This window comes from Triplophysa rosa, linkage group LG5 (genome assembly GCF_024868665.1).
Source record: "Triplophysa rosa linkage group LG5, Trosa_1v2, whole genome shotgun sequence".
Classification (NCBI taxonomy): Eukaryota; Metazoa; Chordata; class Actinopteri; order Cypriniformes; family Nemacheilidae; genus Triplophysa; species Triplophysa rosa.
In genome coordinates this window covers 5,404,430-5,465,858 of record NC_079894.1, presented here as the reverse complement: position 1 = coordinate 5,465,858, position 61,429 = coordinate 5,404,430, and the positions used below count along the sequence as shown (strand labels likewise).

Sequence of the window (61,429 nt, the reverse complement as noted above, 5' to 3'; positions counted from 1 at the left end):
ATTACGCATGTTTATTTTCCTTTTTTAAAATAGAAAACTGGTGCATAGACGGATATCTTTCTGAAGTTTAGACTCTATCAACAGGGGTTTAGTAAAATATAAACAGATGATTCAATATATTGGTAGCAAACAGATTCTCTGAGAGTTTATGTCACATCCATAACACAAAATGTCACATCCATAACGCTGTGCGAGTGCATTGAACATGTAGTCTTCATCCGTTTGCCAGTATTATTATTTTCTTCTGAATTAAACCCATAAACCGTTTCTCGTGTCATGAGCTGCCAGTTGAACCACAGAGGAACACAGAGCAATTTTTGGTCTTTTTACTGTAAATGGTCTCTGGAAGCTAATGATAACACAATGACTGTTAATTGTGCAATCATTGTTGCAATCAGTGATGGACGTGATAGATCTAAGATAACCAGGGCCAGAAATGGGGGGGAACACAGGGGGATGTAGTCCAGGAAGTGAATTACAAAAGAGTGCGTAGAGAATTTCCATTTTTTAACCATGAAATGGCATCCAAATGCTATGCACATTTTAAATACAGTGACTTTCTGCAGCTACGGTTGAAAAATATAAAAAAAATTAGAGTCGCCGCAGTGAATCTCTGCCATTTCCACCACTGAAGATAACACATACATGCCTACAGTAGATCCCACGCACCAACACTGACTGGCAGTGCTTGCTAAAATGCTACCTTGTATGCCAAGCTAAGCAACGATTATTGATTTGTTGATCGACTCTTGCACAGTTTTATTAAAAATAAAAGAGGGAAGGTGCTGTACTCTGCTTGACGTGTCATAAAGAGGAAACATCTCTTTCAACGGAGGATATGGTGTAATGTGTAATGATGCACATCTAAAGAAATGAAATAAGTGTCTGGTGCGACAATATTAAAGATAAACAGGATGTCTGAAACACAAGGTTCACAGTTGAGCAAGTAACCAACACAAGCAACAACGATGTGTGGACAACATCACTTTGAGACTTTAAAATTGTTCACTTATGTGTTGTTTTTGGTGTCAGTGGAAACTTAGTGATAGTTCACCCCAAAATGAAAATGCTGTCATCATTTACTCTCCCGCTTGTAATTTCAAACCTGTATGACTTTCTTTCTTTCCCATAAAACATAAAAGAAGATATTTTGAAGAATGTTGTTAACCGGCACCCATTGACTTGCATTGGCTGTGCTGTTCGGTTACCAACATTCTTCAAAATATCTTCTTTTGTGTTCTGCAGAAGTAAGTCATAGGTTTAAAATGGCAAGAGGGTGAGTAAATGATGACAGAATTTTCACTTTGGGTGAACAGTCCCTTTAAAGTTATCACTGTCAAACTGAGCAAAGGTGACACATAACAAGAGTGAGATTATTTTCTGTCACACAGAAATGTCAGCATATAATGTTCTCTGTTAAGATACGATCAGATTTTGGATCCTGTCGTGTTACTTACAATGTGACTATAGCGACAATGACAAACATTAGAAAACAGAAAAAGGGAAGATAGTGGCAGAGTTACAGGTGCTTGTTTTCTTCCTAGGTGTTTCTTGACTAAGTTAAAAACAAAAGTAATAGCTTGAAAAAAATCAGTGCCTAGTTCTAAACAAATGAAACAATGCATGACGAATGCTTCTGACATTCAATATAGGACATATAAAGAGCCTCCTAACCAGTCTAAACTTGGTTGAAGATTACTTCAGTGAATATAAACAAAGATGTTCACTTTTTGAAACAATATTGTAAGTGACTTGTACTGTACTTGTACATTGTACATGAATATATAAGATATATTTGGGTTGAATGGACAGCCACTACATGTTTTGTAAGATAATAAATGCATACAATGGACTCTGACAGTCAAAATGTGGAGCTGAAGCATAAATATTCCTGAAATGTCTTTTCTTATGATGACTACAAGGGTAATAAGATTACAAGGGTAATGGGTAATAGAAGAAATGAGGACTGTTAATTTTTGGATATCTATGGTGGCCCAGCCAGGGAAAGTGTAGATACTGTATGGTACACCTCAACATCAGAACAAACCCGGCATCTTGACCTTTACCTTGCATACACAATTTCTCACACAAGAAAACATTTTGTCTGGTGCATGAAGTTGTGTAGCATGGTCAGGTGAAAGTTGCTTGAAAGTTAATTTATATCAGGCGCTACTTCTGAACATGTATTAAATGGGCTCATGAATATTTCTAACCTATCTGCTGTGTTTGGAAGCGACGCTATCAAAAAAGAAGAAGAAAAAAAAGTGTGAGAGTTCATGTTGTTCGTGCGTCACTGTGGTTTACCCACAGACCTTAAAAGCTTCTGCAAAACAGACGTTTTTCAGATGCCGCCAAAAACAACGTGAAAGTGAACTTGGTGATCCAGAGGATACTGTGACAGACTGCTTCTGTTTGACCGTCCAGTTCTTTCTTCAAGAAACTAGAGTAAGTAACTCAAAAATATTTGAGAGGACATATAAATAAAAAGCTTGCAAACTGGTAACTTCAGAAGCTTAACAAACTTAAGCTGATCATTTTTTATTATTTTTTAAAATGTTATAAAACATGAACCGTTGTTAATATGAATTATTTTTTGGTTTAGGATAAGGGAAGATCAACAATGAATGTGACTCCGTTTGTGACCGCATTCACTGGATTAACTACAAAATTTGTAAGTGATATCCAAATCCATAATTTGCATTTACACCAAGTATTTGCTGTATGCCTGTGAAATATTGAAAATGTTGGTAATGAGTGTCTGTGTTCATGTCTAGGTGCATAAAGTTTTGTACTTTGTAAAGATTAATAAACTAATGCTTGGTTTTATTCCACAGGGTTTAGATGATTATGGAGAGGATTCTTCCACCCCTACAGGTGATTATGAAGATGCATCGATATGTGACAGGGCAGAAGTGAGGCGCTTTCGAAGGTACTATGAGCCTGCTCTCTATTGGATCATCGTGATTCTGGGAGCCATTGGCAACTCCATGGTGGTCTGGATATACACACACTTCAAGAACCGTCTGAAGACTATGACGGATGTCTATCTGCTGAACCTGGCCCTGGCTGATCTCTTCTTTCTCTGCACTCTGCCGCTCTGGGCAGCCGATTCCATCAATGGCTGGACCTTTGGCTCCGCCCTCTGCAAAATCATGTCCGCCATTTACAAAATCAACTTCTTCAGCAGCGTTTTTCTTCTCACCTGCATCAGTGTTGACCGCTACATCGTAATCGTCCAGACTACTAAGGCGCAAAACTCCAAGAAGAGTCGACTGCTGTACAGCAAGCTCATCTGTGTTTTAGTCTGGATCCTGGCGGTGATAATGGCAATCCCGGAGTTCCTTTTCGCCCGCTCCAAAGAAGATATGGAGGGCAATCATTTTTGTACCATGGTCTACTTGAACAATGAAAACAACCATATCAAAATTCTAGTGCTGGCTCTTCAGATCTGTATGGGCTTCTGCATTCCCCTCATAGTCATGATGTTCTGCTACACCGTTATCATCCGCACCCTGCTCAAAACCAGGAACTTCCAGAAGCACAAAGCCCTGCGCGTGATTTTGGCAGTTGTGGCCGTGTTTATCTTCTCTCAGCTCCCTTACAACAGCATGTTAGTCTTAGAAGCCACTCAGGCAGCCAATACCACCATCACAAAATGCGAAGAACTCCAGCGATTTGATATCACCACCCAAATCATGAAGAGTCTCGCCTACATGCACAGTTGCTTAAACCCGTTCCTTTACGCTTTCGTCGGGGTGCGTTTCCGAAAGGACATCTTCCGTTTACTCCAGATCTATGGTTGCATCCCGTCCCACAAGTCCAAACTGCTGCAGGGAGGACCACAGCGTTCCTCTGTCATGTCAGACACGGAGACCACCAATGCTCTTTCGTTGTGAGCCATATCAGGACACTGTCAGTGAGGTTTGCTTAGCATGAACTTTTGTTTCTCTGCAGGTGCGCGGCATCTGAAACAGATGTTCTTGGTCGGCCATGGTTGCGAGAGAACATTTTGCACGCTTGAAACGTGTTGTTTGGCATTGTGATGCCACGACTGCAGTCCTAAATGTTAAACTGTGTTCTCTTTGTTTGAGTGGGCTGTCAAATCCAGATCAAGTAATTGTGGACCGTGTGAATGGTGTCGCCACAGGGAGAGTGCACGGTTACTTATCCATTTAACTGTAATGGTAGTTTCCATCTCTTGTTCAGCATTAATGTTTTTCAGTGTATCTATATGTTGTATACCAAGATTTATCATGTATAAGCACTGAATTTGACAAATATTTTTTTATGAATGCTATTTTGTGATGACTTATTTTGCCTTTTTATGGCTGCAAAAGTAAAACTGTGAATGTTTTTTGTCTTATTCGAGCCAGTTTTGTAAATAAACTGTTTTCTTTGTGTTTTTGGCGTAAAAAAAAACTGTGTTCATAGATGTTTGCTGCTCATTCTGTATAACTTGTATAACAAATAATAATTAAACACAAAATATTAATAAAACCTGATCAACAGACTGCACTTATTTTTTATCACAATTGAATAACAATAATTTCACAATAATCTCAATTCTAGTCACATTCCACTATTTCAATACAGACACAAATGGATTAAAACACAGGCAAAGAGGAATAATTGTGTTTTCTTTGTCATTTACAGAGATATTTTGACATGGCAAGCAACTAAGCACATGCCTGTTTATCCATACAGGGTGACAGGAAGCCTTTTATTTTGTAATATTTGTTATTGAAATCTGGCAAACTGCCAGTACTTAGAATACATGCATTGTGGCGAGAGCCGTTGTGACTATGACGTACGTTATCTGTCTGGTTTACGCACTGTGGGTCTTGTGGGGAGACACAAGTACACTCAAAACAAAACAAACACGTGCACGTACACATTCACATATTCATGTTGGGTTTTCATGTTTTATAGGGATTTTCCATTGACGTAATCACAATTTTACTGTACAAACTGTATAAACCTATCCCCAACCCTAAACCCCAACCCTAAACCTATACCCCTAAACATATATTTTTTACATAAAAAACATCATTTAGTCCTTTTGTGACTTTACGGAGACCAAAATGTCCTCACAAAGTAAAAGATAAGTGGCATTACTATATCTTGGTGGGGTCATTTGGGTAGGGTAACACAAATCAACACTAAAACAGTACCGTGCATTCAAAACACCTACATGATGGCACACAATGATTAAACATTTAAATAATTTAATAATCTCTTATTGACTTAAAACAATGAGAGAATAAAATGTTCAGTTTCTCATTTTTCGAAGAAGTTCTGAGGTGCAGACATGGTCAAATAACCACATAGTAAACAACACCTTAAATCTGTCTGCTAGCTCTTCTCACTACAGGAAGTGGCAGACAAGCCAACATGTTCTTTATAACGTGTGCTGTTTGAAACTACGTGTGACTGGGGCCAGCTTTTACAATCACCAATAAAATATTCATAATGTATTATTTATTCAGTAATTCGGTAAAAACCATATGGAAATTGTAAATATTTTGTTTTTGTCTCTCTTGCGCCTCCTAGTGTTTAATGCAGTATTTCATAACTTACGCCAGACTTTAAAGTTGAGAACATTTACTTTGTAACCTAAGATGCAAGGACTGTTCCACACACAACAAAACTTCAGGAATAAATACATTCTGCCTGATAACAAGCTCACGATAGTACAGCATCTGGAAACTGTACATTGTAAGAAACAATAGGTTAAACCTGTAAATAACACATCTGTACACTCTTTAAAAAAAATTATATGTTGTTTTTTGTCTATATTTTTTCACTTTTTGTATATAGTGCATTATTTAATTTATCATTTTTTCTATCTTAATGTATATTTGCACCATGTTTGCACCATGTGTACACTTCTTCTGCACTAAACTCCTGTCGCCAAGTCAAATTCCTTGTGTGTGTAAACATACTTGGCAATGAAGCTCCTTCTGATTCTGATAGTAGATTGGTGGGTTCTCTTTAATCATCTTGTGTTTGAGATCCACCTATGGGAAAGGCATCCGTACCTGACCTCTGCAGAAGCATCCAATTACACCAAGTCTGGCTAGACAGACAGAAGCGTGCAGCCAATGCCAGGTAAGGCCCCACCCCCTTACCTGAGAGCATATAAGGTCTGCCTGCGCAGCTGCTCTCTAGTTGTCATTCGCTTCTCGTGATCTCTGCATGGACACAGTTCGGTTGGATATTCACTGCACACCGCGTGTCTTCAGAAGGACATATCGTCAGATCAGCCTCCGCCAGATGTGACAGTCGTCTTTTCAGCCAGGTTAGCTGTGTTTTTACATCCGGAGCCGCCCACGCTCGTGCATTTTTCTCACTCGCTCCCATTTCCATGGCTGCCCGCCACAGATTTGTCAGAGTTTCTCTCTAATATGTCGCTCTCTAAATCTGCCGCTACTCCCGGGAACAGCTCATCACGGGCCTGTCCGGCCTCGTGTGGGGCTTTTATTGCCGCTAAGGACTCTCACGAGTTCTGTGTGGTCTGCTTGGGCCTCAACCATGCGGAAGAGGCTTTAGAGAACCCAAAGCATTGCAGCCGTTGCCTTGTGCTGCCTAAAAAGCTCTTGCGACGTCGGCTTAAAGTTGCCGCGACCCAGTGTGTCGAACTCAGCCTTTCTGACTCGGATGGGGGACACGGTGACGGCTACTTTGGCTTAACCTCTCTGGACTTCCTGACAGTGAGAAGCGCGCTTCGTGGGTGCTCCGGTTGAGCCTGGTCAGGCTCTCTTCAGTCCCGCCGTGGCTTTGATGCAGCAACGGTGCGATGACAAAAAGAAGGAAGACGAGGCCTTCAAGTTGTGCCTTCCCAGAAAAGCAGCTCCGCGCCAGTTACCCACTGCACGTTTGCCGAACCCCCGGTCATTCGGCGAAGCGCGCATCATGGCAAGGAGAGGCCCCGCTACAAACCCCCTCCACGGCAGAGTAACCCACCTTATGCTAAACCCTGTGCTAGAACGTCTTCCGCCGCGGCCAGGAAACCCCCCACCGACTCGAAACGCAAGCGGCCAGCCTTATGTTCGACCGTTAGGGGCAAAGAGTACTCGTTCTTGAGCCACAAGCTCTTCGGACTCCCTTTCGGCCCCAGAGCCCCTGTCCAAAAGACGGAGGTTTTCTCACTCCCCTCCACAGGCAGTGGACATTGTTTGTTCTCCCCCCAAGTTCAGGGGTTCGGTTGTGAGAAAATGTGCGAAAGCAGTGTCACCACACAGCACATACATTGTTCCCCTCACCCAACCAATAAAGACTTCGGCCCCTGTGTTCCCCAACACAAGAAACACACAAAACACAATAAAACAAATGGAACGTATGAATTCGTTTCGGAGAGAGTTAATCTCTCTGCACAGAGAAAATCCCCGCTCTGAACCCACGCATGTTGCCCCTAGTCTGTCCGCTAAATGGCGCCATTGCATCACGAATGGGTCAACCGGGCGCACTCGAGCGTTTCAGCGCTTCCCAGGCTGTGGTGGGGACACTCGCAAGTTACGAGTCAGTCTGGCAGACTGTTGCGGCTCCCGAGTGGGTAATGCGAACAATTATGCAGGGTTACAGACTGCAGTTTGTAATAAAACTCCCGCTTTTGATCGGTGTTCACTCTTCTCACAGAGAGGAGAGTTCTGTGTACATTCTGAAAGAGGAAATCTCTTCTCTCTTAATGAAGGGAGCAATTCAGGTGGTGCCCCCCGACCTGATAAATCAAGGGTTTTTATTCTCGTTATTTCCTGGTCCCAAAGAAGGACGGTATTCTCCGTCCCATCCTGGACCTCCGAGTGTTGAACAAACATTTGAGGAAATACAATTTTCAGAATGTTAACTCATGGCACTCTGGCCTGCGCCATAAAACAGAATGACTGGTTCACATTGGTCGATCTAAAACATGCTTTTTTCCACATAAGCAGTTATCCACCACACAGGAAGTTTCTTCGTTTGCCTATCTAGGCATATGTTACGAATTCAGGATCCTTCCTTTCGGGCACTCATTCAGTCCTCAGACTTTTTATCTGTGTGCGGAGGCGGGCTTGCCCCCCCGTAGAATGTTAAGTCTGCTGATTTTGACATACATAGACGTTTGGCTCATCGTAGCCGAGTGCTGCAGGACACCTGCCTTGTGCTTACACACATCACATCCCTCGGGTTCAGGGTGAATGTGAACAAGAGCAATTTCACACCAGGACAGAGTGTGATTTTCCAGGGCTCAGAGCTGAACTCGGTCTCCATGCGAGCGCGTCTCTCCCAGGGGCGTGTTCTCTTTCTAATGAGCTGTGTGTCGCAGTTCAGAGAGGGGACGAGAGTGCAGTATCGCACATGCTTCAGATTGCAGGGTCTCATGGCTTCAGCTATCCAGGTTTTGCCTCTGGGACTCCTGAGAATGAGAGCATTCATGAAATAGGTTCTCTCACTACATTTCAGCCCGTTATGCGATCTCTGCCGCTCTATAACAGTGACGCGCGCCTGCACGGCAGTTCTTCGCCACTGGAGGGACGCGGACTTTTACGCACATGGAACCCGTTTGAGAACGGTGATGATGCGGAAAGTCTTGATGACAGATGCATCCTTAACAGGCTGGGGTGCAACCCAGGAGGGCAGAGTGGTGAACGGTTTGTGACCAAGCAGACTACAAACTAAAAAAAAATTATTTAGAGCTCCTGACCATATGGAAAGCTCTGAATTATTTCTGCCTCGCCTACATGGACATCTTGTGCTTGTACGCTGCGACAATACTACTGTGGTGGCATATATCAATCGCCAAGGCGGTTTGCGTTCATCGAAACTTCACGCTCTAGCTCACAATCTTTTGGTGTGGAGCGGGCGGTTTTTCCTGTCGTTACGCGCGACTCATGTTCCAGGCATTCTGAACAGAGGCGCAGACCTTCTATTGAGAGGGAACCCACTCTACGGAGATTGGCGCCTACACCCTTAGATAGTGGGCATGATATGGAGGAGATTCGGACAGGCTGCTGTAGATCTATTTGCCTCGCACGAAAACACCCATTGTCCTACGTTCTTCTCGCTTGGACTTGGACGCGCCCCTTGGGGTGGATGCACTGGCCCACCCATGGCCCAAGGTGCTGCTGTACGCTTTTCCTCCTCTGTGCCTGATAAATCCCACGCTGGCCAGAGTGAGAGAGAAGGGCCTGTATCTCCTTCTAAAAGCTCCCAGATGGCCTAAAGCACCGTGGCTTGCAGAGATAATCCCTCTGTTATATGCCTAGCCGTGGCGCCTCCCCCTCCGTACAGACTTATTGTCCCAGGCGAACGGGGAAATTGATCACCCACACCCATACAGGTTGGCTCCCTAGGCCTGGCCCGTGAGAGAACAAAATTAAACGCACTTGGGCTTCACCCGCGTGTGGTTGCTACTATACAAAATGCCAGCGCTGTTTCTACGTGGTCCTTATATGGTTATAAGTGGCAAGTGTTTGAAGGGTGGTATGATGGGCGTGGTCTCACATCATATCAGTGCACAGTTCATGATATTTTGTGTTTCTTACCAGGACCTTATGGATAAAGGCACTGTCCTTCAAGACGGTTTTGCACCCCCTCACAAGGGGAGTCCCATATCTAAGCAGCGCCTCTCACATTGGCTTGCGGACACAATAGCATTGGCATATGAATCAAAGGGATTGCAGCCCCCACGAAACATCAGAGCTCATTCCATGAGGGGCTTAGCTGCCTCTTNATGTTATTATCCCCCATTTTCTGTAAAATAGTCTTTATTTTATATATGCACAATTTAGAATCTTTTAGACTGTAAATCGTATTATATTGTATTGTCATTGTGTTGAATGTCTGTACTAGAAGCTTCCAACACCAAAGACAATTCCTTGTGTGTGCAAGCACACTTGGCAATAAAGCTCTTCTGATTCTGATTCTGATTCTGATTCTCTTGGGCTTTGTTCAGGGGAGAATCACTGCAGAATATCTGCTCTGCTACCAGCTGGGCTTCTCCCCATATGTTTGTGCGTTACTACCGATTGGATGTCACCAAAACCTCGGTAGCACATTCTGTTTTAGGAGTGGGGTCTTCATAGCCCCTCCTTGTTACATTCCCTTACGTTCTGTTTATGAATTGTAATAAGGAACAAGGGTTAGATGGGCCGGCCGGCCATTCACATTCATGTTACCAAGCATGCATTCACATTCCTGCCTGGGTGTTATATATGTGTTGCTTGGTTAATTACATGTGTGTGCCTCATACATGTTTCCTGTCCTGCATGCGCATTGCAGCTATGTGTGTGCATCAGGGTTGCCAGGTGCATGATTATGGGACGTGTCAAACACCACTCCCTGGGGATGACCGTCCTTTTTCTGGCTTACAGAACCTCACTGTGAGTGTATTGGGCAATCAGGGAGCTGTCCATGTCTCTCCCATAGGTGGATCTCGAACACGAGATGATGAAAGAGAACAATAGGTTACTTTCGTAACCCCGGTTCTCTGAAACATCGAGTGGAGAGATCCACCAGCTTAGCCCCGCTTGCTGCACGAGAAGCGAATATACTTACTGGGGAGTAGGGGTGGGCGGATCGATCCTGAAGTATCGATACTATCGATACAGAGGCTGTATCGAAAAGGATCGATCCTAACATAAAATTATCAATACTAATGTGTTTTTACTACTTATTTTATTTATTTACTAATGTAGCTAATAATTGTAAAATATAGAAAACCTTTTTCCCATACACCTAGTTTTGCACACGTTGCTCCTCTCTGCGCTGCTGTGTTTTTCTGTCCGCCATCACGTGACTCAGCAGCGCCAAGCGCAAGCAGAGCAAAGTCCATTTACGGAAATCGTGCCACTCGGCGGCCATGATTGCAACGCCTCTGGGCAGCTATTTAGGTCACGCACGTAAGTCCACAGGCCTATATACTTGAATGGGGGAGGTAGATATTTCTAAAATTGCTGGCAAAAAGTACAACTAAACAGCATATGTCCGATCAATAGTTAAACATGTACCATAACTTTGGTTTGCTAAGCTTAAATTGCGCTAAAAATCTTTTTCGAGATTGCCTCATCTACTGCACCTGCGCAGAGGCTGTCATTCCTCCCCATTCATCGTAACGGCAGTGGTGCATCTTGTTAATATTAATATCTTTGAGCAGAGGAGAAAGAAGAGGAGCATCGTGTGGAGTTATTTCACTGCCGTGAATAAAAACACTGCGATGTATGGCAGTAGGTCTTTGGGAGTAAAAAGCCAAAGATTGAGAGATAAAAGTACTTTATTATTTAAGCACTTTATTTACTTAGTTTTTCAAACAATTGTGTGCACTTTGTTCATAAATTCACTTATGAATTTACAAGTGTAATGAAAGGGAAACATGTTAATTTGTTCTATTAGTGTGTCTAAATATAACACTGAACAAAAACGGAAAAGAAGTTTTAAAATCTTTGTTCTTCAGTAATCATTTTGTGCACTTTGATTTTTTTAAAGCTAGAGAAGTAGTACTGGGATAGGGAGAAATTGTTTTGTTATATATTGTTTTTCTGTCCTGTCAATCTGTTATTATTACTATTTCCAATAATAATTTGGTGCAAAGTTCATGTTTGCAAATTCTATTACAGTAATAAATAAATATATTTATTTAGTTTGAAATATGTCCTGTGTTTTAACATGCACATGATTAATTAGCCTACAGGCACATTAAGAGCACAAATCACAAAATATTTTAGTGGTCATGAAAATGTATTCAGATTTAGCATATTAATGATGCATTCATCTGATAAATCATGACACTTCATCTACAGGAAAGTAAATGTAAGTTCAAGTGAATGCTTCTAAAAGTAAAAAGTATTGGTATCGGTATCGATATCGGCAATACTGGCCCTGCATTTACTTACAGTATCGCCCACCACTACTGGAGAGCAGCAGCACAGGCAGACGTTATATGCTCTCAGGTAAGGGGGTGGGGCCTTACCTGGCATTGGCTGCGCGCTTCTGTCTGTCTAGCCAGACTTGGTGCAATTGGATGCTTCTGCAGAGGTCAGGTATGGATGCCCTTCCCATAGGTGGATCTCTCCACTCGATGTTTCAGAGAACCGGGGTTACGAAAGTAACCTATTGTTACCATGGTTACAAAAGATGTTATTCGTGTGGTGGAAGTGGAAGTCGCCCAGTCACTGACCGAAACTACAAAAAAATCAAACTTAAGCCACCTCTCTTGCTGCGGTGTAAACCATGCCATACAAGCGAGTATCAGCAAAAATGTTAACGTTACTTCGATCAGCAGAAGATATTAGGTAGTCAGCCAAATGACGTGTGCTGTGGTTTCTAGTAGTTAAATCTTTAATGTTAGTGGCAACACCATTGCATTCCCATATGTTCTGACTGCAATGATGTATAAATATTTAATGGAGAACTCGAGGGATAAAGAGAGCTGGCGTTTGAACCAGACTACTGCGGCTATACTGTCGGTGATAGTTGTAAACTGTATCCAGTACCTCAGAGATGATGTACTGTTGTAGGCTAACCCGGAAGTAAGCGCCACGCTGGTTCCCTCAACCGAAAGCCTATGCATATTTTCCCCATAGACTTTTGGAAGATCGCAAAAAATAAGCTCTGTGATTAACAAAGGTTTATGATGTTTACACGTTTTATCTATCAAGATAATCTTTACAAATTAACACAACATTTGTTACTTTTGAAGCCGAAATACAATCTGCAGAAGTAAAAAGCTAACACAATGCTATAAACAGACTACACTTAAGGTCGCTCGATATCAACATCACCACCACCAAGCCTCCGACAACTCTTTCAAACTTTATTGAAAATGTGTTCCCTGGTAAGTAATTACTCTGTGAATGAATCTGCATCTACGTTTTAAGAGATTTGTGCCCATGTTGCATTATTTGTGAGCTTTATATGCGGAATGACGTCTAACGTCCACACCAAAGGAAGTAGTCCCTTTTAGCAACTTGTTAGCAACCGCCGTTTTTAAGACACAATAAAGGCTTTAAATTTTAGAAGGCTTTAAAAAATCACAAGCGGGTTACAATTGGTGTGTTTTATGTCATAGAATAAAACGTGAAAATATTTAGAGGTTTTGTTTACCACAGACATTATTTCAGGCGATTTACCAAAAACCCATTCAAAAAACCCATAGACTTTGGACCGATGGAACCGGAAGTCCTAAAATGCTAACTCGCTTCCGGGTTTTGCATACAAAAATACGTTATCTCTGAGCCGCCCTATACAGTACATTGGCTAGATGTAAAATGCAAATAGATACCACCAATCACAATCCAATATTCAAATAAGACACCCTTGCTGCGTCCCAATTCGTATACTATCTGTCCTAAATAGTATTCGAAAATAGAATTAGTATGTCCCAAATCGTAGTATGTTGAAAAGAGTATTCCAAAGATTCCCGGATGGTCTACTACTTCCCGTAGAAATTCGAAATGCAGAATGATGCACACTCTAACGGCTAATATTACCCACAACTCACCGCGAGTAGGCGGAGTTAAGTGACGCTCCATTGCATTAATACAATTAAATAACTGATGCGTCACTAAATTAATAAATATAAGCACAGAGTTAACATTACATATGAAACAATGAATTAATAAATACTTAAATGGAAAGAAGAGCTGTATTTTGATGTGTGTGACAGTTAATGGCCACATTGTTGTCTAGGCAACAACCGCCACTTCCGTTTCCTGTTAGTATGTCCCAGTGTGTGCATATTGTTTTGCTACACACTAAAATGTATATACTTTTCCATAACAAAACAGTACATACTTTTAGTGCATAGTATAAGTAGGCGAATTGGGAAGCAGCAATTTATTTTTTAAATACTGGTTGAAGTCATAGACTGTACAAAATATGGACGTTGTGTCCGTGACGTCACCCGTAGGTTTGTGAAGAGTAAAAATGAGGCCTAAAGTAGGCGGAGCCGGTCGTCGCCATCTTGGCATCGCGTCATCGCGCGTCACTCCCGGATAATCGTAAATGGGCAAAGAGGCGGGACGTGGTTGGAGCTGAGGCGCTCGGTTTGCTGAAACCTTCTTGTCACTCAAGTGGCCACGCAACTATTTTGCATAATTTTAAGGCTTATGTAAGTTAAACGGGTGAGTTATAAAAAAATCACCCTCCTCACAGTTGTCATGAAGGGTAAAATTACCTATATAGAGCAAAATAATTTTTGTACAGGCTGTAAACATGTTTTTTTGTGCTGTAAAGTTGGCCATTTAACATGGGGCTCAATGAGATTCTGCTTTGTTTTGGAGCCAGCCTCTAGCGGCCAGTCGATGAATTGCAGTTTTAGTCACTTCCGTGTTGGTTTCACGAGAGAGACCGGAAGATTGGCCCTTGGTTGAAGTCCATATGAGAAAGACTTTCATTATTCCGTTACATATTAGTGCACAAATTTGGTCGATTATTAAATTTAACTGTTGTGTTTGCCTGCCTGTCTAGCAACGTTTGTTTATACATAACATAAAATAGCGTTAGTCTTGTCAAATGTTATATCGCGTTTCAAGTTCATTGAGTTATTGGCTATTTTCGGTTAAACGGGTTGTTGCTAGAAGGGATACAGCTACAGCCGGAAGTGGCGCAAAATCTCGCCATATAATTATAATAAATTACATTAGTTAACGCCTACACCTACCCCAACCCTAAACTTAACCTTACAATAATAAAATATATTAATCAACTGTTTTTAGCGTGACAAAAATTATGCGGTATTGAAGTGCGCATGCCCAGTGGATGTAGCTGTATCCCTTCTAGTCAAAACCGGTTAAACGGTTCCAAAATTTGTCACGTGATTTCCGGTAATGGAACATAGGAAGCATCGATGCTCCCTGGTTTTTGCAGTGCAATGTGGTAATTTTAGGGATCGAACGTTTCAGTGCACTGGAAGGATTTTGCGAATGAGACAGCCCTTAAAATGGCTGACTCCCTGGTCAGTGCCATTACTACTGAACAAGGGAGCTGATTGAGACACAGCCACAATCTAAATAATTTCTTGATATTAAATGATTAACAATGGAGTACTCGTGTAGATTAATTAAAGGGCATTAATACTGCAGTGCATCACTTACCGCAAGACTTTGTTTTCGCGTGAATTGGTGATGTAAGGTTGGGAAGCTGTCACTTCGAGAGAATGACGAGTCCAACAGATCTTACACCACCACCTGCAGGTGAGTGCACGTCTACACCAGGCTTTATGGTTTTCTGGAACGCATGATGTTTTACTTTGATGGCTTTTTTCCAACACAGGTGCCTGTTCATCGGCGGAATGTGACAAGGTATGGTTTCATTTCCCTCAGTATGATCTGTTATGGTAGTCAAAAGAAAAGAATTGTGTGTGGACACAAAAATGTGTAAATGAGACATTAAAACCATTTTTGTCTATTGATACTTTTGAATTGTGTATTCACAGGACAGCTACATTACTCAGTTAATACGCCGACTTGAAACTCTACACATGTCTACAGTAGTGAACACACCACAGGTATCACATTTACTATGTCTGTAAATGAATTGACGTTATATATTTAAGTATTTATAAAGTATGTAGTGTGTGTATTATGCATGGTCGGTGTCTATAAAAATATATTAGATAAACAACAAGTTAAACTGTATTAATGTTATTATATTACAACAAAATACCAAACCAAGCAACCTTTTTTCAGGCAAGACCTTTCACAGAAAGATTAAACAATAAACACACAGTCTTTAATATTAAGACTAAAGCGTTGTCTACTTTCTGATTGTCAACTTTAGTAGAACATGTTATAGTTTATATGTGGTTACTCTGTCAGGGAATCTGTTCTGATAGCACACATACATCGCAGAGACGTCTCTTTGATGTTTGCTTTTACGTCTGCTAGATGTATTTTGTTTGCTCATCTGTAATACGTCTCTGAGACGTTTCCTGTCAGATATTGTTTAGACGTTTAGATTTAGAATGTAAAAATGCTTTTTCTAAGATGTTTAACAGATGTTTTTACGCAGCAGATGTTTCCAGATCTTTAGCAGACATTTAACAGACGTACCTGTGAAACTGTATGTGGGTATTAACTTGCTGAAAATCGACTTCATACATCCAGTAAAAATGAAATGACCTCAAAACCAGCTGGATAAAAGTAATTAAAAAAGTTAATTCTTTCGTTTTTGAGAAAAGGTAGTGGTTTGTACATATATTGCAATGAAATGTATTTTTAAGTCACTGTTTATTTTGGAATATTTTGGTTGCAATTTATTCTATTGTGCAGGCATCTCTTCTAGCCAGCATTTCTAATGCACAGGAACAGGAACCACCCATCTGTTGCAGCCAAACGAAATCATCCAAAGTGTAAGTAGATACTGACTGCTTTGACTCATCAGATGCTGACAGCCGGATGACAGCCATCACCATGGCAGGGTCATCTAAGTCTATGGAATATGAATCCAATTTAATTTGGCAGTGACATGCAGTCTTACACACATGCAGGTGGTACCATATTTCATTTAAAATGAAACGGATACATTAGGAATACAGATCATCTCCAGACCGTTCTTTGCATTGGGGACTTGCTGTGTTTGCCAGTAATCTTAACCTTTTGTTGAACTGAATATAGCTTTGTATAGTCGTGCAACACTAGACAGCTCACACTTTGCCAACCTGGAACTGATACTCCCTATCCATGTCACAATACTTGAGGTTAAATGGCATCTGGAAAAAGATTTATCTTACCGTTGCTTTGTTTTTATCAATTATTTTATTTAGCTTGAAGCAACATAATACGACCCAGATGAGGATGCTTTCGCACAGATGGCACAGGCTTGGTCTACAGCCTCCGATCCTCTGGAGCACGCAAGAACACATGTCTGATCATTATAAATCTACAGATGACACCAGACCAGCACTGGAACACAGTCCCTTACAGGTCACTCTCACTGTGTCTTCAAGGAATAAAAGAACAGACGAGATGAAGACAATTAGCAATTCACATTGTAGCAGTTTGGACACCTGCAATCGTGGACTTCTTGAAGGTAACGTAACCGAACAGTGCTCTTTAAATAACTCCAGCCGGACGTCAGTTGAATGCGAAGAAGACAGTGACCTCTCCGACCTATAGAAAGACAATATTCCCGTCTTAATGTGGGCAGCTGCTGTAGAACTGGACCTGAGGCCAGACTCAGTTGACAGAGATCTGGAATTAACAGAGGCGGCAGAAGAAGAGCAAGTTTACCCGGAGGTTCTCCCCGTTCCACTTAAAGACTTCAGCGAGTCTTCAGATGCTGGATTGGAGAGGAAGGATCCTTGTCTCACAGCTATGGTGACACGCTTGCTAGAGCTGGAAAAACTTCAAGCCGCAACTATACAAAAGGAACAAGGAAAAGCAGTCCGATCTCGCCCGGCAACTGCTTTGGTACGGAGTGCCAATCGCCTGAGACGGTTGGAAAGTCCTTGCAGTCAGATGGAACACTTGAGGACTAGAGGCAGTAATTCAGCATTAGCCGATTTCACAAAACTCACCCTTTCTTCGTCCTCTCGTTCACGGTCTAGGCAACATACTCGCCCCTTATCGCATTCTGATAGGGTACCAAATGGAGTACAGCCAGCACATAATGTGTGTAAAAAAACAAACTCCAGTACAGTCAAATTAAGAAAGACAGAAGGTCTTGCTAACAGTATTTCAAATGTGTCACTAAAATGCAACAGCGCAAATGCTTCCAAGATACGCAAACCCACAACGAAAGCTATGCCAAAGTCAAAAAAGACCTTGAAAAAGACTTGTGTCCCTCTTAAAATATGTAAGTGTTCTGTTAAATTATAAAGTTTTCCTTGATGCTGTTTGTTGTTTTTATATTGCAACAGTCTGAATAGCCTATTTAACAATATCCGTTTACAACCCCGTACGGGGCAAGAAAATATTGGAGAGTTCAAAGTGGGACAAACTATTTGATATATATTATATTCACTATTTATTTCAGCCTAGATTGAAACAATGAGTTGTTACCGAAGCATGCATGTCTGTAGCATATTATCCGACACAGTATAACGGACTGCTTCCCCAGATGTTTTCTTGTGTTCTTGTCACATGATTTAAAACAGCTTGTTTATACACTTATAACATAATAATAGACAGCATAAAAAAATACAATGTGTCATTGTAAAAGTCGCTCTTTATTGTCAGATGCGATTTTGCAGAATTGAATACACACAATAAACACATAGTATGCTGTGCATGGCTGCAGTGGGTAATTTCCTCCGTTAGTGGATGAGATGAGCACTTGAAAGGCACTTCAATAATACAGTAGGACAGCCGCAGACAGACAGGTTATCTTTCACACTTAGTGTCACGTGATCTTGGCAGTCAGGAGGAATTTTAAGACTTACCCTGCAATAGAATTAAGAAATGATTAGTTTGATTTAAACGCCAGGTATCAAATGTAGAAGACATTGGTAAACAAATGAAAAGTATTACCTTTTGATTGAAAATTGGGCATATATTAGGCCAAATTATAAACTACAACAATTTAAGTATCTTGAAACTACTCCACATTAGTATAGTAGTATAGAACTTGAGTTACATCGGGTTAAGCATAAGGTGATGCACCATAACTTCTATTTGTGTTTGCTTAACTAAGGATACAAATAATTCAACTCAGTAACTCAAATTGTACAAAGACTATATGAGAAACAACATTAAAGGGCGAGTTCACCCAAAAAGGAAAATTCTGTCATCCTTTACTCGCCCTCAAGTTGTTTCAAAACTGTAAAATTCTTTGTTCTGTTGAACGCAAAAGAAGATATTTGAAAGAATGCGGGAAACTTAAACAGTTCTGGGTCACCATTGCCTAACATAGTAGTTTTTTCTCTTTAGTGTACGAGTCAATAGTGCCCCAGAACTGTTTGGTTACTAACATTATTACAAATATCTTTCTTTGTGTTTAGCAGAACAACGAAATTTACACACAGGTTTGGGAAAAACTTGAGGGTGAGTAAATGTTATTTTTGGGTGAACTATCCCTTTAAAACAAAAACTTAATTGTCATTAACAGCTCTCTCTAAAACAGAAACCTTTTCTCCGGATGAGACTTCCCTTTAAGAATCTTCTCTAATGGACGGCACCTAAAATACAGAGAATAAATATACCAGTATCTTGGTACAGCACAGACAGCACACGCTCTTGCAACATCCTGGGGAAATGGACAATAATCAGCTGACATAGTGACTAAATCAATCTATTTCTGTTTGGAATATACAGCTGCCCCATAATGAACTTTCGTGGATAAAACCAACGCTGGAACTTCATGAAGATTATATTATACGGACCAGACAAAGTGGACTACAACTGGCAAAAACAAATCCTTAAACTATTCATAAGCTACAATCATATTGTAGTTATTGCAATCATAACGACAATCAATGATACTTTTGAACAGAGCATCAGCTTTGTGTTACATCTAAACATGCCTTATGGAGTGACCTGGATAAAGGGCCTTGAAGATGTCTTGTTCCTTTGAAAGCAGAGGCAGACAGGGGGCCGTGTCTCCATTGGCCAGAGATTATACTCGAACACAAAGAGCAGTGGGAGAAACAGCACAAACAGCAGTTAGTGTTGATGAAACGAACAAGAACGTTTCCTGTCTTACGACACCACAAACGTCTTTATTTTATATCATTTAAAGATAACAATAATGTGAATTTACAGTAAACTCAAATGATGACATTTTCATGCAGGACTTCTTTGCAAAAGATAACAAGCATAGAATTCTTCCAGCATGACCTTCGTCTCTTTTTAATTCCAAACATAAAGGTATGAAGTAAAGAAGCAAATTACCGCTCGTAACAAGCAGATTCATAGATCAGAGCAGGAAAACCCCTGTATCAAAAGACAACATGATCACAAACATGAGAACAGTCACAAACAACACATCTACATTTCCTATTCACAGCGAAACACCGCGGGGTTTGTACAGTAGTGCATCTGAAGGTTGTACAAAAACTATGACGTGAAAACATCGCTGAAATAAAGTGTAGTATGTCTAGCAGTACACTGAAGGTGCTTGATCCATAACAAATATTCAGATTCCCCTTCACCCTTACCCTCAATGTCAATCAAAACCCGGTTTGCCCAGGGGATTCCTTCCGTTTTTGCAAAAGCTTGACAGATTTGTCTCTGTGAGAAACATCAGCACACAGGGTGACAAAGAGTGCATGTCAATTTCGCCGATAAACATCTCCAGTGAACATGCAGGAGAAGCCGTAAGGGTGCGACGATGCCGATTGGTTTGGTAGGGTAAGCTTACCTTCAGTGTACTCATAGAGGTGCACAACCTGCCTTTACAGAGGAGCTTTTCCCTGCAGACCAGGTCAGGCAGGACCCAAGACCTCAGGTTCAGCAGAAACACACCTGCGGCAATGGTTTGCCGCGGGCCTGCGCGCCAGGTTTCGCTCTCACTCTCACACCTGAGGGAGGGTGGATATAGACAGCATTTATGCTGGCCTGACACTCGCAACTCTACAAGTCCTTGGTGACCGAGTTTTATTTGTTCGAGAATGTAAAACGTTCTAGCACAGATGGACATTTTACATTCTGATCCTTGAGCGTAATATCAAATACAGTTGACATTCATATTATTTTAGCCGCTGTTCTCTACAAGAAGCTGTGCATATGAAGCATGCATTCTGAACAATATAGAATATATTTACGGTGTCTTGTAGTGAATTTAAAAAAATAAAGAAATACCTTGTGGCCACAAATCTGAACCGATAAAATAGCATTGATTTTAAAACGGCAATACAACCAATAAAATATTCAAATGTCTTTTGTTGTCATACAGTATCTGCAGATACAAAACCATCACGTGCAGGAGTCTCTGACGTATGGTTAGATGCTCATATCCTCTCTTGCATGAACGAATGCTGCAATGCCTGGTTGATAGTGATCCGCTTGGCGGGGTCCAGCATTAGGATCTGGTCCATGAGCTCTTTCAGCTGAACCACCTTTTTTCGCTGGTCCTCCGGTAGTGCCTGCCGACCCACCATGTCCATCAGGAGGTCCTTAGTGGGGTTAATGGTGCTCATGACTGTGACCTTTTCCTGTGGACATAGAGCCAGAGATGTGGAAAGAAAGAACAGTGGGATAAATGAACAAACAATCGGCTTAAAAAGAGTTTTTTCAGTTGTATTATTAAAAAATGAACAGGTATGGATGGAATACATCATGCTTACCCTTTCAGTGACCTTATCAACCTCTGTGTACAAAAAGTTCAAGTTCTGGTCAAAATGCTGGTCCTTGCACAGACCTTTTCTGATCATCTGTGAAAACAATAAATATTTAGAAGACGTTTTTTCTTTTTCATTCTAAAAATCTAATGCATGGAAAATAAATTCTTACTTTATTAGGCATTTTTCCTTTCAGGTCCATGGCAAGTTTTAGCATGTGATTATTGGTCTTTCCAGGGAAGAGGATTTTTCCTGTGTATAGCTCGTAGAGAGTGCAGCCCACAGACCACATATCGATCCCATAGTCATATGACTTTCCAATGACTATATAAGAAGAAAGAAACTCTAAATAAAGCCAAAAATGAACGTATGCAGGCGAACTTCATTGCATCAGATACATTTTCCGTTTTCAATAAGCTTTCTCAATGCAGTTTACAGACTTACTGATCTCAGGTGCCCTGTAGAAGCGACTGACTAGATAGGGTGTTATGTCATTATCAGCGACGTGTGATGCGGAGCCAAAGTCACACAGCTTCAAAATGGTCTTGGACTCATTCACCTTTAAGGAAATTGAAAAGAAATATTTTGCCTTCTGTGCAAAAATGTGGAAAAGCACTTTGGTAACTATCAGAAGGTCAGAAGCGACTCACCAGGATGTTGTCGGGTTTGATGTCAGCATGAAGTATGTTGCATCGCTTCAGCAGTTTTAGGGCCAAGAAAAGCTGTTGGCTGTATGAGCGCACAGCCTTGATGTGCAGCCCCACGTCCTTGCCGTACTTCCTCAGCACCTCCCGCAGGTTCATGCTAAAGCCAGCAAACAATATATTCACAGTGCATAAACACAAACACATAAGAGAACACATAATCTGCATCAGAAACAGGGGCGGTTCTAGGGTAAGTGGATATCCGGGGCTTAGCACAGAGACATGTGTTCGAAAACACACTTAGCGTGGAAAACGCGAGCTGCGCCACTTTTTGTGTGGTTGCTTAGAAATCATGAGCTGCGCTCGTCGTGAAGACGAGAAGGTCCCGGCAAAGAACAAATAGATTTTTTGCACTGACGTGCCTGGTAAAAAGAGTGTGTTGCATTACATGGGGGCGCGACCGCGTTGCTCCCTATTCAAGCATGCTTGCTGCGCAGCTACATATAAAATAACGAACTTGTGCGCGCTCAAGATGCAAAATGTGAACGGCCTCTGAGTGGTTCGTACAGGACATGGTAATAAAAACATTCGGCCTTTACTGAAAACATTCAGGGCTTCAGCCCCCTTAGCCCACCCCTAGCTCTGCCCCTGATCAGAAAGTGTTGACTGGAATGTACCTGAGTGGTTCAAACACCAAACACAGATGCTGCTTGTGGTAAAAGTGTCTGAAGAGCCTCAAACAATGAAACTTATCATCTGCATCAGCGTCGTTCAGTTTCCTGAGAAACTCCAGCTCTTTGAGCCCCGTTTTTTGCCTGCGAGTCCAAAAAAATCCATAATCATACCATATCTATACCATAACACCCTAAAGAAACATTCTCTGCATGCCATAAAGTATTTATGAAGAGAAACCAAAGCCATGTCCATTGTAAACAACCAAAACCAAACATTTTGGTTTTGATGAGAACTTTAGACAAGAAGCTAACTGGCTAAGCAGCGTTTACGATCGTGAAGTGGCTTACATCATCTCATTGTTCCGTATTATTTTCACTGCCACCTCCTGATTGGCTCGGCCCAAGTCTCTGGCTCGGATCACGTTACTGAAGACACCGTGTCCCGTGTAGCCATACACCGTGTACCGCTTGTCCAACACCTCGCCAATGTTCACACCTGAACACATGATGAGAAGTTTCATCACCTTTTCAAAATTACACCAGTTTTACATCTTGTTCATAATTTTTGAAGTTAATGGCCTATGGATTCAAGTGCAGTATTTTCTATTAGATTAGCTGATAATGACTTACGGTAATAGCCCTCTGCATCTGTCCAGTTGTCTTTAAGACTCGGATTCTCCTTAAAGTCCTTTCCAACGCCTGCTGCCCGTAATCTGGCACTCTGTGGGCAGATTTCAAAACATGCAAATGTTTGCCATTGTTATCGCGATTGAATTCAGACGGTTGATTAAAATGAGCACTGATAAAAGAGCTCAGTGACTGACACCGTACAAGACTTTAAGCTCTGAGAGCCCTCAAGATCCAGTGAGCGTCACAGAGTCGGATTACCCGCATGGTAAAAAACTCCAAGCAAAGTTTCCAAGAGAGAAACAACAGCTTGCACAGGACTATGCAACTCTACCTGTAGAGATCCCCTTACATGGTCAAATTCAATCAAATTCTGGGCCTTGTAAAGCCACTGACCTATGCAATGGAAAGCAGTGTCTTGGCTACTCACGTCAAAGTAAGCGGCGAACATGTCATCGGACTCCGCGAACATATCAGGGGCTGGTGGCTTTTTCAGATTAGCACCTGAAGAAAAATAACGATAATTAAATAAAAGGAACAAAGACTTATTGATAACGTATCTGGCTGCTTTGCATTACCTCACAGAAAATGTTTCAGTTGTGCCTGATGGGCTGATTTGCTTTATTAACGGTCCCTTCAATTTAAAGGGATAGTTCACCGAAAAAAAACATTCTGTCACCATTTACTCAACTTCGAGGTGTTTCAAATCTGAATACATTTCTTTGTTCTGATGAACACAGAGAAAGATATGGGGACGAATGCTTGTAACCAAACAGTTCTTGGACCCTGCTGACTACCATAGGAAAAAATGTGTTGTTCTGTTGAACACAAAAGAAGATATTTTGAAGAATGTAGGACAGCAAACAGTTCTGGGGCACTTTTGACTACTATTGTAATGTTTCCTATGCTAGTCAATGGGGTCCAAGAACTGTTTGGTTTCAAGCAATCGTCCAAATATCGTTCTCTGTGTTCAACCAAACAAAGAAATGTACACAGATTTGGAACAACTAGAGAGTGAGTAATTCATGACAGAATAGATTGCATTTCAGATAACGTACCATCCTTTTCCTGAGAGACAAGGTTAAGCTTGGCCTTCACGTTGTCCTCAAACGTGTCCAGGTTCTCTTGCTCGTAGGCTTTAACATCAGCGGCCACACGCTCGAGGATATCATCAGGTGATGGAGATCGACTGTGCCTGCTGCTCTGAGGACTGCCATGCTCTGAGAGTCCTGACATGTTACTGTCTTCGTTCACGGACTTATATTTCTATACAGGACAAAAACAGAGACAACTTTTATATGTCAAAAGGCAAAGCAGATGTTGTAACATTGATAACAAAAATATATTCTGACCTGAATAATCGCCAAGCGCTGAAGTCTCCTCTGCTCTATTAAAGCCTCCTCTTCCTCTTCATTAATTTCATAGTCCTCCAGCCTTAAAAACAGATTGACCCATTCACATAATTATTCATTTCCAATATGCTAAGAAAATTAAAACACAATTGGTAGGGCATTACGCTAGCAACGCAAAGGTTGTGGGTTCGATCAGGGACACATACAGTTAAAAGACATGTATTGACTGAATGCACTCGAGTCGCTTTGGATAAAAGCGTCTGCCAAATGTGTAAATGTAAAACCAAACTCACACTTCTTCATCAGAGTCTTCCTTCTCGGCCTTCATGCCTTCAGACAGACTCCCCTTAAACATGTCTTCTCTTTCCCTGCTTCGTCTCCTCCGCCTTTCCTGGGATGCAGAAAGTAACTGCTGTCTGCGATCTGTCCTGTCCCGCTCCCTGGATCGGCATAATAATAAATGTAATTTTAATTAATTAATTAATTAATTAATTAAATTTAACTATGAATGCATAACAATATTTTGAACCAAATGTAAAAATAAAAGAATGTATTCATAAAATATTTCTAAATTTTCTTTTATTTTGTTAAAGAAGTGACAATATTCAAGGTTTAACTGAACCTTCTGTAAATTGATAAAAACTTAATAGTTTTTTTTTTTTTTAAATCTAATCATCATTCCTGGCACAAAACTAAAATCAAAACTGAATTCATAAAATTAAAAATAATAATAATAATTAAACCCCAAAACAATAAAGCTAAACCCTAACATAGAACTTGGCAGTAAAAGCACACACAAAAAACAATAAAACATTATAGCCCTTTTTCACAGACACAGCTTAGTTTAATCCAGGACTACGCCTTAGTTAAATTAAGATATTTATGTCGCTTTTATAAAAATGACTTAGAAGAATACATTACTGGTGTGCATTTCGAGACAAAACAATGGCATCGATATATTTTAAGATATGTCTGGCCAAGTTATATTCAGTTAAGACACATTCATTTTAGTCTGGGACTAGCCTTAAGCCTTGTCTGTGAAACCGGGCCTATATACAGTACATTGCCCAGGACTCATGTTGGCAACTCAACCAATCTTTTTTTTTTGCATCGTGATATGCAATATATCAATATATTGCAACACCCCATTCAGAACTAAGGGGTCAGGATGATCCCCAAATAAATGTATAATTCAGTGCATTTATTGCGTGTATACATTATAAAATAGGAATCTGGTTGACATTTTGATGCCTTTTAGAAAACTTTTATCCACGAAGCAAACCACAATCACCTGTGTCTGACAGGAGACCTGCTGGTGCGTCTCCGGGGAGAACGAGACCTCCGTCTAAAAGCTGAATGGTTTAATCTTCGCCTGGAGCTTAGAGATGGGCTTTCCTCTCTACGACCCCCTGCCTCATCACGAGATCGCATCCTGTTAGTGAGTATAAAAGACGTGTGACTTCAAGAATCGCGAAAGAAGAAAACCTTAATCCAAAAAATCATTTATTGCTATAAGAAGTATCTTGACTGAACCATAGCCAAGTTGAAAACGAAAGACATGATACAACTAAATCTATCAAAGATCTCAATTACAAGAGCTAGAACCTGTCATTGGAAAGTCTCGGGCGGTCGGCTTCTCTCCGTTTCCTTTCCGCAGACCGAGATCGGCCTCTCCTGGTAGGTGATCTGTTGTGGCAAGAAGATCTGTCTTGTCTGGATGCCCTGTCTGTGCTGTGTTCAGGGGTCCGGTGACCCCGTGTATGCACACTGGGGCTGTGATGTTCTGAAACTGGTTTTCCGCTAGGAGAACGATTTTCTTTTCCAGATGAGGTTTCTTTTGAAGTTGTCTTGACTGGTTTCTTTTCTCCGTCTCGGTCACATTCTGGCAAGTTTGTATTTCTTTCTTTAGATGTAGATTTGCTCCTCCTTTCCGGGGATTTGGAATTTCTACGTTCAACGTTTTGCTCATCACGCTGTGCGGGCGATGTTGAAGGATGTCTTTTACCATCGTCTGTTTTTCGCTCCATCTCCGTGTCATGCCTTTTACCACTAGATGACCGCCCTCTGGCCGTCACAGGAGATTTCGACCTTTGACCTTCATCTTTGGATCTCTCTGTGCTCCAGGACTGTCTCCTCTCCCTTGCTTTGCTTGGGTCACATATATCTAGTTCAGTTTCTTTTTCTGACTTCCGATACCGGATTGCCATCTCACCAGACGTGCTTCTGTCTTCTCGCCAGGAAACTTTTCCCTCGTCGACGTGATCTTGTCGAGATCCTACAGGATCCTTTGTTACCTGATGGTCCCCGTGTTCCTTGGCAATGACGTGCTCTTTGAGATCCTGTCTCCAACGCTCACAATTTTGCACAGCTTCCTCGATCTCACCGTCATCATCCGAGTCCGAGTTATAACCCTGCAAGATCAGTCCCATACCTGACTGCACAGCTCCTTCCATTAACTCATTATCAAGTTCTGCTTGAATCATGGCTCTCTGTTTCTCTAGATCCTCAAGTGCAGCCAGATCATCCAGCCTGGATCTCTTTGGAGAGATGATTCCACTGTCATAGTCTGTGGAAAACTCTCTGTCATTCCTGAATGAGTCTCTGTGTTTTCGCTTATGTCTGTGCTTGTGTTTGTGGTCCTTGTCATCTGGTGAGGGATGTTTATGTTTTCTGTGTTTACTTCGATGTTTGTGTTTTCTACTCTTGTGTCGTTCCACTCTGGCAAAGTCTGAGTCCTCTGCTTTTCTAGCTCCATCTCCACCCGCCGTATATTCATTCTCATCTGCACTGTCAGAGCCTTCCACATCAAACCTGGCACAGAGTAAACAGTACGAGTTTGTTATTAATATAATTTCCAACTGTTTCAAATCAGCTCAACAAAGTTAACGTAGTTAGGATGTCTAAAGATAAACATCAACGACACAGGGTATCAAACCTATATTTCTGTGTTGTTACTGAAAAACATACTTTCTTTTTTTAATATAGTAAACTAGTATTAATGGTGACGTTGCTACAATAATCTGTATTAACTATAGTTAATTGATAACTGCAGTAAATATTGTAATATACTTTATCATTTACTATTGTAAGGTTAAAAACACTATAACATCTTATAAAAGTCTAACATAATAAATTCTAAAGTATACTTCAGTATTTTAATGTGGGTTCATTTAAAGTAACATCAAACAGATGTCTTATATATTGAGTGTCCACAGACATCGGAATAAAACCGCATTATTCAATCACAAGTTGTGGAATCGTTTAAATTACACAAAATATACAAAGCTTCTATGTATACATACAAATAATTTTCGATTTAAAATGCGTAAACGTATGACTTACGTATAATCCTTTGCGATTGTTTTGGTCAACGCGTTCATGTTCGCCATCTTGATTATTCCTGCCAAGTCGGTTCGGGGTCGAAAAGAGCCGATTCAATTGAATCATTCTGTTCAATCAGTTCTGGCTCCAAAATAAGGAATAAAAAGTCCAATAATAACTGTAACCAAATAAAGAATGTCAATCTTTAGATTCGTTTTATACATCATTACCATGAACGTGTAACGCTTTATAATTATCACAATTTAATAAATTGAATTTATTTAAATATGGAATCGATTCACTGTAAATCGATTCAATTCATTGGGTTGAACAAATCTTTTGAAACCTTACAAAACCACGCATGCGCAGTGTATCATCAGCAGTGACTGAGCAAGACAAGGAACCGTCTGGATCAATGCTTCCACGACAGTTGTCACAAATTGCGACTATTAGGTATTTTCCTCGCGCATTTCGGGTTAAAACACCCTAAATAATGTTTGCAAACCCCGACCCGTGCTTATCTTTGTCTGAGTGAGGGAAATGTGTCATCTTACGCTTATTATGTGACTTGTAACTATGCCGTGGTCCCTAAACCGCACGTTGGCGTCATCCATATATTTAAAGACGCCACAAACGTTGTGTTGCTCAGGTAAGGGCATCATTTAACACTTTGGAGTTTTGTATGGCTGCATTAGAATAAAGTCCTTTGTTAATTTACAACTGCCTCTTGCTTCCTGAGCCAAAGTTAACTTAGAGTCCAGTGACTAGACTTTAAAAGCCTCTGCTAAATGGTTCGTGTGATATTAATTGATGTAGCACAGTATGTACTCTGTCTAGAGCTCTTCGTTGTTGTTACACAGTGATGTTGGCCTTTGTGCTTACTAGAACGGCATAATTACATATTACTGTGTAAGTGTAGGCACAATATTATTTATTTCTAACACTGACTGAAGTTTTGTGATATTTAGTATGACTGTGTTAGAGGTTACCTATTGTTAGTGTGGTTCAAAGCGATGACGAAATTCACATTTATAAGATATAAGCATTCAAACTCAGTCTCTCACATGCACTAAAATAAATCTAGAATTGTGATGACATCATTCTGCACTTCAGCACCTCATCAAATTTCCTGTCCAATCAAATCCACTTTACAATCTGAAGCGTCCTACATTATGAAAGATGCTAAAGCGGCGCCTGAAAACAGCCACTTGTTTACTATTTCCTATTTGCTAATTTACACATGACACATGCTGTCCATTGGGGCGAATAAATGTGGCTTTGCCAGGCTGTTACATAAACGAAATGCTATTGGTTATTTAAAAAAAAATGGAGGAGCTTTTCAACCACATGTCCACAGAGATGTCCTGTTTCAGTAAAAATTACATAAACGCATAAAATAATGCTGTGCGTTCTTAAGCACTTCAGTAGGACTTTTAGGGTATTTTTTTGAATAATTGAATGTATAATGCTGTAAGCTTCGAAAGATTGTCTAATGATCTGTTTATCCTTCTCTGTTACAAGTTTCAAGAATGGGCGGGTTTAAAGAAACATTTCAAGATGTCCAACCCGTGACTCTTCGGCTCTCCGAAGAGAACGTCACCTCCAGTCTTTACTGCAGCTCTGCAGAGGGAATTGAAGCTTATGTGGCCACTTTGGTGGAAGCTTTCTTAGTTGAAGTGTACCGATGTAAAGTCTGTCAGTTTACCAGCAGCCAAAAAGCCAGGATAAGCCATCATGTTATGGAAAGACATGATCCAGCTTCACCATGCCCCCATCTGCCATGTCTGGAGAAAGAGGATGAAGAGAGTTTGGATGTGGGAATGAGGGTGGATGATGAAGGGGATGTTGAGCAAAATACCTCTCCATACGACTTGGAGAGCGACCTCCATTCTGGCTCGAAAAGCAACGAGGATCAAATGGACATGGAACGCATGTCTTTTCTTCTTCCGATGTATGGCATGTTTCAGAACATCAGCCCACGGTCATGTGACATCGGCCTTTGCTCCAACTCGGATGGCAACTTGCATGTGGCACAGACTTGTGAGGTGAGTTTAAATCTGCCAGGAATGTCAAACCGGAATGTGAGTAGACTTACATGTAAGCTTTTGTTTTGTTAAGGTGAGCACGCTCTTTGAAGAGGAGCACCATGGTGAGGACAGTGAGGAGGAACCTGTGTTTCATCTGGAGGATGCTAGCACCGGTCTGGATGTCCCTTTGAACAGTGGAATCGACACTGACGTCCAGGATGAGGAAATGGCCCAGTCAGCTCATTTGATGACTCTTGGCCTGTGCAGAATTTCCAGCACTAAATGTCATGCGAGTTCAATGAAAGGAGTGTCCCGTCCCGCAGGTGATCAGAACTTGGATGAAAAACAGCCTTTAACCTCGGTTGATAAAATGCTGAAGCAATCTGAGGATGACGGTGGATTGGCCTGCATCCTCTGTCAGACGGTTGAATCAAGTCGTAGCATGCTAGAAGTTCACCTGAAATGTCATAATGGAGACCAAGGCTTCAGGTGCCCACGCTGTGGCTGGGAATCAGAGGAATGGGCTGATATGGAGCGGCACTGGAGGGGGCATGGAAAGAGAAAAAGTTCCAAGCCACATAAATGTAGTATTTGCCCCAGGACTTTCAGGAGAGCCGATTCACTTGATGCTCATGAGAAAAGGCATCATAAACGCCATCACCAGGCAGCACCTCTCGCACAGTGTTCTCTGTGTCTGGAATGGTGTCAGTCAAGGAATGAGTGGGAGCTACACCAACAATGTCATTTTCAAGAAGGATTTAAATGTTTACACTGTGATTTCACAGGTACAAGTTGCTTTTACTTACTAAACTGAGCTCTGAGGTCATATTTAAGATAGTGTAGTCTTAAACATGGACAAATGCAGATTTAAAGAGAGAGTTTGCCATTCTGTCATCATTTACTCACCCTATTGCCATTTCAAACCTGTATGACTTTCTTACTTCTGCAGAACACAGAAGAAGATATTTTGAAGAATGTTGGTTAGCAACATTGTCCCCCATTGACTTCCATTATATGGACACAAACCACTGAGACATTTCTCAAAATATCTTCTTTTGTGTTTCACAAATAAGTTTTGTATGACATGAGGTGAATAAATAATGACAGAATTTTTATTTTGGGGTAAACTAGACCTTTAACTTTGGTCTTCTGTGAAAGCGAAACCAAAATTATTAATTTTGTCCAACCATCTGCTCTCTCGAATGAGAATATTCCTCTGCCAGCTGCTATTTCTTTTGAGTTTTGTATTATTCCTGGTCTTGTAGTTTCTTTATCTGTCTTTTAGAGAACTCGTGGAAGAAGACCCTGAAGCATATTCACACTAAACACAAACAGGGTGATGTAAATAAAGAGAAGCAGAATGTCCACAGCATGTAACTATGGCATATGTTCATTAAAAAGGACTTGCATTGCAACTTGAATTTGTCATTTAAAATGACTCAAAATGGCCATGCTTCCTTGTCTATATGCAGAGAACACCCGCAACTTAGCATGCAAACATCCACGAAGTACCCAGAATGCCTCAGAAGAATGAAGCCGGAGTCATGGTGTCAGGTTAAAAAGAAGAAGAAAGTAAAAACCAGGGTTGTGAGAGCAGAAAAGAACAATGAAGGTGAAAAGGACAGAGTCACAAACTTGAAGGATGAGACTCCAGTGGGACTCGCTGCTTTCAGACGGAGAGAGTTTTGCTGCAACCTCTGTGACAAGTAAATCCATTGTTGAGCTATGTATTCACCCTCTGAAGCTGCTATTTACTGGTAGATAGTTCAACCAAAATGTAAATTCCTTCATCATTTATTCAGCCTCATGGCATTCCAAACCTTTTTGAATTTCTTCGGCAGAATACAAAAGAAGATATTTTGAAGAATGCTGGTAACCAAACAACATTGACCCCTATTGATTTCCCTTGTATTGACACAAAACCACATTTCTCAAAATTTCTTCTTTTGTGTTCCACATGTTTTGAACTACTTGAGGGTAAATAAATGATGACATAATTTTTGGGGGTTAACTGTCTTATTGCCATATAGTTTAATAAGTATACATGTACATGTAAGTATAATAAGATACTATATATATATAACATTAAACATTGCGTAAATATCTAGCGTATTGTACTGCTGAAATGTCTACTTCTATTTTTTTTCTCAATAAATGCTAACTGTTCATTTTCTGTGATCATCTCAATACAGGAAGTTTTCAACCAAGCTGACTATGCGTCGTCATATGGGCATTCATCAGGGTGAAAAGCCATTTAAGTGTCCACACTGCCACTATTGCACTCGTCTGAAAGCTTCACTAATCCAGCACCTCCGCGTCCATACAGGTGCATTTTCTACTTTAAAATCTATAAATGTTGAGCAGTAACATTCTGAAACAATGTTGTCATAGTTTACCACATTTTTTGGACCACTAAACATAAATGATGATTCAATCTGGGCCACTGAGTGACTTTCCATGGTTCTTAAATGAGAAGAGTAGCAAATATGTGGAACAACACAGATCCCCCTGCAGTGAAGAGAGATGTAGATTTACATTTCGGTGTTATGGTGACATTCGGAGGCTTTGTGGAAGCCCTTTCAAAGGAATTGTTCTCATGAAACCGTTGCCATGGCGCTGGGCTGCTTGAGCGTAAGAATTTCAGAGATGTTTTTTTCTGCTTGCTTTAGGTGAGAAGCCGTACAAGTGTTCCCAGTGCTCCTACGCTTCCATTGACAGAAGCTCCCTGCGACGACACTCAAGGACGCACACACAAGAAAGGCCTTACTGCTGCCAGTACTGTCCTTACAGCAGGTACACTCACACACCTGTCACCACGTTGATGGGCTAAACTTGTTTCCTGCTGCCTTCGTAACTAAGGGTAATGCTCTCTATCTTACTTTAGCATCCAGAAGAAGAGCTTAGACCTCCACTCACGTCGCCATCACACAGGAGAATCCTTTCCCTGTCACCTGTGCCAATATTCCACAGCAGACCGCCAGCTGCTGGTACGACATATAAAGAAACATCACAGTACAGAACAGCCTGGCGCACTGGGACAGAGGAACAGCACTGGTCCTGCATCACAAACAGCACCTTCTCAAAGAGCACGGATGTCCAAATAATCATGAATTTTAATAAAAAAGTTCATTTTTACTATTTTCTTGAGTCCTTGTCCTGGTGAGTTTTCTTCAGGTCACCTCAGTTGTTTTAGAATGGAAAAAAATACAGGGTCATGTTCCTTAATATTTTTAATGTTTGGGTCTAACAAAAAATGTTGGCCCTTGAAATGTTAAGGGGGGTCGTACATTTTATGGATTACATTTCATCTTTATACACAGCCGTGGAAAAAATTAAGAGACCATTCCAAATTTTCATTGAAGCAGCAGTTCTAGATGTATTGTGGCCATTCCAGTCCAGTGTCTGTTGAATTCCAACAAAATCAAAAAGGTTTGGTTTTAGATGAGAATACATCCAGAAATGACCTGAAGTTTCAAATGATTTGAAGTAGAATTAAGTTCAAGTTAATGTAATTCACTATTTTGGTGGCTGTTATTCTCATATATTTAAAACACAAGTGCATGTAGGGAATATATCAGATGGGTTAGTTACAGCTTCCAAATACTGTAGTAGGCTAACCTGTAAAAGGATTGACACCATGATGCAGCAAGTGCTTAAACTGACAAGCAAATCCCACCACCAATCCAATAGAAACAGGATTTTCCCACCCAACCAATGAGAAGCTGAACGACCATTTAACAAGGGAAAAAAATAAAAAGTTAAATATTTTCTAGAAGATTTTAACTCGATTGTTAGGAGCTGTTCTGTGTTCATACTGTGTCTTGGCAATAGACGGAGGGTAACAGCAGGTTGCTCATTGTAGCTACACATTGGAGAAAGATACTGGAAAGAGTTCAGACAGAGAACGCGCGTTAATGCCGCTATTAGAGCTCATTATCTGCGGAGGAAAGGAAAGACAGACCAGTTTGTACTACTGAGGTGGGATAATAAGATTTGCGAATTTGTATCAGATAATAACCCTATGGCTTGTAAATTCGATATAGATACGTTTCCACTTCTTTTAATTTTTGCGTCTCATAGGACTAGCCCATCTGTCTTCACTTTACCGACATTTTCACCTTCGTTATTTGAATAATCAATTCCTGACAAAAGTTTTTTTTTAAAGGTTATAGTTTTGGCAGGAGTTTATATGACAAGCTTTTCTGGTCTGACTGTACACGACTGTTCTTTGACCGGACTCGAGCGCTTCGCTGTTGGACCTGTTGGAGAAGAAGAAGAGTTTTTCGAGATCAGGACTGAATGGTTTGATAAATCCATAACGTACTTGCGAAGGCGATACCACGATCTCGTGAAACTTGCGAATAGTTTGGTGAAGTTATTTCCAGAGGACGACGTGAGTTTGCCTCAATCGTTCATTCTTAAGGGTATGACTTCATATTTACGTATGTAACGTTAGATGGCATTTATTTGAGTCAAGCGCCGAGTGCTCATTTTTATGTATTTTATCAGCACTGCAGAAGATAAGGGAAGCAGAGGAAAGTAATGACATTGAAACCAAGCTGGATGAGGTGGAAAAACTGTTAAGAAATATCATCAAAACGCCACCAAAGGTGCTTATGAATTCACAGTAAACTTACTCATTGTCCTATGAGAAATATGTATGGATACCCTAATTTACATTCATTTCCAGTATTCTCAGAGTGAAGCAGTTCTCACATTTTTCAAGACTTACCCTCTGGACTGCACTTTGAAAACGATGTTTGATCCGATCCAGCCCTTCTACCGGAGTCATGTCACTGTAGCTGGTTTGTCTTCATTCATTTCTATAGCTAAAATATGTTTAAACATCATATTTTCTAAAGTAACGGCCCTTTTTCACAGATGTCAGGAGGGCCAATGGGTTTTGTTTGGCCAATACAGAAACTGTTCTTTTTGATGCATATTTATTAGAGAAAAAAGCAGAACCATCTCATGAACACTCTTCACAATGCAGGTAAGTATCTGAATACTCTTATATATATTGATATGTTTGATATACTGGTCACCATGTCTTGAAGTTTAGCAAATGCGGAATCAGCAATGTGTGTATTATCTCATTCCAGCTCTGAGATTGAGGACCAGATATGGAGAGGGACAAGATTTCCAAATGGGATCAGATATGACGAATTTGTGCATACAAATCTCTCCACAAGCCCAGTTCTGCCTGCTGGTGCCCTTGAAAATAAAGAATCAGACTATCACCCTAAAAAATCACAGGTTACCCCCGCCAAACTCACCTACTTTCACTTACATGCCTCTGAAACGGACATCCTTGAGTAACTTGAATTGAAATGTAAGGATGCTAGGCTATATGAATTCTTCATATTATGAAGGCTTGCAAAAAAGTTAATATAAAAAGTCTAGAATGAACTTTTCTGCTCTTGATTAGATTGTGATTTATTAAAAATGATTAAGATTTATAAAATACATGATTTATAAAATATTTTTTAAGTCAACATTTTTATATTAAATATACTAATCAAATGTTTAAGGAAATGTTTTATGTTGTTTATTTTTCATAGCTTTATTATATATTTTAGCTATTTAGCTTTTTACCAAGGTTTGCCTTTAATTTTCTTATATTAAAGGGGTCATATGGTGCGAATACGTGTTTTTATGTGTCTTTGGTGTGTTATAAGTTGCCCATGCATGTATTAGACACGTAACATTGCAGAAATTAAAGTGTCGAAACAAAAGATGCATTCTATCTAAAAGCGAATGCTCACCCAGACCTGCCTGAAACTACGGTGGCCGTAAAGTGCCAAACAAAACAACAAATCGCAAAACAAACAACAAATCTAAAAGCAAAAACACAAATCCTGAATCACAATTACAAATCTAAAAACGCAACACCAAATCTGAAAACACATTAACAAACCATAAAGCACAACAACAATTCCGGAAACAAAATGACAAGTCAGAAATCACAACGACAACTCAGAAAACAAAATTACAAGTCAGAAAACACAACGACAACTCAGAAAACAAAATTACAAGTCAGAAAACACAACGACAAATTGGTCAAAACGGAAAAGGTAGGTATTTTGTGTGACCGGGGTAGTTACTGCTGATTGGACGGAACCCCTGTCAATCAAGACAAACAGGAAGTAAGACGTGTGTGTTTTTATAGAAAATAATGGAGTTTGTTCAACACTACTTTCAAGAAGGACATTCATATGGCGTTATTCTAGATATGCTTTTAACATACCATGATATTAAGATCAGCTTGCGCTCTCTTAAAAGACACCTGAAGAATGCAGGTTTGTTCAGACGAAAAAGCTATTCCCTATTAAGCGATGTCAGGAATGCTATCAGAGCAGAGCTGCGTGGGCCAGGACAGCTGTTCGGCTACCGAATGATGTGGTTAGCGCTTCAGCAGAAACACAAATTGCGTGTGAAACGAGATGACGTTATGCGGTTGCTGAAAGAACTGATTCCACGAGGGACTGACCAGAGGACTCGTCGTAGATTTTTTCGACGTACCTATCACTCCATGGGTCCGAACTATCTGTGGCACGTTGATGGTTACGATAAACTAAAACAGTTTGGTTTCGGTTTATCAGGATGTATTGATGGTTTTTCGAGGCGTGTGTTGTGGCTTATTTGTGGGCATACAAACAATGACCCTGCAGTTATTGCACGTTACTTCATCACCTGCGTCCAACGCCTCGGTGTTGTCCCCATGAGACTACGAACGGACTGTGGAACAGAAAACGGTACCTTAGCAGCAATACAGTGCACTCTTCGCCATCACCATACAGACTACCATGCTGGCTCAAGGAGTCACATGTATGGTACATCATTGAGCAATCAGCGCATCGAATCTTGGTGGTCTATCTTCAGAAAAGCGAGGTTTGTTTTCATTTCTTATCCTTGAGCATCCTGTTGACAAAATTCAATGCAATAATTTAGTTGATGCCATGCTACTATAGCAAAAAGTCACAACATGCAAATTTACTTTTGATTAATTTATTTGTACTTTTGTGTTCAAGGGCTCAATTTTGGATGGATCTTTTCGGAGATCTCAGAAATGAAGGACACTTTAATGGCAGTAATGAACACCAGTGCCTGCTTCAGTTCTGCTTCCAAAATATTCTGCAGGCAGACTTGGATGAATGTGTGGAGCTCTGGAATAAGCACAGGATTAGGCCCTCTAGACTTGCAATGTGCCCCGGTGGAGTCCCAAATGAGCTGTATTACCTACCTCACAGGTTCACAAGTCATAAATTTAGAGAAATGAATTTCACAGCACTGATTAAATAACTTTAAATAAGACAAAAGTCACAAATGTGTCTGCTATATATATTCACACCGACATTTTACTTCTAACAGGTCTGGATCAAGGGATTGTGGCTTTCCAGTTGAAGATGTCGAGTTAAGTGCTTTTCCTGAGTCAAGGCTAACAGCTCAGTTATGTGGAGACAAAAATATTCAGGAATATCTTGAATTTGCAATGGAACACAATCAATTACAGTGTCCGCAGACATGGGAGGAAGCATTAAAACTTTACTTCACATTGAAGGAAACAGCAGGTCTCTGAGCATGAGTAGGTATTCTTAACAATCAGACACTACAGAGTAGAATGTACTTAGAAAACAAATTAACAAAATTAAAACAAAATAATGCAATACACAGAGTGGAATCTGTGACATTTGAAGAACTGAAGAACAGTTTTACATATTAATGTACGGTTATTTACACATAATTTTCACTTTCAGCAGGTCTGGATGAAGGGATTGTGGCTTTCCAGTTTACAAATTCACATTGATGGGAACATCAGGTTTCTGAGCATGAGTAAGTATTAACAATGTCAGTAGAAACTACTGAGTACAACTTGAGTAGAACTAACTGGCAATACATAGTGTAAACAATCAATGCAATACACAGTGGAACCTGTGCCATTTAAAGAACTGTGAACAGTTCTACATATTGTCAGGTTATTAGATACATCCAAAACCTGGAGAATTCTGAATTCCTAAGTCCATGCGAGTCTTAAAAATATCGTATGTGTCTAAGAGAGGTAATTTTAGGGTGTTCGCACATGTATTTGCCATTGGGAATGGTGAATTGGGAAGAAAAGTGATGGATGGTTGTGGTGTTATTCCTGCAGGCGGAAGTGATGTCAGGCCAGTAGCAAACATCAGCAGATTCTCCAACGACACTTCTCTCTGGTGTTCTAGAAGAAAAAAAACATGCTACAGACTTTTGAATTTCACCAGAAACAGAACCTTTGATGGTTAATTTCTACTTCTACTCTAATTATTCTTTTCTACTCTATCTATAAAAAAATGCATGCTTGCTTAGACTTAGATAAACTAAACATAGCTCTGTACACTGTAGTAGGCTTTGTGAGACATGTTTTTATTGCACTTATGCTTTTTGCTGTCCTGATGTTGACCCAATTGCTTCCATTGTTTACCCAACTTGTAAGTCGCTTTGGTTAAAAGCGTCTGCTAAATGACTAATTGTAATTACAAATGACACACCTTCACAGTCGAGGAGATAGTCTGACCAAAAGGACAGCGTTTTGGATTCTTCCTGCCTCTGGTTACTACCTGCTGGGCTGAGTTCTGCTTTGAAGAGGTTTTCCAAATCAGTTGCTGTAAGCTTCTTTTCAGCGTGGCACAAGAAAGAAGCCAAAACACTCGGATGCTGCTGAAGTGCTGTCAGAAACTGCAGGGTGGCAAGTCCATCTTTAAATCTATTAAAACAGTGACAGTGAATAACAGTGACTGTTATTTATAGTCTTGTAGAATGTCACATTCATGCAATAAGTTTGAGACTGAAAACTTTAATGAAAATTGATTGACTATATATTTGTATATCTTAAAATAAAATTTTGCCTAGGATGTAACGTGTATGTTTTTTTTNTACACAGCCGTGGAAAAAATTAAGAGACCATTCCAAATTTTCATTGAAGCAGCAGTTCTAGATGTATTGTGGCCATTCCAGTCCAGTGTCTGTTGAATTCCAACAAAATCAAAAAGGTTTGGTTTTAGATGAGAATACATCCAGAAATGACCTGAAGTTTCAAATGATTTGAAGTAGAATTAAGTTCAAGTTAATGTAATTCACTATTTTGGTGGCTGTTATTCTCATATATTTAAAACACAAGTGCATGTAGGGAATATATCAGATGGGTTAGTTACAGCTTCCAAATACTGTAGTAGGCTAACCTGTAAAAGGATTGACACCATGATGCAGCAAGTGCTTAAACTGACAAGCAAATCCCACCACCAATCCAATAGAAACAGGATTTTCCCACCCAACCAATGAGAAGCTGAACGACCATTTAACAAGGGAAAAAAATAAAAAGTTAAATATTTTCTAGAAGATTTTAACTCGATTGTTAGGAGCTGTTCTGTGTTCATACTGTGTCTTGGCAATAGACGGAGGGTAACAGCAGGTTGCTCATTGTAGCTACACATTGGAGAAAGATACTGGAAAGAGTTCAGACAGAGAACGCGCGTTAATGCCGCTATTAGAGCTCATTATCTGCGGAGGAAAGGAAAGACAGACCAGTTTGTACTACTGAGGTGGGATAATAAGATTTGCGAATTTGTATCAGATAATAACCCTATGGCTTGTAAATTCGATATAGATACGTTTCCACTTCTTTTAATTTTTGCGTCTCATAGGACTAGCCCATCTGTCTTCACTTTACCGACATTTTCACCTTCGTTATTTGAATAATCAATTCCTGACAAAAGTTTTTTTTTAAAGGTTATAGTTTTGGCAGGAGTTTATATGACAAGCTTTTCTGGTCTGACTGTACACGACTGTTCTTTGACCGGACTCGAGCGCTTCGCTGTTGGACCTGTTGGAGAAGAAGAAGAGTTTTTCGAGATCAGGACTGAATGGTGTGATAAATCCATAACGTACTTGCGAAGGCGATACCACGATCTCGTGAAACTTGCGAATAGTTTGGTGAAGTTATTTCCAGAGGACGACGTGAGTTTGCCTCAATCGTTCATTCTTAAGGGTATGACTTCATATTTACGTATGTAACGTTAGATGGCATTTATTTGAGTCAAGCGCCGAGTGCTCATTTTTATGTATTTTATCAGCACTGCAGAAGATAAGGGAAGCAGAGGAAAGTAATGACATTGAAACCAAGCTGGATGAGGTGGAAAAACTGTTAAGAAATATCATCAAAACGCCACCAAAGGTGCTTATGAATTCACAGTAAACTTACTCATTGTCCTATGAGAAATATGTATGGATACCCTAATTTACATTCATTTTCCAGTATTCTCAGAGTGAAGCAGTTCTCACATTTTTCAAGACTTACCCTCTGGACTGCACTTTGAAAACGATGTTTGATCCGATCCAGCCCTTCTACCGGAGTCATGTCACTGTAGCTGGTTTGTCTTCATTCATTTCTATAGCTAAAATATGTTTAAACATCATATTTTCTAAAGTAACGGCCCTTTTTCACAGATGTCAGGAGGGCCAATGGGTTTTGTTTGGCCAATACAGAAACTGTTCTTTTTGATGCATATTTATTAGAGAAAAAAGCAGAACCATCTCATGAACACTCTTCACAATGCAGGTAAGTATCTGAATACTCTTATATATATTGATATGTTTGATATACTGGTCACCATGTCTTGAAGTTTAGCAAATGCGGAATCAGCAATGTGTGTATTATCTCATTCCAGCTCTGAGATTGAGGACCAGATATGGAGAGGGACAAGATTTCCAAATGGGATCAGATATGACGAATTTGTGCATACAAATCTCTCCACAAGCCCAGTTCTGCCTGCTGGTGCCCTTGAAAATAAAGAATCAGACTATCACCCTAAAAAATCACAGGTTACCCCCGCCAAACTCACCTACTTTCACTTACATGCCTCTGAAACGGACATCCTTGAGTAACTTGAATTGAAATGTAAGGATGCTAGGCTATATGAATTCTTCATATTATGAAGGCTTGCAAAAAAGTTAATATAAAAAGTCTAGAATGAACTTTTCTGCTCTTGATTAGATTGTGATTTATTAAAAATGATTAAGATTTATAAAATACATGATTTATAAAATATTTTTTAAGTCAACATTTTTATATTAAATATACTAATCAAATGTTTAAGGAAATGTTTTATGTTGTTTATTTTTCATAGCTTTATTATATATTTTAGCTATTTAGCTTTTTACCAAGGTTTGCCTTTAATTTTCTTATATTAAAGGGGTCATATGGTGCGAATACGTGTTTTTATGTGTCTTTGGTGTGTTATAAGTTGCCCATGCATGTATTAGACACGTAACATTGCAGAAATTAAAGTGTGGGAACAAAAGATGCATTCTATCTAAAAGCGAATGCTCACCCAGACCTGCCTGAAACGCCTCGTGTAACCACACCCCCACAAATCCACCTCAGTTTGTGGTATGAGTTGACTAAGACCGCCCAAATGTATACGCAAGTCAGTACTGTCAGTACAATTGCTTTGGAACCTGATGTTCCAAATATGGTAAGAGGCGTTACATTTCCGTCACATGCTTGCAGTATTCGACCAATCACAACGCACTGGTTAACTGGCCAATCATAGCACACCTCGCTTTTCAGAGCGATGAGCTTTGTAAAATATCCACGCGTTTCAGAGAGGCGGGGCAAAGAGGAGATACAAACATGCACGGTATGTGAAAAATACAGCGTTTTTAACCTTAAATTTCACATTGCATTACATCTAAAACAAATGATAAAATTCGTTTTAGCCGTGTCATATGACCCCTTTAACATGAACAAATCTAATAACTGTTAACATTTTAATTATTGTGCATTTTTGTCTTCTATGAAGGTTTATGTTTACAATATTTTTGGTTCACTCAATAAACCTTTTTACCTCACTCATAGGTCAATAATATAAACAGCTGAGTTTCAATAATGACTGATTAGATAAATATGTCTATGTTTATGAAAGTAGGCCAAGCCCTGATGATGATACAGACTGTGATAGGTTGATGATTATTTAACTGGAACAGAGGGAATCATTTCATTCTGTGTTCAGGTCAGTGAGCAGTTCTCATGATGATCAGTCCTTATTGGATCAGTCATTCTGCACCACTTTCACAATGCTTACATTGATTCAGCTCACTCAAACAATCCATAAACACCCTTATTTTGGGTCAAAACAAGTTTTTTTCCCATCAACCTCTGCATATTTTACTGATCAACAACAAACATTGAAGGCATTGTTAATGAGTTCTAAAAATCGAAACAGATGTTCATGTTCTACATTTCGTCCTGATGGCCTCTTTTACTTTGACAGGACTGTCCAGCTCATTTCTCTGGTGCTCGCCAGTATATTAAATTAAGCATTTCAAAAGAAATTATGAAAATGGGGTCAGTCATGTGGAAGGGAACATCCCTCACCGTGACAGTGTAGCTATTTTTATATCAACATTATTGAGAAATTTAGTTCTGCTGGCAAAGGCACATTTTACACATTTTAATAAAAACAAATCAAGTGAAGCACATGAAAAATGTTTACATAGGATCATGGCTATGAGTTTATTTTTTTTAATAAATCATCAGAATAATATTTACTTTAGTTTGAAAATTTTCTTCTTGGTTTTATTTATTATTTTATACCTTTTCAATGCATTCGCTTTCACAAATTCCTAATTACAAGGCAATTTTAACATATGATATTCAGTTCATTCAAAACAGTCATCCTCCATAAATGTGCTTGTGTTATATTCTTACGTAATTAATGTTGATTAACGTACGTTGATATGTTGTGAACCTAACTGTGAAATTCAGGCCAAAGTCTCAGTATCAAATTATGAGATTAGGAGCATCAAAGTAGTCATGACCATAAAATTATGAAAAAGATCATGTCTGTTTATTGCTGTAAATAATAGACTATATGATAGATTTTGAGATCTAGTACTCAAGTTTTTATTTATAATACTGAAAATACTTTTTTTATTGATATTACATTTTATTTTGAAACAAGTTGGCTACCTAAGAACTGATTTTAATCTTGACATAGATTTACAGTCAATAGAGATTATTGATAGAAAGATTATATTTTTACAGTATACATTATGTACGATGATTTTCTGTAGAAAACTGTAAATCACAAAGAAATGACAGGATCTCCTATAAACTAAACCTATACTACCACATATTATGCGAAATAGCAAAAACGTCCAGAAATAGCAACAGGTTAAATTTTAACCAGGTCAAAAGAGCATTAACACTTGACCATTACCACAGACTCCCGATCAATAATAACTTGGTGTTACATTGATCAGTGTATAAAAAGCTAATGCATTGAGCCGACATTCACAGAGTGGCAAAGAGAGCAGGACGTTTCACGGTTTATTTCACATTAGCATTTAAAACCCTTCTTTCTTCTTTTTCCAGAATTAACTTGAGTTTTATGTGCAATTGCATATTTTATATTGCTGCTCAACATGAGTCATCACTCTTCATGGCGAGAGCACCACTGTGCCCCTGGAGACACCAACTGCACAACAACCCTAAAGGAATCCTTAAACACCAGGAACTACAAGTTACTCCATGTGCCTTTCCATGGACCGACCCACAGTCACTACCACGAACCTCCACACCCTTTCCCCACGGTGGATGTTCCAGATCATGCCCACTACATCATCGGCTCTGTCATCCTAATAGTCGGCATCACAGGAGTGATAGGGAACGCATTGGTGATCTACGTGTTTTGCCGAAGCAACAGTCTTCGCACGGCTGGGAACATGTTTGTGGTGAACCTGGCGGTGGCTGATTTCTTTATGTCTCTCACACAAGCACCTATGTTCTTTGTGGCCAGCTTGCACAGGCGGTGGGTATTCGGCGAGCATGTTTGCGAGCTCTACGCCTTCTGTGGAGCCCTCTTCGGAATCTGCTCCATGATGACTTTGACCGCGATCGCTGCCGATCGTTGCCTCGCTATAACTCAGCCTCTTGTGCTGGTGAGCAAAGTAAGTCGACGTAAAGCTGGTGTGATACTTGCTGTTGTGTGGCTCTATTCCCTGGGTTGGAGCCTTCCACCTTTTTTTGGCTGGAGCGCCTATGTCCCGGAGGGTCTCCAGACCTCGTGTTCCTGGGACTACATGACCTTCACTCCGTCGGTGCGTGCGTACACCATCCTCCTCTTCATTTTTGTGTTCTTCGTCCCGTTAGGCATCATTGGTAGCTGCTATTTTGGAATTTTCCAAGCTGTTCGAACAGCAGGGAGGGAGATACGAGAGCTGAATTGTGGAGAAACAAATAAGGTTTATAAACATATGCAGAACGAATGGAAGCTGGCTAAGATCGCCCTTCTAGTGATTTTGCTTTTTATAATATCCTGGTCACCCTATTCCGTAGTGGCTCTTACCGCAACAGCGGGCTATTCCCACCTCCTCACCCCTTACATGAATTCAGTACCTGCTGTCATCGCCAAAGCCTCCGCCATCCATAATCCCATCATCTATGCTATCACACATCCTAAATACAGGGCGGTTATCGCTCGATACATTCCAATACTCCGTTGTATCCTGCGCGTGAAAGAGAAAGACCTCCGTTCTTCTATTAGTTCCAGCAGTGCCCTGTGCTCCCGTCGTCCGACCCTCACCAGTCAATGCTCCACGGGGATCAGCATCGGAAATGCAGCGCGGGCCAATGGGCGCTGGGGAAAGACACGATTGTCTTCTGCTTCAGATACTGATTCGTACTGGATCGAGAGCGAGGCTGATGGTTCCAGTGTGAATTCCCTCACCTTTGGCCGTCGTGTGTCCACAGAGATCTCTACAGATACAACCGTTCCTCCCGAAGAGTCTAGTACTACCATCAACAGTGGGCAGAAATTAGGAAAAACGGTCCAAGTTGTAGGCCTTCCTGTGCCCACGATTGCTTTCGAAACAGATTCATCAGATGGGGAGACTGTTTCTGATGGAAAGATATTCCTCCTCAGAGGGGACCTAAAGGAATAATGTAGTTTTGTGTTAGTTACCTAAGTAGTGGTTGCTTTAAATATGGCAATTATATTAAATTATGACTGTCCTTATCCTTATTTATTTCCCTTATCCTGATCAGTTTGTAAACTTTGTTTAAGGTATGTGTGACCATTCAGCTAACCCTGCATCTGTTCTTTCAAAATGTATACCATAAAGTGAATTAACACAGAAAATTAAGTAAATCCTACTAGCTGTTTTTTTCAGTGTCTATAAATGGCACATTATCTGTAGGTAAATTTATGTAAATGGTGTTTGGTGTAAGATGCATTAAAAGAAATATCCTCGGCTCTTTTTATTTCTGTTACTTACATCTGTAATGTAGTTAATTCCAACAATAAAATACAAAAAAATAAAGAAAAAACAATTGCCAGGAGTAAATTGCTACAGCATTCAGAGGATATTAGAACATGACAATTTATTTATTCTATTCATTATTTTATTTGTATTAATAATTTCATTTTTTAATAAATTCTAAATTATTTATGTTATACTTGGCGTTTCTGAGACATGAAACAAATATTTTGAACCTTTCTTTAATAAAGACTTTTAACATTTATCACCATTGTTCATAAATAATACAGTTGGTAAAATTCTCCTGCACCAGGGGCCCGTTTCAGAAAGGAGGTTTAGTGAAAACTCTGAGTATATTAACCCTGAAATGAGGGAAACTCTGGGTTTTCCGTTTCAGAATGTGAGGTATGTCAAACCCGAGAAAGCGGGGTAACTCAAGCCCGTTTCTAAAAGAGAGGTAACTTATTCTCAGAGTCAGTAACCGTAGTAAGTTACTCTGTGAACCTAACCTGGCCAGGAGCAGGTTTTCTTTGGTAAACCCAGAGTTTCTTTCGATCTCCTCCCCCTTTTTGAAGCGCAAGTGGTGTACCTCATTCATTCATTCATTAATACAGTCATTCATGGCACGCATTTTGATCACACAGAGACCATCTCTGTGATTAAAATGTAATATGTGCTTTTATTGAGGATCCTGTATGTGAAGAGGCTGCATTAATTCATATGGATGTTCTTTGATTTCAGGAGAGGAATTTAGGACCCGAGTGGAATTTTGTCATTTCCCTGTGCTTTTTTATTAAAACTGTACCATTTTTCTTTACAGTGAATTAGATATATCAAAATATATCTCATCCATCCTTACATCAAAAACATCAGCCATCGTGGCCGTGTATTACATCAGAGCAGATTATTTCCCTTACATGCTCTCACAAATGATAGTTTTCTGTGGAGGATAAGAAATGACTAAATAAAGTATGCAAATAAAGTTCATGAATAAAGAAATTAATAAATACAGACAAATGCAGTGATAAAGGTAATAAACAATTAATTTAAACTTGCAGCCATTCCTACCCAAAACTGCTCCGAGCAGGTTTCGAACCGATGATCATTCTGACTTTTACACGAGAGTCTGACACACTAACAAGTGTCCCATACACCATGATTTTTTTTATTATTTCGGATTTATTTCTGTTGTTTCACCCATTTATTCATTCATCGATTAATTTGTTTGTTTATTGGTACATTTATCTTTTTATCAATTTAAATTTAAGTCATTTACACATTAATGCACATTATAGTAAATCCACTGTATGCAGAGCGGAAAGCGTGCCTCGCTCTCAATGTGGCTTTTTTTAGTGTAGTCATATTAATGGAGACTCCATTAATCGTAGGAACTGCTACAGTTGTCATAATCTTTAAAAAATCTTGTTTAACACTTCAGTACACATTAACCATGATAAATCATTTGCATTAGAGGATGAAGGTCTGCTGTGACAGAGAATAAAACATTAGGCCCACAGTTACATGTCCATTATGTCATGTAATATATCCATTTTAAATGAATGTATTTCAAAAATATCTGTTTTCATTTTTTGGTTTGACTTTGTTAGCTTAAAGGCCATGGCTTTACAAATGTTAAAAGATGTGGAAACGGCCTATCCTGAAAGGCTAATTGTAATTTGGAGAAAGGCCTTTAAATACTAAACTGTAAGAGGCTGAGGATCAGAAAGACATTTTTAAGGAATACAGTCAGTATGAAAAACCTTAAGTCTAAGTTTTTTAAATTTATTTTTTATGTAAATAGACTTAAAGTTATAATTAGAATTTAAATATGTGAATAGTATGCCATAGGTCCTATTGGGTGTCACCTATAATACAGCCTTGAAAACCTGCCAGCCTGGGATTTGAACTTGCAACCTTTGAGTTTTAAGTTTGGCTCTCTAACCATTAGGCCACAACTATTTATATACTTCACTATTAACATCCTTTAACTGTTGGAAATTGTAAGGTGTGCATATTCATCCAGTGATACTGTATTTGGAGATTTTTGGAGATCCAAATATATTTGGAGAGGTTTTAATAAACCTAACTCAAAGTATATACAGTATTCAATATAAATACATAAAGTTTAACAATAACAGCTTACATTATTTTATTTAAAGATTATTTCATTTTAAAAGGTTAAATAATAAAGTTAATAATAAAATTAGTTGTGAATGCTGAATCGCGATGGGTGAGATTGGAAATGTAATTGTAATATTGCTGTAAAATTATAATATATTATACGTAACCTGTGCTTCCACGCCCACTTGACGCTCATTAAAAGCGCACACATGCGCTCGCAGAGGAACCCCTAAAGCTTAGTAACATTTCCTTAAAATGAACTAACCCTGGAACATAACCTGCTCCGGAGCAGATTATCTTCAGAGAGTAAGTTGCTATGGTTACTTACATACCCTGAAAGTTATCTCCGTTTTTGGAACCGAAAGTTGAGGTTATCAGCTAACCCCCATCCCCCCCACTCACCAACGGCACGCACTTAATCCTTGGTGTTTCGAGTCAGATCCGTGGGCGTGGCTTGTTGGTTTTGACTAAATCTTTGGCGTTTCAAGTCTTACGAAAACTTTACCCTAACCCACACCCTAACCCTAACCTTACTCTAACCATCTAAACTACCTATGATTGTTAAAATTGACGAAAAAACACGTTTGGGTGATCACGTCTGACTCGAAACACCAAGGATTTAGTGAGTGCTACTCACCAACACTTTTATTTTGCGTGACTTTTAAATCGTCACCCGGAAGTTGTATCAAACAATGGCACGGGGATGTTGCCGAGTCGACTTGGTTGTGTATCACGAGAACGCCCCTGTATCTGTGTGACGGTCTCTTCAGCAGCACAACAAATGCAGTGAAACTCGAGGCTCATTTCAAGTCAATTATTGATGGCAGTGAGACGACTGGTATAATAATCTTCAATATGGGGGATGATGGCATCGACTACAACATAGTGTTTCCAGAAGCACTGATCTCAGGTAAGTGCTGAACTGAGCCTGCCTGACTTTCTTGCGTAAACCATTGTAACCGATCTCTCATATATATATATATTTAATTTACGTAAGTAACGTGTAAATGCACGCCAGCTTGCGAGCTGTCTTTGAATAATATTGTGATATGCAGAGACGTTGTCTACATTGGAAAATTTAAAAGTGAACATTTGATGTGGATTTTACATTTCATTTATGCATTTGGCAGACGCTTCTATCCAAAGCGACTTACATTGAATTATTCTATACATTTGATTTTAAGTATGTGCAATCCCTGGGTTCGAACCCATGACCATGACCTTGACCTTGACGTTGCTAGCGCCATGTTCCAACCACTGAGCTACAGGTATGTTAGTTATGTTGGTCTTGCTTAAACATATGAATTTTCTCTTGGCAGAGAAACACTGGCGCGGATCAAAGGAGCCAGTCGTTATTCTGTTAGGCTGGGCTGGATCCAGAGACAAACATCTGTCAAAATACAGCTCTATTTACAATGAACAGGTGAAATATTCCGTTTTATAAAGGATTTCTTTCATTGAAATAACAAATAATACAAATAATGGTTTTTGTAGTAAAACTATAGTAATCATGAAAAAAGATTGTTACTACACCACAGTAAAACTGGTAAAAATTTTCTACGGGTTGAGAAAAGAGCGTATACTCACTGTATGTCAAAAATAAACATTAAAATGCCATTTTTACATTTACCTTTATATCTAAGAATATAAACATTTTTATCACAAATAACACTGCTTTTTTGCATTAAAAAGCGCTTGACAAATACAGATAACTAGCAACTACGAGTAGCTATAGTGTACAAGTTATTAAGAGTTCTAAAAATTAGATTAAAATGACAGTTAATTTATATAATTTTTTTAGAAAATATTAAATTAATTCAACCAAACAGAAAAGTTGTTTAAAATCAAATTTAAGATTTTATCATTTGTAGCCCACAGGATTCAACTGAATTTATCAGTATTACTAAATGAGCAAAGCTCATTCACATCCTGCTTTTTTTTTGTGGTTCAATGAGCTTTGAATGATTCATTTCAAATGTTTAAGCGAATCTGTTCAAAAGAGTCATTCGTTTGCTAGTCGTTCTGATCACAGTGTGCGTTCCGGCGAACTCGATGTGTACAGTGTTCGTTGTGTAAATGGATTCAACGAGCCATCTGCACTTAAAACATTACACTGAAGAACACCATGTTAATTTAAGAAACATTTTGAAGAAATTGAACGTACAAGAATGCAAAATAAACAATATTCACCTGAACAGCCACAAAATACAGCTAATAGAGCTCCTAATATATGAGGAAAATAAACAGTATATTGACAAATAAAATGTGTCTAAAATAATAACACAACTTTTTTTGATCTTTCATATCTTTTTTGAGAACAACCAAAAAAACCTTGCAGTGCTTGTGGAAAAAGTATGTGAACCCTTGAGTTAATGACCTCAAAAAAGCTAATTGGAGTCACGTTTTAGCACACCTGGAGTCTCGTTAAGATAATAAATTTGGAGGTGTGGACTACAGCTACTTTGTGAAATGTTACCTCGCACGTTATAAAAAACGATCGCATTTGCAAGCATTTTGGTCACAGTCTAGAGCCGTGCATATAAGACTTTCAAATCCAGTAGCAGGAAGGCTATCCGTTTTGCAACCCGTTGCCTCTTGCAGCTCGCGCCACCGAGTGTAAGTCCGTCAGATATTGATTCATGTTCGGGCTCAAGTCCGATCACTCTCTCTCTTTTCCTCTTTGTTTTATTTGCTGGCTCTGCCATGGTGATGGTTTGGAGACTTGCTTTGAACTAGATCGTTTCGTCTTATTGTTAGATGTTGGCTGACTTCACCCAGGCTATGAGTAAAACGTGACGTGTGCCGTAAAGCAGGTGATGGGCGGGGCTTGGAAACCTACCCGCAAACAAAGTTACAAGTGTTGCTTTAAAAAACGTAAAAAATCACAAAAATTTTGGATTTAAAAGGACATGTTGATATTTTTAAATACTTTTTATTGTTAAATGTCCAACACCGAAAGGCAATGAGTTACATTAAGAAAAGAACACAAGGTAGGCTCAACGTCTTTTCTCCTTTTAAAAAAAAACTTAGCCTATGGTGAATATATAAATTCTTAAACGAAAAAAAAAAAGTTTTAGGCTTGTTTAGCGCACATTTACGGAGCCTCAATTCAAAACAATGAAACGCGGTGTTTTAAGAACAAAACATATTCATTTGTGTAACTGTAACTCTACAAAATCGATGCAATAAAAAAATAATAAAAATAATAAAGGGGAACGATATTTCTTAGCTTTAACATAAGTTTACAGCTACGGTTAAACCTGGGCCGTCATGTCCTTGCGCTGCGTGCGCTTGGAAAACCACATCGGTTTAGGACCAGAAAGAATTAACTGGTCTGACAGCACAAAAAACTCTCTGTGATGGTGTTCGTTTCACAAATGCATGTGTATTTGCTAGTGACTTTGGGATTGGTTGCCAGCCCAAAGTTCCCAAGTTGAAGTTCTTTCATTTATTTTATTTTCGTATTCCTGAGCCTGTTTTGAAGGACAGTAAATGGAGTCGAAGTGTCGATTCCATCGACTCCAAAAGTGGGAGTCGAGAATCGGAGTCGACCAAAAAACCCGGAACCGAACACCCCTAATATACAGCAACTCTCCGGCGCCTCACTGTGCTTATAACGAAACAGTTATGCCGCAAATGCAGTTACAATTGCATTGAGTGAACGGAGTGTTTTTGTGAAGACAGACACCCGACATAATTTTGAAGAGAATCAGAGGCGGCATGAAGTTTGATGGAGGCGGCCGCTTCCAATTTTTATATGCAGGAAAACCCCTGTGTACAAACCCACACATGAAATACATTAGAAAAATATTACATACAGTAATATTGTATATTTATATTTTCATTTATTTAGAAATATTTATTATTTATTCCATGAATCCTGTACAATTTCTTTCCTTGTAAGAGATCAATAACAGCTTATTATTAAAGAGCTAATTCAATCTTTTAATTGAATTAGAAATGAAGAGTTAATTAGCAAAAAAACGGTAAATCGGTTAAAAATCATTATCATGTTTTTATTGTGTTAGCTGCAGTTTGATTTATATTCATTGGAATGCACAATAAAAAACATGATTTTTGAAAAAAACTTAAACTTTGATTTTGCTAATGAGCTCGTAAGATATTTTAGTATACCTGTATAATTTCTGTCCCTGTAAGAGCTTCATAACAGTTTATTATTGAACAGCTAATTACATTTTTATTGAATTAGAAACATTTAGTATTTATTTCCCAAATCCTATATAATTTCTGCTCCTTTAAGAGATCAATAACAGCTTCTTGTTTCCATCCAGGGATGTGTGACTCTGCGCTACACAGCTCCTCTGAAGACAGTTTTCATTTCAGAACCTCTTGGCTATAAAGAGCTCAGAAGCAGTGCTCACAGATTACTTGAACTCCTGTATGACTATGAGGTCGAGAACAACCCAATATTCTTCCATGTGTTCAGCAACGGAGGCTTCATGCTTTACCGCTACATCGTGGAGTTATTGCACAGTCACCCTCAGTTTAACACCCTGTGTGTGGTGGGCACAGTTGTGGACAGTGCTCCTGGCAGTCAGAATGTTATCGGAGCCCTCAGAGCTCTCAAAACCACTTTAGGGCCCAAAGTCAACGTCCTGCTGCAGTACCTCCTCCTCGCGCTGTTTGCCGTGGCAGTTGTGCTACTGAGGGTTGTCTTGTATCCTGTGACCAAGTATTTTCACAAGAACCACTACGATGCTATGATGGAGCACCCGGCCCCTTGGCCTCAGATGTACCTTTATTCGAGATCAGACCGGGTGATCAGATACAGGGATGTGGAGAAGATGGCTAACGTGTTGCGGGAGAAAGGGCTGACGGTCGAGAGCTTCGATTTCATCACCCCTGCCCACGTGAGTTTGTACAGAGACTGCCCTGAAGACTATTCCAGCAGATGCAGGACTTTCCTGACAGGCTGCATGACTGCTTCAGGAGAAACCCTGGCGAAGAAACGCCTCTAAGTGCACCAGTTCTCAACCAGCCTTTAAAGCATCATACACACGGTACATTTTTATGAGCACAAACCCTTCCGTTTGTGAAAGCACTACTGTTTAATAACTTAACTTTAATAATAATAAATGAAGGGATTCATTTGCACTCCAATATTCTGTATTTGTCTTATGCTGTGAATTAAATGGTAAATTAGGGCTTGATTTGTTATATTATTGACATTGTGAATGAGTAAATTTGTGCATTTAAACATCGTGCTTGAATAAATTTGTGTATTTGACTAATGTGCCTTCTTTGAAATAAAATGTCTGTTGTCTATACGGTCATTACATTCGGTCTTTCAAAGGGTAAGCATTGTAATGGTTAGAGGGTAAGTTCATCCAAAAATTGAATTTGTGTGATTTTTTTTACTCGCCCACATGACGTAGGTCTCTCTTATCCTATTTTATATCATAAATAAAATAAAAGATATTAAGATTTTGTTTTCTAAATTTTTGCTGTCACACCATAGGACACATGTTTGGTATTTTTGTCAACTACCCATGAGCTGGTATTGTGTGGCCCTTGTACTCAAAAGAATACTTGTGTCTGAAAGGCACTTTTCTCCTATACTGTTTTTCTTGGTTTCTTGTATCTTTCTGCTTTTCTATTTTTGTAAACCATAGAAACTGACAAGACAGCGAATATACCTTCACGTTTGTCAGAGAGATTTCTCTTGCAGGCTTGTGAAATTGGCCTTTGTTATAACTGTCAGTCAGTCAGTTAAGAGATCAGAGAGGCTTCTGATTGGTCAGGCAGAGATTCTCATGCCACGTCTCCGACTGTCACGTTTGACATTTCAGAGCGAGTCACTGGCATTTTTCTTTTCCGGAAAGCCCTCTGTTGCACTTCGTGTATCATTTAGAGCCATTGATAGGGAAAAAGGATATAGAGAAGTTTATATATCTGTTCAGACAGATGAACATCGCTTATTGGAGTGCACCGTGAATGGATTGCTTTGCTTTTATCTGGCTGCTCAGATTGCTTGGATGTTTGCAAGCAAACAGTATGGATTCCGAGGACTTAACTAAAAAAGTGATACGGATACTGTGAGCAAATTTAAATAGTTATTTTCAAAAATACAATATAACCTAATGGTTAACAGATTAAGCATATTTTTAGTATAAGCGAAAAAAACCCCGTTCTGTTTCATTTCAAGAAACCAGCTCAGGGTGGTTTTAAAAGTTTATGTTGGTTTTAATCTATTTATCTGCATCACTGAAAAATAAAGCAGCTAAATGCATTATTGTGAGGAACATCTTTACTCTCATTTTTCTTTGTCTTTGCTCTGTTTACTTAAAGGCCAGTAGTAACCACTGTCCAATAGCATCCTGCTATACCACATACATTTCACTGGGGGGCAGCATTTTTCCACGATTCTAATAATTCTTTGAATAAATCCAACATCACTTCTGTGTGTTCTGTGTGAAAACGCAAACTGTCTTTTTTATAGATTTATCTATAGGTTTTTGTCTGCATTGAAGACTCTTTGCTTATTTAGCTTTGTGTAACCCACTATAATGTGTGGCTTATGTTATGTGCAACAATGAAGTGTAGGCAATATTTTTCTTCATATTTTATAGGCTGCTTGGGTCTGTAAGAAAAAAGCTCTCAATTTACGTTTAAGAGGAAAGGATGGTCTTTTGGCTTTCAAAGTACTTTGTCATTGAATTTCTTTTAAACAGCAGCTTGTGTAATTGACAGCACACTGTATAATGGCAATGCCTGATAAAAGTCCTGAAATTGCCCTGGGAGTTAATGAAGTCGCACTGTGTGATGAGGGAAGATTGTGGTGGAAAGGGGTCAACAGGCCTCTTCAGCCCTCTCGTCCATGGAAAATGGCTGCTGTCAGCCGCTGAACATTATGGGAATCTGAATGCCCACACAGCAAGCTCACTCAGAGATTAATGATGTAAAATAGGGGCATTTGGCAGACCAGACCCATTTTCACCGTTCACTCTTAGGGATGGGAAACGGTGGCAAAGCTCTTAATATAGTCAAGTACTTAAAGGGATACTCCACCCAAAAATGAAAATTCTGTCATATTTTACTCACCCTCAAATTGTTCCAAACCTGTATTAATTTCTTTGTTCTGTTGAACACAAAGAAAGATATTTGGCAAAATGTTAGGAACTGAAATTTCTGGGACATCATTTAAAAAAATTACTAAGCATGCCGATTATATTAAACAGTTACACCTAATATACGCTTTTGTTAACCAAGCTATTTATCTAAATACAACATAATTTCTTATGGACACATTATGTTTAATTATTTTTAAATTTTAATCTAATTTTGACTTAATCAATTAATCAAATAATGAATATTTATTGCATTCTATCATTTCCTTTTTTATTCATTCATTGCATTGTGTGATGCAAAATACAACACAGTAAAATCTACTGTATTCTGCACCTTTTGGAAAATGTCGTAAATAATCATAAAGTATTTTATACATGCAGAAAATGTGCATATTTTTTACATATTTTATTTCCGTAACAAACTGTAACCTCCCGGTTGTCGGTGTGTAATTTCTTTGTCTTGAACAACAGATGGCAGTGTCAGCTAAAGCAGCTGTAGCTCTAAAGCCTGAAGAATAATATCCATTAGCAAAACAGGGCAGTAAATCACAGAAAAGCTCTAATTTTGTGTCTAACAAAACCCCTTAGAATGCACTTTCTTTAACACATATAAGTGAGAGTCCTGTGGTTTGACTTTTACTTCTCTTATTCTTCAGTATGAATAAGTCTTCAGGCATATCTGTTTAGTTCTTTGCAAGACCGCAAGTTCCCTATAAAGGAAAATATTAGATAGACTAATGCACAGATTTCAGATGTCTCACAATGGTCATTTTTACAGTTTACAACCGATTTGTTTTGTTTTATTTTACAGCATGTTCCTTTCTTTTTTCTTGTTTACAATTTGAAACTTTAAAAGAAGAGAACCTGCAGCAGCATTGGCATTTACAGCCAATAGTAATGAAACGCAAAGGGGGATGTCTGTGAATTTTCAAAATCTGTTTGAGATTTTCAGACTGTCACCCTCTTTTACTTTGAGTTTAATGTCAAATCTGTTTTTACATGTACTGCCTTTCGGATATCCGAGATAGACTGCTTGTGAAGATATACTGCCAAATACAATCGCCATCCACTCAGTTAAGTTCATGCTCCATTTCTGAAGAGTAATATCTGATATGATATTGTTGCCCTTATCCGAGGGGAAATGGGTAAATCTGTCATGACTGGAAATGATCAGATAATCCAAAAATCCCATGGAGATAGAATATTTCATATGACTTGTAAAAAAACATCTTTTACAAATAAGAAATGAAATGTGTTTTTGCAATGAAAATAAACACATTTTTTAAATAAAATGTTCTTTACAGCTCTGGAAAAAAAGAGACCACTTCAGTTTTGCCCCCATTTCTATAAATGTATTTTGAACATTCCATTCCAATATCTGTTGAGTGGCAGAAAGTCGACCAACATCAACGAGAAAAACTGACAAAATGGTAAGATGCATTAAACTGCATGTGGTCAAATTTTTGAACTCTTCTTAAACATGAAAAATATATCATACATACAAAAATTAATATTGAATTGTTTAAAATGAATCTAAAATTGAATATGAAACTATTTTGCAGTATTCATAGGAAAACATTGCGTTTTTTGTCGTTTTGACCAGTTTGTCCAGTTTTCATTTACTACAGAAAAATGCAAATTAAAAAACACATTTTCTACAGAATGAAGCAAAAAATCATTTACCTTAATACATAATGATAAATAGTCAATTTAGGAAACTATAAAGAAATTTCCCAGAGCTGAATGAGCTATTATATATATTTTTGCAGCATTTTTAAAGGAATAAATAACCATGAGTTTGAATGCTGACAGTGTATGTTTACAATACAAAAAAAATTCTGTGTATTCAACATATACAATATTTGTGAACACCTTTCTAATCCATGATTTTGATCTTTTTGGGTCCAAGATACTGTATACTTCCACGTCAGTACATTATAAAGCATTGTTGCCCATGCCTGGATTTTGACCTCTCTTCCTAAAACTAGTGAACCGTGTGTTGTACTGTATATTATGTGCTGTCTCAGGGTTAGAGGTCAAACATAAGCTCATGTCACCATTTGCTCCTTCCTCTTCCATATGCCGTGTTTGTGTCATCTTTTGTTTTCCAGCATTGAATGTCTGCTGTCAGGAAACAGGCTCATCACATCAGTCCATGTTTGTCCTTCCGTCTCTCTCACTCTCCGACTTTTTGGCACACAAATCCACAGCTCTTACAGTAAGCCTGCAGGGGCCATTCCGCGCCACCGGCCCTCTCCTCCACACCTGTTTCAGAACCGACGTGTTACATTGGAGCTTTAAGTCCTTTCCTCTTCGCTAATGAGCAAAGCGTCCCACCGAACCAAACATTGAGCGTCGGGCCCCCTCCCATTCGGGATAAAAGCGCAAGAGAAACATGACCAAAGTCGTCTCCTCTTTGACAAACTTGAAAAGCTTCCCCGGTGTGTAAGCTGAGGAATTGGATACTTAGAAAAGAGGGAAGGGCTTTCAGTTGGACTAGCCTCGGAACCCACCCCGTCCTCCCCTGCCTCCAACCCCCTTCCAAGTTTCCACTTATGACACAGAGGAGAAATGAAGAAGAAAGAGAGAGAGGCCCTCAGCGTGCGAACGGCACCTCTCGGAGCGTGGGTTGAGCGGGATTGTTCAAAGTGACTGTGCTTCACAAAGCTCCTTCAGGAGAACATCTCCGGCTCTTCATAGCCATCGCATCTGACAAGCAGCGGGCTCCTGTTAAAAGCACTGTCGAATTAGATGTACAAAACAAACCGTGTGACATCACACAGGCAACGGTGCCGCACTAGCGGTGCACTTGCTGGAAGGCGCATGTGTGGTGCTTCGTTTGAAAGATTTGAAAGTGTAAAAGTGTCACGCCGCTGGTCTCCAAACATGCGTGGGGTGTGTTTAATTTGACTGAGGGGCTAAGGCAAATATAGGGCACAGCGTAAGGAAGTATGTTTAATGAAGGGGAGAGACGTGCTCTTGTGTGACAGGCCTCCAGAAGCAAGGGCTCACAAAAGCTCTGTAGAGGCGCACAGACAAAGCAACAAGCTTTTGATTCTGCCATACAACTGACACTTTAGCTTTTCTTGTTCTTGTGTGGCAAAAGTCTCTTTGTTAGACATTCTGTGTTATTGGATTAAAATTGTGGTGTATATTTCTCACAAGAGCACAGAGATATGTGTAATTTGACCTTCTGAACTATTGAATTCAGTATTTTAGCTGCTAGCCGCTACACTAGTGAATGTTTTAATGGGTAGATTCATTTTTGACAGTATAGGCACTATAGGGGTGTCTCAAAGACAATAACCCTGATATTAATAACCGAGACGCTATTGTGTTAATACTACATACTGTATATGATAATATTGAAAATAATAAAGTCCATATCAGGTTTAATTATTGATAGGAAATATGCTATTTAATTGTGATTCTTGCCAGCGATTTGAGAAATATCCGCCTTCCACCATTCAAGGGGACAACATGGCCGCCGAGTGACACGACTTCCGTAAACAGACTTTGGTTCTTTTCGCTGGAATATTGTGATAGCCCTGATAGGCACACCCCTTAAAAGTTTAAAAAAGCATTTCCACTGTTCTCAGAGAATCATACAGGTCATTAAACACATGTTGACCTTTTAACAGAACATATTGGTTATTAATGTTGTAAAATGCTGTAGTGTTGTAAGCTATAAACATACGGCTACAGAAATCACGAATTTTTGCTCAACTTGCCCCTGTGACAACTTGCCCCAGTCTCCCCAGTACTGTTTTTAACACGAAAAGCACACTGTATTTTGTATGCTTGGACTTGCTATAGAATTGTCCCTGCATTCATCTATGATCGTCAGAGGCCCTTCAGCATTGCATTAGTGTGAGTGGGCAATGGACATTTTGACATTATCCCACTATTACAGATCTGAACTGAGCCAAGGTCTCAGATGTGTCAGATGTCTGAGCCAAGAGAAAACCTTGACATTTTGCTCAATGACTCAGCTGAACCATGGGTTAGTCAGTGTTATTTTTACCATACTGTTTTTTCCCGCTATTTAGTATTAGTATATTAAGGGGCTCTTTTTCAACAAACGTGTGCTCTGCATAACACTGTGTTTTATTCTCAGGAATATAATTCACTCCTGCAAAAATGTAAATGAGAATTAAAAATGTATAAGTGTGTCATTAATGTATCAATGTATTTCAATGATGGACCTTTTTTTAGACCGAGTTGATTGTTTATATTAAAAGTGTGATATTGCTGCAAAATGGCCTCATGTAAATAATAGAGGTTCCTGGGGAGCAACAACCTTGACATCATCTTAATAATCTCCTTTGTGTGTTTAAGAGGGTGGGATTGTGTTTAGCTTTGGTTCCATTAGTAAAAATCGTATGATTTATGCAGTTGCCGGTAGACTAATATCTTTAAAATTTTGCCTGGGACGACGATTCATCTTAAAGAATGATGAGAGGAGGTTGCTCTCTATGCAAAACGCATTAAGGCTAAATGAGGAGTCTATTACTCAAATCTGTCTGATAATCTGTTAGGCCCCGCCAACTAAGCAGATTTAGATATGTCACCATGATGATGAGCCCCACCTCTTCAGATCATCAAGGAAAAGAGAAACCAAAATTTCCCCTAGACACACATCACTTATCAGCATATCTGTTATCTTCACTGAAATGGCCTGCCCGTCCTCTTTCACACACAGGGTTTAATGTGTGCAAGAAACACTCAGGAGACTGATGACAACAGCTATGTATGTGTGGGAAAAGCCTGTTTATCGTGGGTTAATTAACACGCGGGGTTTATACCTCTCACTACGCACGTGACTGGCCTGTTCATGGTGAGGAAGAGATGATCATGTTTCTCTCTCCAGCTATTTTGTCTCATTCAAATGAAAGTAATTAATACTAGTGGTGGGAAGTGGCTAAAAATAAAGATGGCAAATGTATGTATTAAATACAGTTTAATTGAATTTGTAAGGGCCTGAATTCTTAGTCAAGACTCTGAAATTAATGGTAAACCTTTAATAAAAGGTACTTTAAACTTGACAGCCAGTGATCACCATGCATGGTAATAGTATGAAAAACAATACAAATGATTTTCTGTAGGCACATTTATGGGAAATTGCATTCAAAGTCCAATCCTATAATGCCGCACTTTAATTTATAGTTGCATGGACTGTCTGCACATACAGTACAGTCACACAAAGCATACTCTATTAATATGACATATATTGTATAATATTTTACAACCACTTGCTCATTTTAAAGGTCCAGTGAATAAAATTTAGCGGCCGGCAAAGTTGAGAATTGCAACCAACACTGTACTCCACCTCTCCCCCCTCCCTTTCAAAGCACTACGGTGGCTGACACAGATCAAAGAACGCACTTCCACCATCGCGCCAAATCGTTCTAGTTGCTTAATCGTTCCACTCCGTGCCGATCCATGGCAGCCGGTACGTAAATGGTTTCATTTTCCACTGCAGGGCTGATAACGGAAATGTTTAGAACGTAAACACAAACGCGTCACGCGCTGCCTTGGTAACACAAGAGACTGAGATATAACATCTCTACACGCATTCTATTAGCATGATTCAGCACGGTTTTCTAACCGAGCCGAGAACAGTTTGTAACCGTGCCGTGTCGAACCAGGCTCATGAGGAAACCAGTGTTGGGCAAGTTACTCTGAAGTAATTAATAACTAGTTACTAATTACATATTCAATAGTGTAATTAGATTACTGTACAAATTACTCTCTCCAAAAAGTATTTTATTACTTATTACTAATTACTTTCTATATCCTATATCAACCTTGATTTGTTAAGTAATTCAAAGAAAGACATGAAACGGCTCTTTTCATTCATTCAAATAAAGAATATAAAACTACATAAAGTAGTATTATTAACTGACCAAAGTATTACAAATGTGAGAATTATACATTAAAGCACGGATTTTAAAGTTAGACTTTGAATTTTGATGTCCATTCCTTGCACACACAAAGTATTTAGTTTAATTACATCAGAAGTAATTGTAATTAAATTACAGAAAAAGTTAGAGTAATCCCTTACTTTACTTTTTCAAGGGGAAAGTAATTAAATTACAGTAACTAATTACTTAGTAACTAGTTACATCCAACACTGGTGGAAACATAACTAACTGTTTCAAACCGTGCTTAGAACAGTTCGGCGCGATGGTGGAGAAGCGCTCTATGATGTTGTCACATTTTTGTTTCTTTGCTGAAGGAGATAACATATTCACGAAACGCACTCTGTAGAGCAGTTTGTCCGTTTAGGGCTACTATAGAAACAACATGGTGAATTCCATAATAGGGGGGACCCACGGTGTATGTAGATAGAAATAGCTCATTCTAAGATAAGACGAAAAATAACGCTTCATTATGTAAGGTCTTCTCTGAAGACACAGTTATGTATATTATACTGCATTTCTGTCAATAGATCATCCAAAAAATTACACACAGCACCTTAATTAAAGGTACTCTAAACTGAAACTAACCTGAAAGCCAGTGATCACCATGCTGCATGTAAATAATATGAAAAAAAACGGTAAACATTATTTTATTGCATTCAATGTCTAGAATGTCGCCTTTTAATCTAGTTGCATGGACTGTCTGCACACAGTCACACAAAGTATACTATAATATGAATAAGACATACATTGTATAATATTTTATAACCACTGGCCCATTATAAACGAAGGTGAGCGTTTTCAATGCATTTCATCGAATGGTGAACGTCACGCTCTCGAGGTGAATTGTGGGACATCCGTGTTCAACGTAAAGCGTTCAAACATGTCCCTGTCAGATCTACAACGCTTGCGATATGAACGGGTTTGGCCGGTTTTTTTGCTGAAGTGGAATAAGGTCAAACTCTCTCGCTTCATCTAGACTATTAACAATAGGTAAATACCGAAAGAATGACTCATATATTCACGGTTGACTGCAAAATGTGAAACCGCGTTTGAATATGCTCAGAGGCTAAAATATTTTTTTGCACCCCTCTAACGTACATACAGCACACGAACGCGTGTTAGAGGGTGCAAAATTAAATGTTATTTTAATCCTTAAAAATAAAACGTTTG

General features: G+C 39.4%; 8 protein-coding genes across 18 annotated transcripts; 7 read left to right on the top strand and 1 right to left on the bottom strand.

Moving 5' to 3' along the window:
* Positions 1 to 2,223: 2,223 nt before the first annotated feature.
* On the top strand, positions 2,224 to 4,502 carry ccr9a (chemokine (C-C motif) receptor 9a). The gene is made up of 3 exons (XM_057334504.1): positions 2,224 to 2,445; positions 2,603 to 2,671; positions 2,835 to 4,502. Exons 2-3 carry the CDS (start codon positions 2,621 to 2,623, stop codon positions 3,894 to 3,896), a joined length of 1,113 nt encoding a protein of 370 aa, XP_057190487.1. The 5' UTR covers positions 2,224 to 2,445; positions 2,603 to 2,620; the 3' UTR covers positions 3,897 to 4,502.
* Positions 4,503 to 12,105: 7,603 nt separating this feature from the next.
* On the top strand, positions 12,106 to 17,792 carry LOC130554685 (protein FAM217A). The gene is given in 5 exon segments (XM_057334503.1): positions 12,106 to 15,167; positions 15,247 to 15,275; positions 15,410 to 15,481; positions 16,245 to 16,324; positions 16,739 to 17,792. Coding segments are annotated over 5 exon segments (1,272 nt in total). The 5' UTR covers positions 12,106 to 15,130.
* On the bottom strand, positions 16,779 to 27,899 carry prpf4ba (pre-mRNA processing factor 4Ba). Of its 4 annotated transcripts, XR_008963010.1 has the most exons (17): positions 27,830 to 27,899; positions 26,093 to 27,298; positions 25,779 to 25,919; positions 24,781 to 24,927; positions 24,488 to 24,569; positions 24,194 to 24,401; positions 23,566 to 23,639; positions 23,139 to 23,229; positions 22,857 to 23,004; positions 22,512 to 22,649; positions 21,841 to 21,994; positions 21,635 to 21,749; positions 21,363 to 21,514; positions 21,197 to 21,283; positions 19,449 to 21,064; positions 19,040 to 19,090; positions 16,779 to 18,356 (listed from the first exon to the last, which is right to left on the bottom strand). XR_008963010.1 is itself a non-coding variant. In XM_057334497.1 (15 exons), exons 1-15 carry the CDS (start codon positions 27,874 to 27,876, stop codon positions 20,861 to 20,863), a joined length of 2,994 nt encoding a protein of 997 aa, XP_057190480.1. In that variant the 5' UTR covers positions 27,877 to 27,899; the 3' UTR covers positions 18,918 to 20,860. The 4 variants fall into 4 exon arrangements, 1 of the variants encoding a protein (XP_057190480.1); XR_008963008.1 differs by having other exon boundaries at positions 19,040 to 21,064; XR_008963009.1 differs by lacking the exon at positions 16,779 to 18,356 and having other exon boundaries at positions 18,918 to 19,158.
* Positions 27,900 to 28,198: 299 nt separating this feature from the next.
* On the top strand, positions 28,199 to 32,982 carry si:dkey-154p10.3 (zinc finger imprinted 3). The gene is made up of 8 exons (XM_057334152.1): positions 28,199 to 28,457; positions 29,330 to 29,853; positions 29,927 to 30,620; positions 31,121 to 31,208; positions 31,308 to 31,541; positions 32,028 to 32,161; positions 32,505 to 32,628; positions 32,720 to 32,982. The coding sequence occupies exons 1-8, from the start codon at positions 28,385 to 28,387 to the stop codon at positions 32,937 to 32,939; spliced, it is 2,091 nt and encodes a 696-aa protein (XP_057190135.1). The 5' UTR covers positions 28,199 to 28,384; the 3' UTR covers positions 32,940 to 32,982.
* A 641-nt stretch (positions 32,983 to 33,623) lies between these two features.
* Positions 33,624 to 38,576, top strand: LOC130554998 (PX domain-containing protein 1-like). Of its 6 annotated transcripts, XM_057334980.1 has the most exons (7): positions 33,624 to 34,259; positions 34,345 to 34,445; positions 34,526 to 34,640; positions 34,717 to 34,828; positions 34,938 to 36,726; positions 36,867 to 37,085; positions 37,207 to 38,576. In XM_057334980.1, exons 1-5 carry the CDS (start codon positions 34,025 to 34,027, stop codon positions 35,152 to 35,154), a joined length of 780 nt encoding a protein of 259 aa, XP_057190963.1. In that variant the 5' UTR covers positions 33,624 to 34,024; the 3' UTR covers positions 35,155 to 36,726; positions 36,867 to 37,085; positions 37,207 to 38,576. The 6 variants fall into 6 exon arrangements, with proteins under 6 accessions (XP_057190963.1, XP_057190962.1, XP_057190961.1 ...); XM_057334979.1 differs by lacking the exons at positions 33,624 to 34,259; positions 34,345 to 34,445; positions 34,526 to 34,640; positions 34,717 to 34,828 and having other exon boundaries at positions 35,376 to 36,726; positions 37,207 to 37,420; positions 37,596 to 37,668; positions 37,985 to 38,576; XM_057334976.1 differs by lacking the exons at positions 33,624 to 34,259; positions 34,345 to 34,445; positions 34,526 to 34,640; positions 34,717 to 34,828 and having other exon boundaries at positions 35,395 to 36,726; positions 37,207 to 37,420; positions 37,593 to 37,668; positions 37,985 to 38,576.
* Positions 38,577 to 39,220: 644 nt separating this feature from the next.
* Positions 39,221 to 40,871, top strand: LOC130555114 (PX domain-containing protein 1-like). 2 transcript variants are annotated; one of them, XM_057335187.1, is made up of 6 exons: positions 39,221 to 39,410; positions 39,605 to 39,856; positions 39,942 to 40,042; positions 40,124 to 40,238; positions 40,315 to 40,426; positions 40,536 to 40,871. In XM_057335187.1, the coding sequence occupies exons 2-6, from the start codon at positions 39,622 to 39,624 to the stop codon at positions 40,750 to 40,752; spliced, it is 780 nt and encodes a 259-aa protein (XP_057191170.1). In that variant the 5' UTR covers positions 39,221 to 39,410; positions 39,605 to 39,621; the 3' UTR covers positions 40,753 to 40,871. The 2 variants fall into 2 exon arrangements, with proteins under 2 accessions (XP_057191170.1, XP_057191169.1); XM_057335186.1 differs by having other exon boundaries at positions 39,598 to 39,856.
* Positions 40,872 to 41,043: 172 nt separating this feature from the next.
* opn4.1 (opsin 4.1) lies at positions 41,044 to 45,701 on the top strand. Of its 2 annotated transcripts, XM_057335183.1 has the most exons (3): positions 41,044 to 41,507; positions 41,796 to 41,879; positions 43,244 to 45,701. In XM_057335183.1, exon 3 carries the CDS (start codon positions 43,294 to 43,296, stop codon positions 44,809 to 44,811), a length of 1,518 nt encoding a protein of 505 aa, XP_057191166.1. In that variant the 5' UTR covers positions 41,044 to 41,507; positions 41,796 to 41,879; positions 43,244 to 43,293; the 3' UTR covers positions 44,812 to 45,701. The 2 variants fall into 2 exon arrangements, with proteins under 2 accessions (XP_057191166.1, XP_057191167.1); XM_057335184.1 differs by lacking the exon at positions 41,796 to 41,879.
* Positions 45,702 to 47,915: 2,214 nt separating this feature from the next.
* Positions 47,916 to 52,495, top strand: tmem53 (transmembrane protein 53). The gene is made up of 3 exons (XM_057334149.1): positions 47,916 to 48,157; positions 48,567 to 48,670; positions 51,540 to 52,495. Exons 1-3 carry the CDS (start codon positions 48,103 to 48,105, stop codon positions 52,224 to 52,226), a joined length of 846 nt encoding a protein of 281 aa, XP_057190132.1. The 5' UTR covers positions 47,916 to 48,102; the 3' UTR covers positions 52,227 to 52,495.
* The last annotated feature ends 8,934 nt before the right edge of the window (positions 52,496 to 61,429 follow it).

What these genes read in the sequence shown, in the direction of transcription:
- prpf4ba (XM_057334497.1), bottom strand. Translation starts at nt 27,876, where the DNA reads ATGGCGAACATGAACGCGTTGACCAAAACAATCGCAAAGGATTATAC. An exon ending in AGATGCAGAGGGCTATTACC is followed by an intron (nt 23,005 to 23,138) that starts GTAAGTCATTAT and finishes TCATGTGTTCAG; the next exon opens with GTGTGAACATTGGCGAGGTG. An exon ending in CTACAGGGCACCTGAGATCA is followed by an intron (nt 21,515 to 21,634) that starts GTAAGTCTGTAA and finishes CTTCTTATATAG; the next exon opens with TCATTGGAAAGTCATATGAC.
- opn4.1 (XM_057335184.1), top strand. Translation starts at nt 43,294, where the DNA reads ATGAGTCATCACTCTTCATGGCGAGAGCACCACTGTGCCCCTGGAGAC.
- LOC130554998 (XM_057334979.1), top strand. Translation starts at nt 36,011, where the DNA reads ATGGAGTTTGTTCAACACTACTTTCAAGAAGGACATTCATATGGCGTT. An exon ending in TCTATCTTCAGAAAAGCGAG is followed by an intron (nt 36,727 to 36,866) that starts GTTTGTTTTCAT and finishes TTTGTGTTCAAG; the next exon opens with GGCTCAATTTTGGATGGATC. An exon ending in CTGTATTACCTACCTCACAG is followed by an intron (nt 37,086 to 37,206) that starts GTTCACAAGTCA and finishes TACTTCTAACAG; the next exon opens with GTCTGGATCAAGGGATTGTG.
- si:dkey-154p10.3 (XM_057334152.1), top strand. Translation starts at nt 28,385, where the DNA reads ATGCCGTGGTCCCTAAACCGCACGTTGGCGTCATCCATATATTTAAAG. An exon ending in ACAAACGTTGTGTTGCTCAG is followed by an intron (nt 28,458 to 29,329) that starts GTAAGGGCATCA and finishes CTCTGTTACAAG; the next exon opens with TTTCAAGAATGGGCGGGTTT. An exon ending in TGCTGCAACCTCTGTGACAA is followed by an intron (nt 31,542 to 32,027) that starts GTAAATCCATTG and finishes ATCTCAATACAG; the next exon opens with GAAGTTTTCAACCAAGCTGA.
- tmem53 (XM_057334149.1), top strand. Translation starts at nt 48,103, where the DNA reads ATGGGGGATGATGGCATCGACTACAACATAGTGTTTCCAGAAGCACTG. An exon ending in TCCAGAAGCACTGATCTCAG is followed by an intron (nt 48,158 to 48,566) that starts GTAAGTGCTGAA and finishes TTCTCTTGGCAG; the next exon opens with AGAAACACTGGCGCGGATCA. An exon ending in GCTCTATTTACAATGAACAG is followed by an intron (nt 48,671 to 51,539) that starts GTGAAATATTCC and finishes GTTTCCATCCAG; the next exon opens with GGATGTGTGACTCTGCGCTA.
- ccr9a (XM_057334504.1), top strand. Translation starts at nt 2,621, where the DNA reads ATGAATGTGACTCCGTTTGTGACCGCATTCACTGGATTAACTACAAAA. An exon ending in CTGGATTAACTACAAAATTT is followed by an intron (nt 2,672 to 2,834) that starts GTAAGTGATATC and finishes TTTATTCCACAG; the next exon opens with GGTTTAGATGATTATGGAGA.
- LOC130555114 (XM_057335187.1), top strand. Translation starts at nt 39,622, where the DNA reads ATGACAAGCTTTTCTGGTCTGACTGTACACGACTGTTCTTTGACCGGA. An exon ending in TCAATCGTTCATTCTTAAGG is followed by an intron (nt 39,857 to 39,941) that starts GTATGACTTCAT and finishes GTATTTTATCAG; the next exon opens with CACTGCAGAAGATAAGGGAA. An exon ending in TCATCAAAACGCCACCAAAG is followed by an intron (nt 40,043 to 40,123) that starts GTGCTTATGAAT and finishes TTCATTTTCCAG; the next exon opens with TATTCTCAGAGTGAAGCAGT.